The sequence below is a fragment of the Cavia porcellus genome, unplaced genomic scaffold (genome assembly GCF_034190915.1).
Source record: "Cavia porcellus strain 051 isolate PalLab524CR breed Dunkin Hartley unplaced genomic scaffold, mCavPor4.1 scaffold_16, whole genome shotgun sequence".
NCBI classification, from domain to species: domain Eukaryota; kingdom Metazoa; phylum Chordata; class Mammalia; order Rodentia; family Caviidae; genus Cavia; species Cavia porcellus.
The window spans coordinates 50,679,706-50,749,768 of NW_026947499.1; the positions used below are offsets into that span (position 1 = coordinate 50,679,706).

Here is a 70,063-nt window from a genome sequence, read left to right on the forward strand (position 1 = left end):
CTCCTTTGGCAAAGTGGGATTTTGTTTGTCTATAACTTTACCGTTTGTTTCTAGGATACTGGTTTATTTAGATTTTTCACTTATTTCTTTAGTAAAATGTAGTTATTTGTTATTTGCAAAAGTCCTTGCATCAAGATATGTAAATTATTTGCATTGTATTATAGTATAATCCTTTGATAATTCATTTCAAATACCTCTAGTTCCATAGTGTTGATTTCTGTTCCATTTTGAATTTTGCCCTTTTTCTTAAATTTATAAGAGGTACGTTTACCTCGATGGCCTATTTAAAGTACCAGCTCTTGGATGAGACTGTCCATCGGCCTTATGTTTTTAGTTCAATTTATGATTTTTATTTTTCTCAATTTTTTCTACTGCTTTGCTTCAGTTTATTTTGTTGTATTTCTCTTCCTAATGCTTGAAGTCAATTCTTATTACATTATTTTCACTTTTCACTCCCTTAATGACTAAAGTATTCAAGCTAATTATTTTTGTTGAATCTAGCTTCATCTAATCCAATAAAACTGAAGATTTTATATTTCATTTCCTCCTTCTTTGAAATGGTTTATACCCACAGCTGAGATTGTAGGAGAGTATTTATGGTTGTTCTTAAAAATAATCACTTTAGGTAATTTTAAATTAAAATGGAATTATTATGGCAAACAAAAAGAAACAAGAAAATTAACTAGAATTCTCCCATTCAGGTGGCTGGCTACATCTTCCCAATCTTTTGTTCGTATGTTTACTTTTTTCTTATCATTTTTAATGAAATATCTCTTTTGTCTTACAAAGTAACTGTCTTCCCTAGATAGTATATGTGTGGTTATTAGGAGCTTTTGTTGGAATGATTGTGATCTTTTAGGAAGCTACAGTAACTTGAGTGAACATGGAGATTATTAGGTCGGTGGATTGATTGATTGATTGATTGATTGTACTGGGGACTGAACACAAGACCTTCACATTGGGCAACATCTCAGTCCTTTTTTAATTTTTAATTTTTTATTATTCACTGTTTTGTTTCAAAAATCAAAAAGGATAAAGATATAGAACTTCAAAACAAAATGATAGGAAATTAAAACTAGTTAATATATTGTATCTTCAAAGTAGTTGTTCAGATTATAAGATTTAGGCATGAAAAAAATGACCAAACAATGAAAACACAAACTGTTTTTCTATGAACTAACAAAGATTAGCAGTATAGTTATCTATCTTGCAGATACATACATACACACATATGTGTATACATATATACATATAATCTTTTCCTTTCTTCCTTTTCTCCTTTCCCCTATCTCAGTTGTTCTTTCCTTTTGAGCACTTTCTTCCCTTTTTATTTTCACTGAATTTGTTGTACATATTGGATCTTATTTACTCTTTCAGTTTTGCTTTTGCACTAGGGAGATAATGTGATATTTACACATGCAATTCTGGTTTATTTCACTTATGAGTATGATCTCAAGTTCCATCCATTTACCTCTAAAGTTTACCCTTCTCTATAGCTGAGTAATACTCCATTGTATAAAAATATCACATCTTTTTATTCATTCCGTGATCGAAGGGCATCTGGCTTTCCAAGATTTAGCTATTACAAATTGTGCTGCTATAACACCCAAAAACACCCTGTGATAGAATAGTCTTGCTAGTTGGTTTGGTGTATTTTTCTCTTAATGTCTCCTCATATCCCAGCAGTGGGTGCACATTAGCAGGCTCACATTATCCATAGCACAAAGCAGTGGAAAATAACAGATAAATATGAGTGTACATGTATCACTGTGGCATGATGTTTTCAATTCTTCTGGGAGATATTCCCAGAAGGGGAATAGCTGGATAGAACCTCCTATCCTACTTTTTTGAGAAATTTCCACACTGATTTCCACTGTACCACCCTACACTCTAGTATTTTATTTTGAGACAGAATCTTGCCAAGTCACTAAGTTTTCCAGGCTGGGTTTGACCTAGTGATTCTCCTGCCTGAGCCTCACTGAGTATTCAGATAAACAGGTGTGCTCCACCATGGCCAGTTTTTCAGGTAGATTTCAGAAATTATTGATGTACTTTTCCCTCCTTATGAAAGAGAGAAATAAGAACCATGTCAAATATTTTACATTAAGAAAATATTGTTTTACGTCCACTACCTTTAAAGTCACCCCTGCCATCAAGCTTGAAGACAAAAAAAGAACAAGAAAAAGTACTTTGTACCCTCCAACAAGGGCCACTGGCTCCTCCCAGGGTCCTTGCAATTTACAACCAGAGATGTCCTTCACTACCATCACATCCTTCTACTGAGCTTTGCTTTCCGCATCTGTAAAATGGGGGCAATGGAAGTCCCAATCTCAGAAGATAGTAGTGAGTTTTAAATCAAGTTATGCACACAAAGTAGTTGCTGCAGAGCCTGGTGTATAATAAATAGTAAGTGATAGCCGCTCTTATTTTTTCTTCCTCCTTACTTTCCAAACAAGCAAGGGAAATAAAGAGCCTGCCTCTCAACAGAGCCTAGAAGGGACCTCAATGCCTGATACTCACCTGCAGTTTTACAAAAGCAATTAAAGCTCGCCTGTGATCGTGAGTCTCTGGATTGTCCTTGAAGCCAGAGCTGCCCTGTTGAGAGCGGAAGGCAGTGCCCTTCTGGGTATTCCGGTGCTGTTTATTATGCCAGAGAGGCTGCTCAGACTCATTACTGCTACGGAATACAGGCCCCTAGAGGCTGAAATGGAGCCAGATAATTACCAACAGATCCCTAATAGGTACAGACTCAATGGAAACGAGTCAATCAGGAACGTCAGCGTTTATGTCTAAACTATTCCAACCCACGCCCTGGGGCGCAGGGGAGTACTAATGAGGGCCCCACTTCTGGGGCCAAGAGCCCTGACCACCAGCTCTACCATGGAGAAACTGGTACCCAGAAGAATCCCAACAAGTGGATCCTCCCTAATCCTCCCAAGGGCTACCCCTGGGGTAAGCTAAAAGGCCAGCTGCTTCAGCTGCATGCCAAGCCTTTGCTGATGAGGACCACTCTGCCCTATCTGACAGCAAACTCTGATTCTTCTTAGAAATTAAAGAGAGATCTCCTTGACCAAGTCATCCCACGCCTCCTCTTTCCTCCCTTTTCCTACTCACCTCTAGTTCTCCTACATTCTTATGCCAGGAAGCACACTTTCAAATCTGGTAGTGACTTCTAGAAGCCACCTCACCTTGCCTCACTGATTTTCAGGACCTCAGGGTGGCCCCTGGGGTAAGGTGACTTTATGTCTCATATGTGCAGCATGTGGGCAACGTAACCTAAAAACATGATTGATTAGAGTTCCTAAGAGTTAGTCCCCAAAGAAGTAAGGGTTTTGGTCCATGAATTGGAGATGGAAGAAACTGAGTCTTATGGATAGTTCTATAGCCGATCTTCATTGATATCCCAGCTTAGTTCCCTTGAGTTATGGAAATACAATCTCAGCAGTTCTAGGAGGTCCCCATTTGCTCACAGGGTGGGTGGGATGTAGGGTACAGAGTGGCCAGGGGGTGAACTGGTCCTTTACCCTGTCCACCATCCGTGCTGGCATCCTCCCAGCCACACTGCTCCTCTCTTGACTTATCTGTCACCCATCCCCATCTCCCGTGAGAGTCCCTGCTGAGATCCATTCATCTCTACTGCAAAGTCACCCTGGGTCTAGACATGCAGCTATTTCCACATCCTTTTCCCTTATCAGCAAACTTTCACTACTTTTCTATCCCAGCATTCCTCCTCTCAAGCACTAAAATGCACTGAGTTGACAGAGGGGAAAGCCAGGGAATAAGGGAAGAATCCTTGTTAGCATCTAAAATAATTGTTACCTCGGAATGTTGGGGAACATGGCGGACAGACAACAGCAACTACTGAACGCTCTCTAAAGGCTCGGCTCAGAGGCCAGGAATGATGCGGACTAAGGAGATACGAACCAGTAGAGATATGCTCTGCTGACTCAGGAACGAACTGGGCTGAGAGAATCCAACTTGGAATACAGTCCTGGCGCTAAAATAGGAACAGAAAAATCTCGGTGTGGAGGCTCGACTCCGCGCCATTGGAAACCGCGGTTTGGATTTCCCGCCGCCCGGCGGCCGGCTGCCTCCATAGCGGCTCGGCAAGGAGAGACACGCAGAGGCTTGGAAACGGGAGTCTGCGAACGGAGTCGGAAACGCGACGGACAGGGAGGAAGGCTGACTGGTGGCGAGGTGAGCGAGGAACTGACTCCCTACCGCAGGTTGACTCCAGCGGAGGTTTTTCTGGGCGCGGGCAGTCCTGTAAGAGCAGGGCGCGGTGGCAACTGCAGCCGCACGTTTCCCTCTCGGACGGGATTGGTGAAAGGTGCCTGACCGGAGGGACGCTGCTGGCGGACTCCCTAGGCTGGCCTAACCCAGATCCCAGAGCCTGACGGTGGCCCGGAGGAGCGACCGACTCCCGCGTAGGCTGCCTCCTCCGCAACTCCCTGGGGCGCAGCGGTGAGCGGGAACAACTAGCCAGCGCAATTTGATCAAGCTGTGGCTGACAGGCAGGGAAGCAGGGCCTCCTGTGTAAGATTACATTTTATAAGGAACAGAAAATATGGGGAAGGGAAGCAACAAAAAAGGCTCCTCGACCCCCAATCCTGAGAATCAGGCAGTGGACACTGCACCAATATACATTAAGCGCCATTTAGAGAGCCTCATAGACCAATTCAGGAATGAAATTATCAATGACCTGAAGCTAGAAGTATGCAGAATAGTTAGAGAAATGCTAAGCACCACCCAGGAAAAAGCAGATGGTGGAATGGAAGAACAGAAAAAGAGGGGAGAATTGCTTGATGGAGAAAACAGAGAAAGCATTGAGTATGTGAAGCAGGTGCAAAGGGACTGTCAAGAAATTAAGAAGTCTACCCAAGACTGGCATAACAGCTTGAAAGAAACTAAGGACAGACTATCTGAATTGGAGGGCAGACTTGAAACATGGGAGAATGAAATGAAAAACTTCTTAAAAATAACAAAGAAACACACAGCAATAATACAAAGACAAGAAGATGATAAGAGGAGCCATAACTTAAGGATTAAGAACATAAAAGAAGAAGTAGGGACACAAACAAGTGAACTACAAAAGCTACTCACAGAAATAATCCAGGAGAATTTTCCTAATTTAGCAAAAGGTAAAGATACTCAAATGTATGAGGCATACAGGACCCCAGCTACCTACAACCCTAACAGAGAAACACCCAGGCATATAATAATAAAAATTCCAGAAATTCAATACAAGAACAGAATATTAAAAGCTGTAAGAGACAAGAAACAGATCACTTACAAGGGAAGACCCATCAGAATTACAGCAGATTTCTCTTCACAAACCATCAAATCACGAAGAGCATGGGGAGAAATAATTCAAGCTTTGAAAGATAATAATCTACAGCCAAGATTGAGATATCCTGCACAACTGTCCCTGGAAATTGATGGAAACACGAGGTGCTTCCAGGATAAAGAGGAACTGGGGGAATTTGCAACCACCAATTCAACCCTACAGAAAGTATTGCAGGATATTCTAAAAAAAGAAAAATACAAAGAACCCAGAAATAGGGGCGGGGAGGCCACAACGAATGGAGCAGAGAACAAAATGAAGAAGACAAACTGACAGCTACTGACAGAAAAAGAGCTCAACAGAAATGAGACAGAGAAGATTGGATGATAGGAACAGCTTTTTTTGGAGAAAATGACATCTTAATAGGTAATGCTGATTTAGTACCATCTTGTTTTGAAGTCTCATCTAGCTTTTGTTCTTCTGTCTCCAATGGTCTAAACAGGTTGTATCTTATTGGATTTTGTTAAGTACGATAGTATAAGAAAAAACCTTTTAAAGACAAGGAGATTATACAGAGACCATTGTTCATTTTCTGTTAGTCGATTCTAAATACTCTATAATGCTGTCATTCTCTTAAATGGATTTACATTGTTTTGATATACTTAATGCTACAGTATATGAAGTTGTACTCAAGGACTTCAGGGAGGGAGTCAATATGGTAACTATTTTTGGGTCAGGATTATCTGGTGGTGAAACACTATTCTGCTTAAATGGTTATGTTTTGATCTGCCCTGTTTCGCTGTTATGCCCTCTTTTTTCTCAATCTCCACTCCATTATTTACTTTTTTATTTTTATCCATTTAATTAAAGGGAAAAATATAGCAGGATATAATATAGTAACCCACTTTGACTTTCTATTATCTCGATTTGAAGCCCTGTGTTACTCTCACCATCTTGTTTTTGACTGAGGTTCCTCTATTCTGTTTTGCTGGATAGTATCAGGTTCGAAAGTTTAGGCATCAGCTGAGAAGATAATGAGATTCATTATAACGCCCATTCTCGTTGACTTTTATCTACTTTTGAAGACCTACAATATCTCCAATGTTTTGGTTTTGTCGGTTTTATTCTTTACGGTTTTGTTCAATTGTATTACAACTAATGATATAGGCAATTCTATTAGAAATAGCGGGAGGCATTATGGTAACCATTGTTGATCACCTTGTATTATGTTTTTATATTATCTATTATGTCCACCCTTTTGACTTGACCGATTCTGTTCTGTTATGTCACATTTGGTTTTACTCTCTTCCAAAAAAGCAACAAGAACCATGGGAGCAATGAAACCCAAAATGTGTAATAGTCACTGTACAAAAGAGAGGAAAAGAAAGTGCTCTAAACTATATAACTGCATGTATATTTAAATGTATAAGATAGAAAATGATATCACAGAGTTTTATTGGATCATTGAACAGAACTGTCTGCAGTATCATTGTTGGAATGTCCACTCTACAAGCTTTAATTTTGTGACTTGAACAATTATTTCTAAGATGGCAATATGTAATCCATTAACTAGTGATTTCCTACTGCGCATTTTTTTATTCTGTAAATCTGTATAACTTGTACCCCTTCACTGTTTTTTTTTCTTTCTTTTCTTTTCTCCTTAAATAAAAATTAAAAAAAATAAAAGAAAAAAAATAAAATAAAATAAAATAATTGTTACCCCATAAATTACAGAGGAAAAATAGGTGTTATGATAGGTTTGGTCAAACCACCACGATCACCACCACCACCACCATCCCACACAAAAGGAAGACCTTCTCCCTAGGGAAGCATCTGTAGCACAAGTGCCACAATTTTGTACATGGTTGCTGCTCCTGAATGGAACACAGTAAGGTGAGTCAGTAAAGGAGAAATCAGTGTGGAAATTACCACAGCAGATGGCACTCCCCCTGACCTCAGAGGCTGTGAGTAACTTTCTTCACTCCAGATTCTATGGAGCCATGAAAGCATGCTTATACTGAGGGGTAAACAGTCCAACAGAGGTTCATTTGCCTCCTCTAGGGTTGTGCCCACGAGTTTGATTGTGTCATCCTACTAACAGCGGGATCCACCAGGGTGACTGCCCACCATTTGCTCTTGGAATGAATTACTTATCAAAGTCTACAAACTATGTGAGATTGAGTGAAACCCAGAGGCAGTTAGATTCTCTTGGACTCCTACAAAAATAGTCGCCTGAGCTGGAAACATGAAGCTGTTCATAGCACCAAAGAGCTCCACCATTCTGGGCTATCTTATAAAATGCTGCTTCTTCAGGGGTCTGTTGTCTGGATCTTTTTCACCTTCAAATTCTCCTGAGTGTCTTCCAAATCTAGGCCAAAAAATAATGTCCACTTCTCTCTCCTGCCTCAGCACTGACATCCAAGGCTACCTGGACCCTCCTCCTTGACTGAGGCACCTTCAGCGTCTGTGAAGATGATCTGCTCAACAAGGAAACCTTGCTTCCTTTACTGTGCAACTCTGATTTCTCCCAGTTCAACCTGGGCCATTCTGACACTTTGGGGCATCTCTTACCCTCCCCACTGTTCCTGTTTCCATGACACTGAGCCATCCAGCATCTTGTTCTTTTTTTCCCTATCCAGGAGTTTCACACCCACTCATCTTAGCTCCTTGTTTCCCACTCACACTTCAGCTGCCTTGCTCCTGTTCCCGTGTCTCTGTCACCACCGATCTAATGCAGAGCTTGTGCAGGCTGCCATTCATCCCACTGTCACTACAAAAGCATCATCTCCAGCTGCAGGGTCACTGTCTAGCCTGTATAGGAATCATTTAAAGAAAAAAGTCAAATATAAATACATATGGGCTTCATCGTTAAACTCACTAAGTTATTTAGCTTCATTAGACTGATGCTTATGCCCCAGAGAAAATGGAACAAAGGTAAGGCCAACTACCAAGTAGCAACAAGATTTTGTTTTAATGGGTCTTGTAGGCTACAGCTCTCCTGCTGTTATTTCATCGAAGAATCTACTTGGCTTGCCCCAGGGACAGCTTTGGAGAATTCTGGAATCAATTCCTCATCAGAATGCAATGCATACTAGTATTAGCATCTCTCAAAGACCTTTTTTTTATTTTACAGAGAAAAAATAATAAAAATAATGCTATCAAATTTCATATCATGATATAGGAAACTATCAATAATTAATACATTGTGTATTATTATCATCAAAGTAGTTGCTGAGTTTACAAGATATAGGCATGCAAAATTGATCAAACAATAAAAGCATAAACTGTTCTTTACAATGAACTAAAAAGAAATTAGCTCATATATATATGAGCTAAGTTGTTTTTTCCTTTTGAGCAGTTTCTTCCCTTTTCACAATGTAACGTTTGGATCTTATTTACTCTTTCAGTTTCTTATACTAGGGAGACAATCCAATGTTTACACATGCAAGTCTGATTTATTTTACTTATGAGTATGAAAGACCCCTTTCTTGGTGACTGTGTCCTTGCACAGTGACCAAAGCGAGCAAAGGCTGTCCCCGCAAGGAGGAATTCACCTTCAGAATCACCGTCAGCTCACGGTCCTCACCCCTAGGGTAAGGTTGGGGCCAGCCTCGGTGACAATCCATCTGCCCCACTCTGGGAAACCAGAGCAAACCAACGATTTTACTTTTGGGCAGAACTTCCTCTCCTGACGCTTGGAGGTGGTGACTGAAGAGGCAAGCCCGCGCCTACGAGTATATAAGCACACAGAAACTTTCTGAACAATGGTCTACAGCTCCTTGCAGTCTTGTCTCTCAGGTAGTGACACACCACACCGTCTGGATCTAAATTAGCTCTTGCTGCCAGGCCCTCCCTGGTCCCACGTGGCTGCCTTGAAATACCCCTGAGAGAATGGGCTGAGTGGTGGGGCTCAGTTGGCTTATCTGCCTTTAGCACTCACATTGTGCATGGTCACTCACCCCTTTTCTCGTGAACAGATTGACTGCCAGCCAGGTAAATAGGCCATTTTGGGTGCCTGCCAAGTGGAGCCTTCAGATGAGTATAAGCCAGCTGTCCTCTACCTGTGGCTGCAGAAGAGACCCCCAAGCAAAGGCCGCATGGCTGAGCCCAGTCAGTCCACAGACCAGGCCAGAGACAATACCCACCAGGTGTTCTAACTCCTTCAGTTTTAGGGTTGTTCTTTACAGCAGAAATAAAAAGCCAGCCAGGCATGATGGTGTAAACCTATAATCCCAACTACTTGAAAGGCTGAGGCAGGAGGACACAAGTTTGAAGGCAGCCTTAGCAACTTAGTGAGGCCTTGTCCAAAAAAAAATTTTTATGGGCTGGGATATGGTACAACACTCGCCTAGCATGTACAAAGCCTTGATTTTAGTCTCCAGTACAAGAAGAAGGGAGAGTGGGAGGAAGGGAAATAGAGAATGAGGAAGGCATGCAAGAAGGAGACAATGTCTGACCTGCAATAAATTGTCAGTTGTCTTCCCATCTATCCTCAGACAACTCCTTCCTTTATCCTGAGCCTTTGTCACTCACCACCTGGTTTGCTGTTTGCAGTTGTGCACTGAATGTTAGAGAGGGCAGAGTTCAGCTCACAGAAAAGGCAAGAACAGAGGTTTGGCTAGGACACCTGTGGGGTGCTAAGGATGACTAATCTCAGAAATCCAAGACCTTGTTGATCGGATCAATTGAAAGATAAGACTGGGAGGCAAGGAATGGAAGCAATTCAGGAGGATCCAAGTGTCCCTCCAGTATCTACTCTTTATTTCATAGAAATTTGCTAGGTGCCTGCTGGGGCCAGGCGCTTACCACCCCACCCCTCTCTGATGTACACATCTCTCCTCTTCTCTCCCCTGATCATCACCTCTGATGATGTCCGACACTGCCCACATCAAATTTTCTTTACCTTTTCTTTATGTGGTGATCCCTGCGGTCCTACAGCTGCCCTTTGTGCAGGACACTCCCCTCCTCAGCACTACACATGGCCCCTTCTCAGGCTGACAACTTCTCTACATGCAGCTGGGCCCCTGCAGCTTCAGCAGCCTGCACCAGAGAAAATGCTTGAAAACAAGGACTGCTGAGTCACCTCTCCACCCAGGTGTCTCTCCCTGGTCCAGCCAGTGTTGAGAAGGCCAGCATATGGATGGGAAGTTGTTCCTAATAGGAAGGCACAAGGATAAACCCAGGACTTGGAGCTCAGGGTACGTGCACTCACAGAATAGCACTGTCACTGATTTGTGTGATGCTTGGAGCAATCTACTTCACTTCTCAGAGCTTCTTGCTTACTCTTGTGTAGAGTGAAGTCATCACAGTGGGCAGGTGGAAGGAGGGAGTGACATAGTAAATGCTCCAGGATCTAAGAGCAGAAAAGTTGCCTTATCTTTTTTAATCCCTGAACAACCCTACCATTTTTATTTCTCAGTTGGGGTGAGACTTAGTGACATACTCCAGCCCACAGTCAGTCCCCCATTTGGGTCCAAGATGCAAACTCTTTGCCATCAAAAACTGCGCTCTGAGTTCTTCCCTGGCCCCCTTACCAGTGCTGTGGTCATTGTACCCAGAAAGAAAACAAAAAGTAAGATAAAAAGGGTGGAGAAATGCTGGAACAGTCAATATTCTTGCAGCACTACATTTTCTTACAACTCTTGTTTTGTTTGGATAAGCATTTTGAGACTGTGGGCCTTGGTTACTAACAATGAGCAGGATGTAAACCAAAGGCCTCAAGGACAGATATCAGCAGCTTACAATGACATCTCCCCCGCCCCCGACCCCAGCAGGAGGATTTCATGACATCACAAAACAAGGGTAGGGAGATCTGTCCATCCCTCTGTAGTGATACCATTCCAGAGAAATTTTGAAGAAACAACTTCATTGGCTACAGTGTCTGGAAAAGTGGTCCCTATAGAGCTGTGCACACAGGGTGTGGTTCAGGTGCCTGGCTGTAGACCCCCATGAACTAAGCTTCCTTCTTCCTTAGCACCATCCCAGTGTAAGAGGGCAAAGTCCCAGGCCAGCACAGAAAGGGTTCTGTCTTCCCTTGTACCATGGTCCAAGGAACAGGCTTCTCGGGATCTCTAGTGTGCATGCGAATGTCTCACTCTGTGCTGTGGCTGCCTGGCTTGCATACAGATGAGCCTCAAATGCAGCTGCTGCTGCAGAAGGGACTCGCTGTTGCCTGAGGGAGAATCCCTACACCCAGCAGCTCCCAGCTGGGGTTCCCCCACACCAAAACACACACACACATGAGTGCAAAAGGAGTGTATACAAAATAGGGTGGGGGTGCTGATGGCACTTAGTACTTCATAGTTCCAAAACAAACTTTGTAGACATCCTTGCATTTATGGGTTTTTTCAAACAGTTTTTATTTTAATTACACCTGGGATGGGTATTGGAAACCATAATCTTTCATAATAGCTGGGCCTTAATGTACAGTGCTTACTCTGTCTCAAGCTCTGCTCTGAGACTTTTTAAGAATCTGAACTTAATTTAATGTACACTGATGCTTTAAAGTACGTGATCCATTTTAATCATTATTTCCAAGGAGAGGAAGCTAAAGCACAGAGAGGTTAAGGGACTTTTCTGAGGTTAAACAAATAAATGGTGATCCAGGGATTTAGATCTAAACAAATTACAGTTGTATCTGTTTGCTTTTACTGTGCAACAAACCATCTCAAACTTAATGATGTAAAACAACAGATACTTATTTAATTTAATTTAATTACTCATTTTGGTGGTATTGATATTAAACCCAGAGCCTTTGCATTGAGCTACATCCTCAGCCCTTTTTAAATGTATTTCGAGACAGGATTTCACTAAATCACTAAATTTCCAGGCTGGGTTTGAATTTATGGTCCTCCTGCCTCAGCCTGACAAACTCATCAGGGGTAGAATCCCTATAATTAAATATTGGTGGTTTTATAAGAAGAAATAGAGACCAAAAGAGATACATATGTGTGCTCCCTATCTTTTGCCACGTGATACCCCAAACTATTTAGGGAAAAGCTAGAAGGATACCCTAAGAATTGGGCCCTTGAATCACCAAAACGATGAGGTAAGTAAACTTTGTTTCTTAGAAAGTTATCCAGCTTCATTCATTACATTTTAGTAACATGAAGTGAATTGACACATTCATATTTGCCAACCATCCATGGGCTAAATAAAGCAAATTACATGACCAATCCAGAGTTCATATGGGAACTGGATAATCCAAGACTAATTGCAAATTATTTTCTTTTTTTATTATTTAAAGAGAAAAAACACAGAAGTAAAAGGGTACAAGTAGTACATAATTTCAAGAAAAAAAATATACAGTAAGAAATCACTAGTTAATAGATTACATATTGTCATCTTAGAAACAGATCATCCACATTACAAAATTAAAGCATACAAAGTGGACATTCATACTTGCAAGCTATTTTCATGATCTCCAAATAGTCTTAGTAGTGAACCACTCATTTATCTGCCTCAGGGGCTTCTAATAATCTTAAGGCAATTTGGGTTATCACTGAGGCCTGAAACAGGTAATAGGTGGAAGGAAAATCTTACAGTCAAGGTGAACCAGGTACTTCTCATTCATGCCCAGGTCATTCCTGTCCTCTTCGTATTGCCCTGGCCAGTCAAAAACCCCCTAGCTCAACTGAATGGAGAGAAAATATGATTAAGCATTCAAAAGTTGGAAAAGAAAAATGGATTGTAGTTCAGGGAACTTGAATAGATTACCTCATTCCTCTGCATTGCAGTGATTTTTACTTGATTTAATTCAATAATCAATCATTTCTTCAATAATCATTTTATTCAGTTACCAGGTAGGCATCGCATTGAACAACACAGCCACAGTTGTGAAAATAGACATAGTCCTTGCCCTTACTACACAACGTAACTGGATAAGCAGATGTTAAAATAATCTCAGTAATGAACATACATTAACAGAGGGAGAAAAATAAATGCCCTAAAGTACAAAGTTCTATGAGAATTTATGACTCTCATGACATTAATTATGAGAAAAGGAGATGAAGGAAAAGCTCCCTCAACTGAAGGACATTTAAGTGGGAGGGCCAAGACAGATGATTCAGAATTACTGGGAGAAAATTCTCCATAGATTGCTTGCATTTCTGCATACTAGAAGCAGAAGTCCTACTGGCCTGTGATCTAGGCTACCTTTGCGTAGCAAACATCCTTAGACAACAGAGGTATCTCCCTCAGGAGCAATGGGTAGGCAAAATCTCTGCCCTGAAGAGAAGATTCAGATTCCCTCAGCTCCCAGTTCCTCTCTTGGAATGTGGCTTGCCCGTGATGTCCCTCTTTATGTCACACTGCGGGACCGAGGCTTGGAGAACGCCAAAATGCTGCTACTCCAGACTCTGTGAGTAATGTGGCATCCTTGTCTCTGACCTAGAGGGTCTTGTGTCTCCTACAGCATCCACGAAGATGTGTCCAACGAATAGGTTAACTTGCCAAGAAGGTAAAATTCGGAGCCTTCACAGTCTTGGTACTTGGATGCCCCAAAAATGGGCCCTGTAAAATGAAACCTAAATAATGAATAAAGTAGAAAGAAGGAGGGAGGGTAAAAGCTGAGTTCTAGAAAGAGATCAAGTGAAACAGTCTGGATGGAGGTGGTGGGGAGCAGGGCCATGCAGAACAAAATTTGTTCAGTCTAGTGGGAGGAGAAGCCTTGGTGAAGAGGGGATGGAGAGAGATGAAGCCAGATGGGAGGCTGGTGGTCAGCTACGCTACATAAGGAGACTATCCTAAAGGGAAATGTAAGCCCCTGGAGGACATTTTAGCCAGAGAGATTTGAAATCCATCTAGGGAAATTTTGAATGCCCCCATCACCACCTTATCCTCCAAGCACCATTTCTACCTCGACAAACCCCCATAAAATAGCCTGGGTCGTAGCACAGGTTGGCATAGCAACTGATTATGTGGCTGTTTTCACCATGGTTTTATTTTTATCAGCTCCAGACTGTCAAGCTTGCCCTAAGTGTTTGAACAATCACAGGGTTCTAGGTGGAAGAAGTGGGTAAAAGGGCCACATTCTATCTTGACTGAGGAGTGGACCGCAGCCAAAGATAATTTCTTTTGGGAGAATGAGACTCGTGCCCATTCCTTTCTGGCCTGACATGTAATTACTAGCAAAACAACCTGTTTTCTTTAACCCATGAAATATATGCTGGCAGACATCACACCTGAGAATCCAGAAGGAGCTAATTCCTCTTATTTGAGTCTGTATGACATGTACAGTCTATTTGACTACGTATGATACATAGTCAGGCCACTTGAGTTCAAATCCTGCCTCCTCTATCTACTAGCTTTATGACTTCTAGCCAATTAACTACTCTATGCTTTAATTCCCAATCTGATAAGGAACTAGCCCATCGAATTGTCATGAAGAAGATAGGTGTTAAATGTTTAGAACTGTATAGCACATTGTAAATTTTAATAAATACTATATCTCATTATTACTTGCTTGAAAATTAACTCTATCAGTCAAAAGCTTTAAACATTTACATCATACAGCAGCAGACAGAAAATTAAACACTTGGAGTTACTGCATCAATTTAAAAGTAACTCCTTCTTGGAATTTTTTAGTGTCACTCTGGTATTCAAAAACCTACCCTAAAGTGCCCTAAAGTGAAGGGCCTCACGTTAGGACGATGTTTTAGGGGCTTTTTGAGACAAAATCTCACTATGCAGTCCAGGCTGGCCTCAAACTTAACAGCACTGTTCTTGACTCCAACTGAGATTATGGGTATGTACCACCACCCCAATTCACTTCAATACAATTTGCTGATGATTCCAATTGTGCTTACAATGTTTTCTTCCTGGGAAAGATTGTCTCCCGTTGAATCCAGTGCCTTTAAAGTGGAGAGGGTCTCAGTCAACCTACAGAACATGAAAAATAATGAACTATTATTACTATTATTATTTGCAGCTCTGGAGATTGAACCCAAGTCCTTTGAACCTCTCAAGCTATTTTATGATTATTTTTTGAAGCAGGATCTTGGTAAGCAGCTAATTTGTCCAGGCTGGGCCTGAACTTTTGATCCTCCTGCCTTGGCCTCCTAGAGTATTGAGATTACAATTTTAAACCACTGCTGGAGGTTGCTTTGTTACTCAGAAACAGACAACCAATACACAAAATAAGCAAATTTCTCATCATTCATCCCCCAGAAATTCTGACTCATTAAGTCTGAAGGGTCTTGGTGGCTACTTTCCCAGATAATGGTAATTCAATGGTTTTCACTGGTTGTCTTCTCACGTTTCCTGGAGCTTCCTGGGCCCCAACTCAAATCTTCTGGGTCCAAAAGCCCAGAGAAGAGATCCTAAGATTCAGAGGTTGTATATGTAAGTGGCCAGTTGCCAGACCATTGATAAAAACAGAGCTCTAACCAATCATCTGTAGGAATCAGCCCAGGAAGTTAAACCACAAGCCCTGAAGCCACTGGCCCAAAAAGATCATGACTTAGCCAATAGTTGACAGCTTCTCTAATGTTCGACCATGTTTCCACTTTAGGACTGAACAGAGAAAACAAAAAATCCTTCCTATCGCAAAGGTGCTGCTTTTTGTCACTTGGCCCTAGCTTCCTTAGCTCAACAGCTTCATCAGAAGATACCTGAGGTTTCCCTTTTTCCACTCCAAAGTTTTATCACTCTGCCGCCTGACAAATGGGAGTGATAGTGGTGGCCATGGCCCTTGCTAAAGCAAGCTCTGAATAAATACCTTGTGTTTATTCTCACTGGATGATCTTTGTTTACATTCACAGGACTTATATATTTAACAGGAGCAAGTGATTCTCATCATCAGGGAAGTTTGGGAAATCCTATCCCAGGCCTTGTCTCCTCAAAGTGTAGTCCAAAGACCAGAAGCTTTAGCAACACTTGGTGGCTTGTTGGAAATGGAGAATCTCAGCCCCTCTCCAGATCTACTGATTTTTTTTTTTTTTTTTTTTTTTGTCTTTTTCCTTTTTATCGGTACCGGGGATTGAACTCAGGACTGCCTGCTTGCAAGGCAGGCGCTTATGCCGCTGAGCTAAACCCCTTTTAAAACAAGGTCCTGAAGTAATCTTTTAGCCCATCGAAGTATGAAGATAACTAATCACAAACATTGATCCAGATCAGTGGATCTGCAACCTAAGCACACATTAGAGTCCTCCAGGGGCTGGTCTTTTGGTCCTGAGTAGGACTTGTGTCTCAATGGCTTAAGAGTTTCCCAGGGTGAACCATCACTGCTCTAGGACCACTGTTCTCAATCTTTGGTTGTGTCAGAGTCATTCAGAAAAATAGTGTTCAGAGCTCCAGACTTGACAAAGAAAGATGGGCCTGGCCCTTGGCCATCTTACAAATTTCCCAAGTGGCTCTGAACTGATGAGTGCATGAAAATGCTGATCTAGGAGCCCAGGCCTAGGAGAAGAGTCCCAGAGAAGCCCCCCATAGTTTTCTTCTCTTCCAAATTTCTTCTTCCTCAATTCTACTTCACCATGTCTCTTAAAGATCAAGGAATTGGGAGAAGGAACTAAAGAAATGGAAGGAACTAAAGCATCTTCAAACATAGGGATTCACCAAATTCAACTCGTGGCGGGATGTGTGTGTGTTTACTCAAACAAATTTTTTGTTGTTGTTTTCTTGGTTTTTTTTTTTTAAGGTTTTGAGTCACTGCCAACCTTTTACAAAGGAGATTTTACATAAAAATTTAGATTTCCAGGTTGTCCTAGATCAAGAAACCTAGCAATAATATACCCACATTTCCACATGGTAGCAGTGGACCAAATGGCCCCTTAAAAGGTGCATGAGATCAACAGTTTTCCACCGTCTGCCTCATCTATAGCTCTCGTTTTGTTGTATGGATAACTCTGTAAGCATTTCAGTTTGGAATCTTAATAAAAAGTAGAGTCTAATCCAACTTTTATAGACAAAAGACAAAACAAAACAAAAAATGTTTCCCAATAGAAGTTGTTTGTAGTCTTGTTATGACCAAAGCTAGAATTTGGATCAAAATTCTTACTGCTTCCTGTGTGAGGGAGGTTGGGGATTCTACTGAGTTAGACTTTCCCTTCTAGAGAACTCTAAAAACCCATCAGAGGCCAAGGACCTAGACGTGTCCTGTTACACTGGGCAAATCACTTCAGGAGTACAGGCAATCTTTGCTCTTGTCCACGGACTGTCACCTGCTCAGAATCCGCTACAGAGCGAATTAACTTAACCTCAAACTCATCTATATGATGAGAATAACAACAGTATCCAATGTATACAGTTATTTCAAGAGTTAAATTAAATCATAGCTGTAGAACATAATTCTTCCACTCAAGCCATGTGAAGAACTCCATCAGTGAGCACTAAGCATAACTAATAATATCTTCAATATTGAATATATACTCACCTGAGAGAGCTGCCGTTATTCAGCTTCAGAATGATCAAATTTTTGTTTCCCCCAATCCAAAACTGACTCAGAAAGCAATGTGTTAAGAGAGCCACCTATCGGATGAGTGGTGTTAGGCAAAACTCTTAAAACTTGCTAAGCCTACGGCTTTTTCATGTGTAATTTAGGGATAAATAGTAGCATTTGCTCATATAGTTACCATGAAGTTTAAATGAGATGAGACTTATAACTTACCTGCCCATCAAGTGTCCAGCTCCCAGTCAATAATTCCTGGAGGTTTTGACTCCTCAAAGCAGGGTCACCACCGAGTGGTTTAAGAAAGTAACTCCAGGCTCTCTAGGGTATAAAAGTAAAAAATATGATCCCAAAGGATGATAGTAAGGGACGACTGATCCCACAGTGAGCTTAGGAATCATCCCTAGGTCTGTTTCAATGCATTCAATGACCTGTGACAACCCTGATTTCTCAGCATGTTTGGGGATTCTTTTGACCTTAACTAGCTGGACGCTGGGTTGAACTACTTGGCACCTGGATTTGGTTTATGCTTGTGTCTATCAGTGCAGGCTACTTTAACAGAACACCACTGACCTTGTGGCTTAAACAACAAGCCTTTATTTCTCACAGGTTTGAAAGCTAAATTTCAAGATCACGAGTCCAGCATGTCAGACTCTGAATGAAGACCTTCTCCCCTGTGATGTCCTTGGTGAGTGCAATGATGAGGGGCCACACACTGCGATGGGGAAACAGCTGAGAACAAAGCAGACAAACATCCCCACTCTCCTGGACCTTAATTCCAAAGCAGAGAAATAGATAATAAAGAATATAAGTAATTGAAATGCATAGTGTATTTGTGATAAGTGCTGAGAAACAATAAATCAGGGAAATGAGATGACGTTTAGATGTAGACCAAAGGTGGCAAGGGGGCCTGATCACACAGACATTTGGGAGAAGAACATTGCAGGTGAAGGACAGAGAAAGTGCAAGTCCCTAAGGCGGGACCATGGCATGGTTCAGGGACAACGAAGAAGCCAGTGTGGCTGGGATAGGTGAGTCAGGGGGATGTAGGAGATGAGGTGAAAGAGACATGGGATAGACTGGAAGGTGAGAGTCTAGGGGCCCTCTGAGTTGGAACCACTTGAAGATGTTGATGAACAGAGGAGTGATTGTGGTAAGCAGCATCACTCTGGCTGCTGTGTGGAGAACTGATTAAAGGAAGTAAGAATGGGGAGGGGCAGAAGCATGGAGTCCATTTAGGAAGCAAAAAAATGATGGTGGCTTGGGCCAGGGGAATTACAGTGAAGCTCTAAAGTGGTAGGAATAAGAAAATGGTTTTGTCTGATAATGAGTCCTACCGAGGAGTCAGCACTTATTACCAATGCAGTTAATTGCATATTTATTCCCTACCCATCTTATCAGACAGTCTGCTGTCAGAAACCATGCTGTTTCTTTGATTCTGAATCCTAGTCCTCAGAACAGTGGCTGAAAGCAAGTGGCCACTCAAAGGATGGGTGGATGCGTGGGCAGGTGAATGAACAGATTGATTGCATAAGTGGACAGATGGCTACATGGACGAATTCATGGATTCATGGGTGCATAGAGAGATGACTGAAGGCCAGCTATGTCATTCCCTTTTCCTCTTGTTCAAACTACAGAGTGATGAGTGGCTGATTTAGGGCAATTCAGAGAGATGCCCACCTAGCTAAGGATGCTCCAGTGATGCCCCACCCTAAAAGAAAAACTAATGTTAGGACACAGCTATAGCTGAAGCCCTAAGGAGGAGAGGAATCGCCTTAGATTCCCGAGGGAAACAACTGGAACCTTCCTTTTCATCTGTCATATCAAGGTGAGTGACATAAAACTGGGGTTTGGACACAGGAATTTTCAGTTTATGTGAAAATTTGCCAAATTGGGGGATGGTGTGTGGTTCTTTTGATGAGAACTTCTTATCTAACCAGGCATAAGGAGTAATCTGGGATCATGTCTGTCCCACATAGTATGTATTCACAGAAGCCCATGGAGGGAGTCTGCCAGCCGAGAGTATATTCCTAAAAAGACTATTGTCTGGGTAACACTGACGTGGGTATTTTATCTAAGAACTTGTCCAAGGCCATGTCTCTCCTCACTGATCCAGTAAGACCTTTCCCTGGTCCAGCATCCACCCTCCCAGGGTACACCTGGCCCTTCCCATACTGTCCTCCCAGTTGGGCCCACCTATGGCCACAAGGACACTGGAGACAAAAAGTTTATTAAAAAAACATAACCTAGTCTTGATTACCTCGGCAGACAATGTTTCAGGAGAGGTTACTCATTCACATCTTAGTCTGGATTCAGTCTGGCCACAAAAGCTTCTGCTATACCACATGGTCGTTAGCAATACGAAATCAATAGACAGACCATACCAGCTCCAGGAATGCAAAACAGACACAGACACAGTGCCAGTTAAGCTGTTGTAGTGGTTAGGAGCTCCCTAGGGAAAACTGAAGATAACTGCATACCAAGCAAGTGCGTATGTCTATGAGGGCTTTCGATCTCTCTTGCCCTCTCTGACTCTTCCTCTTTGTCTTTCTTTGTCTCTGTCTCTCTCTGTGTTATATACACTCCCCCACACACCCTTGCTTTTATAAATAGCATTGGCAAGAATGCACAGTGATAATGATATCTGAGATAGTTAGCAGGGGAGTCTGCACAAGAAAGAAACAAAAAGCATAACTAAAACAAAAGTTAAGGGAGTTACTTTTAAGATGGAACAATAAAAGGGATATAATGCTTGTTCATCATATTTTTTAAAAAAAATAAATTATTCTTTTTTTGGTGGGGGGCTACTGATGCTTGCCAGGCAGGTGCTTATGCTGCTGAGCTAAATCCTCAGCCCCCCAAAAAGGTAGCATTATACAGAATTTTTTAAAAAAGGAAAAATTAACACTAAGAAATCGCTAATTGATATCTTACATATTGTCATCTTAGAAATAGTTGTTCAAGTTACAAAATCAAAGCATAAAAAGATGATATATACTCAAACATTGACAGTGCAAACCATGCCTTTTTTCCTATTTTTTTCTTTCTTTAAATAAACACTCACTTTCAAGCAGAGAAGTAAACCCATATATTTAAGTTTGACTATGTAAAAAATTTAAAATATCATAGAAATATACAAAGAAATTTGCAAATGGGTAAATATTTTCATTCTAAAAAATTATGAATATACTATTACCAAATATGTTCATCTTGTATGATTAAGAGAAATGAAGTAAAACAACATGGGACTTGCTTCTCTAATAATTTAATAGACGACATCCTAGGAAAACACCTCACATAAAAAATGTAGAAATCTTTCCAGCATCCAAATAACAGAAATCTCTAAATATCAAAATATGAAGTGGGGCCTGAAAAACAAATGGAGGTATTAGTTGGCACTGAAGATATAGCAGGCTTAGGACTGTTTGAAAATCTCAGCAATCCAGAAATTTTACACTTTTGCAGATTTAACAAGTCACATGAGGACAAATGACCAAAGTCTTAGACTTACCCATGTTGGGGAAATACCACATAAGGCCAAGGCCCTCAAAGCACTATTCCCTTGCTGAAAGGTTGACAAGAAAATAATTTACCCAATGTCAAAGAAACCTGTTGGGTTTTCTCTGGAATCTGAAAGGGGAAAAGTTTCCCCAAGAATTCATAATGGAAGAGTTCTTCTCATGTGGATTTGGGGTTTAAACACCCTGAATAATTTGGAAAATCACATGTTGAAAAAGCAGTACAGTAAATTCAAGTTGGTAACATCTCAGAGTACCTACAGAATGAAAATACAAAGTCTCTATAGGAGTAGCCACCCTCTACCCATACCTGCTGGAATTCCAAAGACAACACCCTTATAAACATGTGTTTACCTGCCCAATATAAAAAGTCTTGTAAATAAATAAGCCACCATGAGTGGATATAAGGAGAAACAATAAATAGCACAATTAGATCCCCAAGGACTTCATAATATAGAATTATCAAATTCAAAATACAAAGTATGTATTTTTAAAAGGAGACAAATCAGAATACTATGCAAAAACAGCGAGGCAAGAGTGAAAAATAAAAGTATATTATTTTTAGAAATAAAAATGTAATGCAAAATAAAATCTTAGGCCAAGAGAGTAACTCAGTAGTAGAGTACATGCTTCATATGGTTGAGACCCTGAGTTCATTTCCCAGCACCAAAAAATAGGCTACCCAGAAGATTACACAAAGATAAAGAAAAATAAAATTATGAATAATTATGAAATATTAATTCTAGAACATATATCCAATCATATTTCCAAAAACAGAATGAAAAAGTCCTTGAGAATTCAATAACTGAAGATTTTCCAAAACCAACAAAGAAATTAATTCTCACACTTAGAAAACACACAAATCCAATTTGTTAAAAATAAAACAAAACAATAAACTCACACCTGTGCATAACTCATGAAACAGAAGAATTCTCAGACTATTCTTCCCTGCCAAGGAAAAATATATTAAAAACAGAAAGCAGAAAACTTCTGATTAATTACAAAGATGAAGTCTTCAAAGTCCTGAAGGAAGGTAACTGTCAACTTAGGGTTGTGTTACCTAGCTAAACTACCATTCCCCACAAGTCAAACAGGCCACTTTGAAAAATAAAATACTCTTTCCACGGAGGAACTAGAAAAAGGAAGTATTTCAGGAAAAAAAAGTAAGTCTCTTAAGTAAGGAATAAAATATACAAACTGATGTAGATACAATCAGGTTTGTAATAAAATATACAAACTGATGTAGATACAATCAGGTTTGTAGATTTGTTGGTCTCATGTAAATTAGACTCACAGCTGCAATAAGTCATCTCAAACTTACCCTAAAGTAAATATAGACAAGTGTTTCTACTGAAGATGCTAAGTGGATTAGAAGCTCTCCCTGATGTATTCTGGTCCAGAAAAAATCTTGCCATTAGAACTTTTGAAAGAAGTTTTTCTGATCGATTGGCCACAGTTTCTTCCATGACCCTCAAAGTCCTCTCCCTTTTCAGCTTTATCTTCTGTCAAAGCTGCAGAGCTGTTAATTTTCCACATAAACTTCAAAAATCCATACATCATCTGCTACTCAATTGAAAATTCTGGATAAATCAGCTTGATGCCTCAAGTGAGTAGCTATTGAGTTTAAGTTACTTATTTTGTATCAGCTGTGAAGTTTTCATTTCCTCAGGAAGACATCTTCTAAGAGAGAAATAAGGTCATTGGCAGCTTTATTAATGTTTCCATTGGTCTTTTGAGTATTTGGATAGAATAGTCTCAGATGTAAGAATTTGAGATTTTTTTCAGATATTAAGTCATCTAAAAATTCTGTATCTTTATTTCACTATAAGAACCATGAATTTACATTGTAGAAAATAGGAAGAAAACTTTACGCTCATGTGACAAGGACATGGTTTTATTATATTGTACTAAGATTTACTACCACGAACCTGATGAGACAAGTAACTTGTACTTAAATGCAATAATGAAAAGTACTCAGTGTCAATCTTATAAAACTGGAAATTACTGTCTTTAGTAGTCACTTTCCAGATTCATCTGATCAGTAATAAGTGACCGTTTAACATTTTTAGTATTTGTATATATTTTGCTGCTAACTCAACCTGGAAGACTCATGGGGAGGCAATGCTGTCAAAGTAAAAAGTTTTCTGTAAACATGACTGAAGGTACCTGAATCCAGGAAAACCATAGCATGTACAAACTAATAAAGGTAATGAATAGCCTGTGGATATTGCTACTACATCAATGTTAGGAGGAAAGGCAGACACAAAACTGGAGAAACAGGGAGAGGTCAACTCACAAAGACTGCCTTGCTGAAAATTTTGGAGCTCTATTTTATAATTATATTTCAACCCAAAGAATTCTAATGTAGGAAGCAGCGTAAAACACTTTATGTCAATAAATATGAACTATTCCAATGCAATACACAAAGGTAAATTTATAGCTTCAGATAATACTAATAAAGAGAAGGAAAAGCATTTACACTTAAAGTTTTGAAAGTGAAAGAGGTAATATTTTTAAAGGAAATATTAGGGTCCCAAATTTCATTTTTAATGGTTTGTGTCTAGGTGGCCCCCCAAGCCTCATGCAATCATGGAGGCAGCTGAATCTAGATTTGTGATTGGTTTGTTGTCTAGCACTGATTCACAGTGTGAGTCCTGCACCCACCAAAGACAGAGCTGGCATACAATATAAGGGAAGGAAGAAGCTGTGTTTTTCTCTCATTTTCCCTGTTCGCTCTTGCTTTTTGTGGTTGCCATGAACAACTACCCCTGTGCCATGCCACCCTGCCTTACAGCCAGCTGAGTATGGACTGACACCTCCAAAAACTGTAAGATAAACAAATCTTTCCTTCCCTAATTTTAGATGTCAGGTATTTTATCTCAGCAATGAGAAAAAAGTAACCAAGACAATTTTATAGATCATAGTTTATATTTATCTCTCTCCTAAAATGTTTCCACCCCTATATAAGTGAGATGGCATACATCTGTAATCCCAAAATCCTGGGAGGCTAAAGCAGGAAAATCACATGTTCAAGCCCAGCCTAAGAAACTTAGAAAGTTAGTAAGAGTCTGGCCCCAAAATAAAAAAATACAAAAAGACTGGAGGTGCAGCTCAGTGCTAAGGCCCTGGATTCAGTCCCCTCTACTGAAAAAAAAAAATGCTCCTGTGGTGTTTTTGTTCTTGCCATGTCCAAACTTACTCATTCCTCAAGACCCAAATCAAACATGTTTTGTGAAATGTGTCCTGTCTTGCTCCATCCTAACATTGTACCTTGCACAGAATATTCCAGTTTTGCCATTATTTTTATGTGTCTGTCATCACCACTAGACTGTGACACATGCTTTGTATTTATTGAGCGAATGAATTTCCTTATGGCTCTGGATTTAGAGAGGAAGTTATGCAATACATATAGACTATCTGATAACTAGGTCATCAAGTCTTGCATTAATATTCTGGATCAAAGGAGAAATGTAACTCACAAAACATAAGTGCCCACAGGATATACTTTCTAATGAACTAGGAGGATGTGCATTACAAAGTAAGGACCTACACTCCAGCAATATCATTATATCAATATCCCTGTAGGACTTGGGGTCAAAGATATGTGGTATTGAAGTCATGCAAAATTGAGCCCTGAGACTGCAAGAAACCCTAAAGGGCTCTGAGATCTTGTAAAATCCATGGCCCTCAAGACATTGATTGAGAAGGACACTTACTGGGGTTGATGACCTCTCTATTCGGATTTGGCTGTCTACTCTCTCAGTCTCTCATTAACCTGTAGGACATTTTTTAAACCTTGATCATTATTGTCTTATTAGCATATCATTAATTTCTTTGTAACACAGGGGTCACAGACACCACTGTGACACAATAATGTAGGAAATGAAATCTTTCACATTTCTAAGCAAAATCGAAGTGATATATCACAAAAACTAGTTCAGTAATAACAGAACAAGAATGATCCTTGCATTAAAAATGCCATTTTGCAGAGTAAGAAAGAAAAAGTGAAAAATTTCATGTAAAGACTCTGCATAAAAAAGCAAAGAGAAAAGGCAAATTTATAATGACAGAAAGTGGATAAGTAGTAGCCTAGGGCTGGGGATAAGAAAGAAAATTAAATGAAAATTGGGTCAAAGAATCTTATTGGCTGTGGTCCTAACATTCTAGGAGACTGAGGCAGGAGAATCACAAGTCCCAGCCCAGCTTGGGCAATTGTGCAATTTAGTGAAATCATGTAGGGGTGAGGATATATTTGGTGTAAAGGCCTTAAATTCAATACTCAGCACTGCCAAAAAATATCCTATTGGGTGATAGAAAAGTTTCAAAACTAGACTATAGGGATAAATGCAAAACTCTCTGAACTTACTAAAAATCACTTTAAAAGATAAATTTTGCATATAATACATAGACGGTTTCAATAATACATTAAGAATTTTTATGTTTTAAAAACATGGCTGGCTTATTAAGACAGGAACAATGTTTTGGTCAGATGCCACTTAGAGCCTCTGGACCAACAACATTAATAATGAAGGAAACTGGGGTCAAGAAAGATTTAAGAATGAGTTTAAAACAGGATATTCACTGATACATAAGTGTTTCACTTTTCATTATAGAAAGTAAGGGCTCATACACAGTAATACAAATTCCCTGTTACCCAGAATGCATCGTAATTTTATTTCACCTAAAATGACACTGATCAACTCCCACCCCACGCTAGCTTGTTAATCACTATTTTTTTAGTTTTATTGTTATGAAAAGTGTCAAATGTACACTAAAGTAGATAAATAATATAATACATTCCCATAAGCTACCTCCCAGCTTCAACAATTATTAATCCATGGCTGGTCTTATTCGTTCTATATTTTTCACACTTCCTCCATTCCTGTATTATTTACAAATATATCTGAGATGCTATATCATTTTTTTTTTGTATCAGAGATTGAACTCATGACCTTGCAATTGCCAGACAGATGCTTGTGCCACTGAGCTAAATCCCCAGCCCTGACCATACCATTTCATCTGCAAACATTTCATTCAGTACAGGCCAAGCATCCCTTTATCTTAAATGTTTGGGGCTAGAAGTATTTCTGACTTCAGAGTGCTTCAGATTTTAGAATCTTTGCATGGACTTTACCAGTTGAGCATTCCTAATCAGGAAATCTAAACTTGAAAATAAATCCTTCAAATTCTATACATTTGAGACTTCAAAAGTTTCAAAATTGATCATTTCATATTTTGGATTTTCAGATTAAATATACTCAACCTGTGTACAAAAAGTGATAACTTTATTCCTTCAATACAGCCATAATGTCATTATCATACCCCAACAAAATTAATATTTTCCTAGTATCTCTATGAAAATACCCAGTGTTCAAATTTCCAATTCTGTCATAAGTGATCAAAAATATGAATTTTAAGAGCTTGTTTATTTGAACCAGGGTCCAAGAGTGTCCACCCTCTGCTCTGTGTTGGGTTGTCGCCCACATTTCTTTAATCTGTAGGCCTTCTTCCTCATCCATTCCTTTTTTCTTGTTTCTTTGGTAAAAAAATCAGATCATTTGTAAACTTTTTCATGGTCTAGATTTGGTAGCACTGTTTTTAGTAACAAAACAATGAAACCAGTAGATGCTGCTGTCCATCAAAGGAGGTTGGGTAGATAAATGAAGATACAGCCATGCAACAGAGTTCATAAAAACTCTGTGATTAATTTATGTCAGGCAGAAAGTTTCAGCAAATATGTACAATATTAAATATATACTTTATGACAGATTCTATTCTAGGCACTAACAGTGTCGCAGTAAGCAAAACAATATCCTTGGCTTCTTAAAGTCTGCATTTTAATGGAGGGCAACAGACAATAAGCACGTAAATAATTAAAATTCAAGGAATGTTAACTGGTGCCACCTGTGATGGAGAATGATCCAACAGTAAAAGGAAATAAGGCATCTGAAGAGGTGGGGAAAGGAAAGTTGATGTAGTAAATGAAATGATCACAGAAGGATGTAAAGATAAAATGACGTTTTAGAAAATATCTGAAAGAGGTGACAAGCTAGCAAATTACGGAAATAAAAGGTAAGACAATACGGTGGAAACAACCAGTGCAAAGGTTCTGGGCTGAGAGTCTGCCTGGTGTGTTCAAGGAACAGCAAGACAGCCACTGTGGCTGGAGAGAGAGAAGGGGAGAGGAGAGGAAGGTGTGGTTCAAGAGGGAACCAGGTCCGGATCGCACAGGTCCTTTCAAGCACAAGGGCACTGACTTTCACACTGGGCAAAATGAAGCCATGGAGAGTTTTGAGCTGAGCAGTAATATATGATCTAATAACACAATGTGTATAAACAAAGTTGCTAAACTTCTTGTGTGGCTTGATTCCATTTTTGCTTGGTACAAAATCTGATATTTGGGGAAAGAAGTTGGACTTTGACTATTTTGCCATCAAATCTCTAGTATTGTCCAGGACATCATATGCTCAATGACCAAATTACCTTGTGATCACCAACAAGGAAACCACTGCAGAGGCCTGTGTGCCTCTCCACTAGAGCTTGGGACAAACCACCTTGGGTGGAGGAAGTTTATTAGGAAGAAGTTTCCCACACGACACTGTTCTACGATGAGATCACAACTTCCTGTACTCTAGCTGGGATGTTAGCAATTGATCTGTCCCTCAAAGTGCTCCTAAAGCAGGTACCTGAATACTACAGCCAACAGACCAAACCCTGCTCATCTCTGTTTTGGCAAATAAAGTTTTATTGGCACATTTCACACCCCTTTGTTTATATATTGTCTATAACTGCTTTTATGCTCCAGTATAAAGTGGGATGTGCTTGGATACCCCATGAGACAGACTATAGGACCTAAAAACCTGAAGGACTGTATTTACTATCTGGCCTTCTACTAAGATTCTACTGAGAAGTAAGATTTCAATATATGTATTTTGAGGGGACACAACTCAACCCATGACAAAGAGTCTCCCAAATAAGATATACCTATTTCCTAATGGCATTTCCAGTATTATCAGATCTGTGCCTCTTACCACTAGGATCCCCCTACCTGTGGACCCAGAGATATCCTAAGAGATGCCCCAAGGGACACACTGAACATAATTAGCCTGGCCTGCCCTGGGACACTTAGCATCTTCCAAATCACCCTAGTTGTTCATCTTCATAACCTGGCTGAACTCCAGTTTAGGTAGTTGTTCCATTTATTAATGCTAGATCTAGTGAGTTTGTTGGTTCAAAAAATAAACCATGGAGCCCCCAAGTAAACCATCCATATATTCAACATACACTGAATGTCATAAATCATAACACTCTAAAAAATAGAAATATGACAAAACCATCCTGGGACACAGTGTATATGAGATTGGCTTAAGCTACATCTTGATACAGACAGCCAGTCATTAAGACAGTGGGAAGAATGTTGGGATTGTCTAGTGACTTTTTTTTTTTGTCTTTTTCCTTTTTATCAGTACCAGGGATTGAACTCACAACTGCCTGCTTGCAAGGCAGGCGCTTATGCCGCTGAGCTAAATCCCCAGCCCCTGTCTAGTGACTTATTAAACACTGCTCACATGCATGCTCCCTGCAGTTTCCTGGGGACATCTACACTCTGGTTCCAATACTATAGGAAGTATTAATAAAATTTCCAAGGTTTTGTGATTTGTTCTGTTGCCTGATTTTTCTGTGTTTAACCCAAGAGTTCAAAGGCATGCAGTCATACAATTCCATCACAGCCCAAGAAAATCATTTCCTCTCTCCATTCCAACTGCTCCTCCAGTTCCTAAATCAATATGACCTTTTCTTCCATTGCCCCAGCATCTCTCACTGTCTTTATCCTATTGGGGGTAAATCTCCACCAGTTGTGAGTCTGAGACAGGTGCAAGAAATGTAAACCATCCAAGCTGTGTGGATAGTAAGAAACCAGGTTCGATCAGGATCAGTTCAGCCCTAAACTGACCATCTTTACCAAGAGCCTTATGTTGGGCATTCTCTGTACAGTCTGCTAATCATTCCTCAGTGGAAGCACCTATCCAATTTTTAACTAAACAGGATTGTAGCACCAGTTTGAAACCCATTATTTTCTTCATTATTCCTCTCCTAGTTCCTTCTTCCAGCCTGTGTATGCTAGGTATTACATGTTAATGATAAACAGTAAAATACATTAAATTTTCCAGCAAATCTTATTTCATATTGCAAACACATACTAATAAAAAAGAAGAAGAAACAAGGAAAATCACCTCCATTTTTGCATGCTATATGGCAAGAGACCAGATTTGTGTGTTCAGCACTCATTTGTAGTCTGCTTTTCAAGTAGAGAATGACACCCAGCCTAACAGCAAATCTGTAAATGTACTCATTCATAGAGGAGTGCTCGGTTCCTGTGTCTACCTTTCCAGGAGCCTGGCTATGGCTTTCCTCTCTAACCAAAAGAGGGTTTCCATCAACCCTTCTCTGGATTCCACACTGAGAATTTCCCAAATTAAAAAAGACACTGTTAGCTACAATTTCCTCCTGGTAGATGAAGCACAAGCATAATTTACAAAACACATGTAGGATGTTGAGTACTGTAAGGGATCACAAAAATGAAGAATCCTTTACTCCAAGGACTGATATATTGAGAGAGGTGAGCACCCACAAATAAATGATACAAGGCAGATTTTACCGAGTGCCATGTGGGGGTGTGCAGTAGGTGTGATGTGAGCTGTTGAGGTCTTGCATTTGAGACTTCATTTGCCCAACTGCCCAAAACATTTCTGCCCTCTGCTCCATGTGTTTTCCTTCTCCTAAAGCTTCCCTCAGCTTTTAGGTGTGAGTTTAGAGAACAGCTTTGTAAGGATCATCTCAATTATGGAGTCCTTCCCGGACCAGCTGAGATTTCCCTTACAACTCCTTCTCAGTTCAACTTTTGTCTCTGCCCATCCTTGGTACCTAGCACCATAGGTGTTGTGCCTAAGAGCGCTTTCCAGAAGGTCCTCACATACACATCTTGACCTCAGAGTTTGTTTCTCCAGATCGTACCCTGAGTCATGGCACCAAGGGCAAAGAAATATTTCTACTACAAGATTTGGAAAGATTTTAAAATATTTATCCAGCTAATATTTGTTGAGTGTTCTGATTCAGTACTTTGCAAATACTAGAGGTGCAGCAAACAGGACAGATCTGACCTTTGCTCTCATAGCAGGTAAATAACAAGTGATAAGCACTAAGAAGAAAAGTGAATGTTGTTAAGATAGTCATGCTCACACTTGGCATGCATGTAAATCACTGAAGAGGCTTGCTAAACTTTAACTGCTTCCCCAGAGATTCCAAGTCAGAAGGTGGAGCACATGGGATTGCATTTTTTAAAAATTTTATTTACAGAAAAACTAAACAAAACAGAAAATGGGTAGAAATAATATATACTTTCAGAGAAAAAAATAAACAGTAAGAAATCACTAGTTGATGTTTACATACTATCCTTTTACAAATAGTTGTTCAAGATACAAAAGTGGAACATATAAAGTGGGAATTCAAACAGCGAGACTGCAAACAGTTCTGTTCAACTATCCAACAAAAACTTAGTAATATGGTTGTCAATCCTATACACTTAAATATACATGCAGTTATCCATATCTTCATTTATGTAGAGATTAAACAAACTAAAGCAGGCTAAAGTCATTCTGAACAAAGAATAATAGTATTGCTGGGTTTCACATCATGACACTCCTGGATCAGCACCGGGTACTGTAGTGTCTTTTTTTTAACTTTTATTTAAAGAAAGACTAAACAAAACAGAAAATGGATAGAAATAAAACATACTTTCAAAGAAAAAATAAACACTAAGAAATCACTGATGATTACAGATTGTCCTCTTACAAATAGTTATTCAAGATAATAAAGTGGAGCATATAAAGTGGGGATTCAAATAGTGAGACTGCAACCAGTTCTGTTCAACTATCCAACAAAAACTTAGAAATATGGTTATCAATCCTATACACTTACACATACATGCAGTTATTCACATCTTCAATTATGTTGAGATTGAACAAACCCAAGCAGGCTAATATCACTCTGAACAAAGCATAATACTATTTCTGGGTGTCACATTATGACACTCCAGGATCAGCACTGGGTAATTTAGTGTCTCTTTTTCTTCAAAGTATCTGTTCATTTCATCATGTGTCATAAAATCAGTTCTCATAGACTGTTTATAGGTTCTACACATGCATGAGTCTTAACATGTATTTCTATCCTTTCTATGTTAGAGGGAGAAACAAAACAAAGCAATACAAAACAAAAAATATTCCTATGAATACATGAAACAAAAAAGACACATAAGACCATTGTACAAGGAGTTCTACCATAGTTCCTGTGTTGTCTCTTGTTATCTTCAATAGAATTGGCTATATAAGCAGATATTGTATGATTGAATATATCAGTACATAACAGTATTAATAAAAGCACAACATTGTATATAGTATAAAACTTCAAAAACAGGCAGTTATCAAACCAGAATATATATAGTAGAATCTTGTCATCTTCAGTGTAGTTGCACCAGATTTAACTAAGATCAGTCATGATAAAAAAAAGTACAAGTCATACAGGACTCCAGATTAAGTTAATAGGAAATTAAACATGATTACTGTGCTATATCCTGATGTTTTTGGGATAGCTGTCTGTGCCCACAAATCTAATGCAAGTAGACAAACTGGGACAGAATAAAATCTATCTAAGCAAAGTGGTGTGAGTAATGTGGGTTTTAAATCCTGATACACTATTTAATTTAGTGTATCAACACCATCTATATTCTATAGAGATTATAACCAAGCTTCTCTGTCTCATTTCTGTTATGCTCTCCTTTTTTTTGCCATCAGTTGTCTGCTTATCTTCTTCATTCTGTTTTCTGCTCTATTCATTGAGGCTTCTCTGCCACTGTTCCTGGAATGCTAGTACTTTTCTCTCTCTCTAGAATGCCCTGCAGTATTCTCTGTAGAGTTGGATTGGTGGTTGTGAATTTCCCAAGTTCCTCTTTGTCTTGGAAGCATCTTGTTTCTCCATTAATTTCTAGAGACAGTTTATCAGGGTATATCAATCTAGGCTGGAGGATATTTTCTTACAGGACTTGGAATATTTTGCTCCAGGCTCTTCTTGACTTGATGGTTTGTGTCGAGAAGCCATTATTTTGATGGGCCTTTCTTTATAGGTTATCTGTTTCTTGTCTCTAACAGCTTTTAATATTCTGTTCTTATATTGAATTTTTGGGATCTTGATTATTATATGCCTGGGTGTAGCGTGTAGCTCTGTTCTGGTTGTAGGTGGCTGGAGTTCTGTAAGCCCCATACATCTAAATATCATTTCCTTGTCCTATGTTTGGGAAGGTTTCCTTAATTATTTCTGTGAATAGGTTTTGTAGTTCCTTTGTTTGTACCCCTGCTTCTTCATTCATATTCTTTATTCTCAAGTTATAGATACTCTTGTCGTCTTCTAGCCTTTATGTTGTTACTGCTTGTTTCCTTGTTATTTTTAAAAAGTTTTTCCTTTCATAATCCCACATGGCAAAACTGTCCTCCAGTTTGGATAATCTATTCTTAGTTTCTTTCAAGTAGATTTGCCATCTTTCCACAGAGTTTTTAATTTCCTGGTAATCTCTTTGAATCTGCTTCATGTATTCTATATTTTCTTTATATTCTTCATCAAATGGTTCTCTCCTTTGTTTGAGTTCCTCCCTTCTTCCGTCTGTGTCTTCTCGAGGGGTGCTTAGCATCTCTTTAATTAATTTTCTTATATCTTGCTTTACTTGGCTAAATATTTCACTTTTGAACTTGCCTCTGAGGTGCCAAAGATATCTCTTTATGTCCACTGGTGCCGTGTCTGATATTGCATGTTTGCTGTTCTCATTCTCCTTTGTATTTATCTGTCCTGGGTCAGTGTTCTCAGAGTTGGGACCTGGGGACTTTTTGTTGTTGCTTCCTCTTCCCATCTTTTTTGTTTCTTCTAGGAGGCCCCAGTTTCTTTCTTTGTTGGTTACAATTCTTCTGAAGCTCATTGCCTAGGTGACCCTTCCCACTGCAATGTGCTAGTGAGTTGCAAACAGGGGCAGTGTATGCTGGCCCATCTCCTCTGAATCAGTCAAGCTGCTGTGGCCTGCACTGTATTACTGTGCATCGCCTCCTTTATGGGACAGTCAAACTACTGAGGCTTCACTGCATTAGTGTGCACTATTACTGTAGGGAATTGATTTTGGATAACTTATTGGTCTCAGCCAGGTCGTGTGACCCAGGCCTAGCTCACTCCACCGATCCCATTCAGGAAGGGAACAATTGACTGAAGTCACTGCTGCCCCTTGTACTTGCCAATCCTACCTGGTCCCAGAATTTTATCCGCTGGAGCCCCCCTTTCTGTGGAATGGCTCCACTTCTGTCACTCACCACAAGCCGATGCAAGCTCTCCGCCAGCTCAGCTCTCCGTTAGGCTGGTTGACCCCCAACCTCAGTGTGACTGTGCCTCCAGTGAATCAAAGTGGCAGGACTTCAGACAGCTTGGCAAGTCATCTGCTGCTGAGGGAGCACGGAACCTTTAGCTGTTCCAATAATAGCACCGGGACTATATGTTTGATTAGTTCTTCTCACCTTAGTTTCTTCTTAGGACGAGAGAATTCATGTCTCTCTGTTCGGGGCTCCCCATGCTGTATTATGTTGAATTCTAAGTTGACTATCTCAGGGAGGTTCTGTAGCCAACTGTTATCTATCCGCCATCTTTTCGAGATTGCATTTCTAATAAACTCCCAGTTGAGGCAGTGGCCACAGGGTTCTGGGACCTCAGTTGAGGCTGTCTTCAGTAACTCTGGATTGAAAAACTGGCTTCTTATGAGCAGGGTTCTGGAGTCGTACTAAGATAATAAAATAACAATGAGTATAGCTTTTACTACATGCCAGTCACAACAAAGTACTTCTAGGCATTCTACCATTTTAGACCACTGACATGTATCAGATGGAATTCAAAATATACCTCTGTCAACACAAACAAATTTCTATTTTGCCCATGAGTAAAATGTAAAAGAAAGTTGAAGCAAATATAAATCAAAATGCACAAACAGGACAATAATTTCCAACACTCACAGTTAGGAAAGCAATACAATGGTAACAACTGATCACTATGAACTATCCCAAGACTAAATCATTTGCAAATATGTATGATTCTTGACAGACTGTGACACGAAGAAGAGCAGGCTATACATTAAGAGCACAACTCTACATTCTGGAGATTTGGAAAGTAAATCACTTGAAGACCTCATCTCTCCCCATCTGGTTAACATCTGTGACTTTTGTGTACCTGGCATCCATTCCACTTCCAATTTTATGTGGAAAGGAAATCCTTTCTCTTTCATGTTTTGGGTGGAAGTGACTTCAGTCCTAACGCTAGAGGTGGGAATGTGACCCTTCATACCCAACAAAAACATGATATGCAGCAATCCAGACCACTGCTTTAGGGTTAGCCACCTGGTCAATTAGAGTCTATCAGACTCAACACAGGGACCTTTGTGAAAACTGTTGAGAAAGTAAAGCATCTTCTGTCTCTTGGTCTTCTCACTGGGAAAATGTAACATTGGAGTGACTGAGGTCTGCATAGGGAGATTGGGAGGCCATATGATTTAGCATCCAAATTAGAATACTTTTGAGAGTAAGAGGGGATGCTATTAATAATTATTTCGGCCAATAGACACAAATTGGGACTCAGGAAGATTAGAATGATTGGTTGTTCTGCCTATGAGAAGAACTGACAGAAGGAAAGCAGAGTTCAAAAGTGGAAATATTATTTTCAACACACAAAAGGAAGAAACCCAAATATCTAGTGGCAGATGAATGGATAAGCAAAATGTGGTCTATACACACAGTAGAATATTATTCAAGCTTTAAAAGGAAGGAAATTCTGACATATGTTACAACATGAATAAACCTTGACAACCTTCATGCTGAGTTTAAGAAGCCAGTGACAAATACTGTATAGTTGCTCTTAAATGAGGCATTTTGAGTAATCAAACTCACAGAGACACAAAGTAGAATAGTGATCCCCTAAACCTAACAGGAAATGGAGAGCTATTATTTAATAGCTACAGAATTTTAGTTTGAGAAAATTAATGGGTTCTGTGGATGGATGGTGGTGATGGATACACGGCAGCATGAACATGTTTAATGCCACTGAATTGGATCCCAACAGCAATAAAACTTGTTATGTATTGTATTTGTCACTTTCCTATTGGTGAGAATAAAATACCCAACACCCATAATGTAAACAAGGAGAAGTTTATTTTGGGCTCACAGTTTTCAGATGTTTATTTTTGGAGTAAGCTATGGTTGGTTGGCTTCAAGGCAGAAACATCATGGTGAAGATTCATGGCAGAGGAAAGTTGCTTAAACCACTGAACTGCGGACAAGAATACACCTTTTCAGATCACACCCCCAGTGATGCATCCAAGACCCACCTCCTAACAGCACATTCAGCTGCTGAACTCACCAATAGATGAATCCACCGAAAAGTCCAGCACTCCATGATCTAGTCACTGAACACATGAGACTTTTAGGGGATATTTTAGTTTAAACCATAATAGGTATATTTCCTGCAATTAAAATTTTTAAAAAGATAATAGAAAAATCTTTCTAATAAACGTACAAATTCTTAAAAATAAATGAGATTCTGCTGTTAGCTTTTTAAATAAATTTTATTTTGCAGTATTTTTATCTTTTTAATTTGGTACCATTTTAGTTTTTATTTTTATTAGTATATGGTTGTTGTACATAAAATTTACATTCTTTGTGTGGGATTAGTACATGTATATAGCACTCTTTTTTTTATCTTTTTGAGATAGGGTTTCACTATGCAGTTCAGGCTGGCTTTGAACTCACTTCATAGCTCAGGCTGGTCTTGAACTTGCAGCGATCCCTCTGCTTCAGCTTCCTGAGTTCTGAGGCATGCACCCAGTACATAACACATCTTAATTCCTATTTTCATCCCCTTTATCCATTTCCTTTTCCCTCCCTCCATCTCGATTCCCTTCCCATTTGAGAAAGATATATCTCCCTATTTCTGTCTTTTATTTTTCTCTAAAATAGCCAGTAAGTACATAAGGAAATGCTCAACATCACAGACAAGTAGGGAAATGTAAATTAAAACAATACTGAGATTTCATCTTACCCTAGACAGAGTGCCCATCATCAAGAAATTAAATAACAAATGGAGGCGGGGGGGGGGGGGACCCTTCTAGACTCTTGGTAGGAAAGAAAACTAGTACAACTACTATAGAAATCAATACAGAGATTCCTCAAAAAGATGAAACTAATAATTCCCTTCCACCCAGCTATTCCTCTTGTAGGTATTTTCCCTAAAGAGTGATCATGCATGCCGTATTACAGTGATACACACATACCTGTCTATAGCAGCACAATTGATAACAGCTGTATCCTTAAAGCAGCCTATATGTACATCAAGGATGAAAAGATAAAGAAAAAGCAATATCCACACACAGTAGAGTATACTCTGTCACATAAAGAAAAAAACTTTAGTTGTTTTCAGGAAAATAGATGTACCTGGGGGTCATGTTCAGTGAAATAAATCAGACCACAAGCTTAAATATCACATGATTTCTATTACATAAAAAGATCAAATTATAAGCAAAGAGCAATAATTTTAGTGTTACAGAAAAGCTACAGAGATACTATAGTGTTCCCTTACACTTCCCATGGGCTTTAGTTCTTGCTTTAGATCCTTGCTGGGTCCCAGTGGCCCACTTCCTTCTTCTCTTCCACCAGTATCTAGACGCCAAAGCCCAGAGAGATTGTTTCTCTACTCCTCACCACTCCATCTTCTTGAAAGTTCCCCAGCATGATTTTTTTAAGTGACTATATGAAGAGTTTCCAGAACTACCACTAGGTCATAGCGTGTTTATACAATTCACATGGTGAACATCCCTTGAGGTCTCCAATTAAAGTAACCCCCTTCTGCCTCCCTAGACTAATATATTCTGTTGACCAAAACTTGTCAGACCAGAAATCTGCTCAGACTTGCCATTTTGCCACATTTAAAAGCTTAAGTACCCAGAAGTATTTATAGACATGATCTCAACCAAGGAGAAGAGAGAGCCAGTGCTTTGCCAACCTCACTGACCCAACTCTGAGGTTAGTGAACTTAGCTGGGGAAGTTGAGTTTGATCATGTGAGTCTGTGCATTTCACAGTAGTGATGGAGTTTTGAAATACTGGTGCATCCAGTTCCTTAATTCATCCACCCATTCATTCATTCAATGAATATTCATTGAATATCTGGTACTACTCCAGCCTGAGTGAATGCAGTGGAGCAACAAGACAAAGTCCTTACTCTCATGGGGCTTATTTCTTGGGCAAACTAAAGAAACAAACAGGACATAAACCAAGTATGGTAGTTTCCTCTAAGAAATGCCATGAAAGAAGTGGCAGAGAGGGGAGAGAAATGAGTAACTGCTGAGGAAGAGAGAAGTAGATGTTGCATAGGATTTTTAAGGGAAGACATCTCTAACAATGAAAAGGAGGAAAGGAACCAATGGTGAGAAACACCAGGGTAAGATCTCTACAGAAGAGAAATAGCGCTGGAAAATCCAGAAGGCAAGAAAGAGCTGGATATGCTAAAGAGACAAGAAATAAGCCTGTATGACCCAAGTACAGTGAGTGGGGAAAAGAGCCAGGAAAGATTACACTGGAAAAGTAAGCAAGGGTCAGATAGCGTAGGACCTTTTGTAGTCATGGAAACGAGTAGTTGCAAGAAAAGGAATGACACAATCAGATTTATGTTTTTTAAAGACCACCCTGGCTGCTCAATAGAAAATGGATTTCGAGGTGTCAGCATGAAAACAAAGAAGACCAGCTAGTCATCGCTGCAGTCCAGGCAAGAGAAGACAGTGGTGCCACCCTGACTTGTAGCTATAAACACAGAGAGAAGTGGAGAGATTTTAGATTTGTTTTGGATGACAGGGCTTGCTGGTAAGTGAGAAGCGAGGAAAGAATGTGGACTCAGACCTTACCTTGGTAATGGCACCATTACCTGCATTGAAAAGGCAGGAAGCTACATTATGGACATATTAAATGTGTGATGTCTGTTAATGAATAATAAACAAGGGCATGTGCTGAGAGGCAGCAGTTAGGAGAAGGAGAGGCTAGGGAGGTTTGAAAAGAGATGAAAACATGAAATAATGCTCTTTGAGAGTAAGAAAGAAAATTCAACTAGGAAAATGTGATAAGGTTTCCAGGGAGCATTATATGTCCATTTGAAATTTGTAGCCATGAACTTAAAGTGCAGCAAAGCAGCCCAGGTGTGTGATTTGCTCCTGTACTATTCAATTGCATGGGGATAGACACATGGTTTGGTCCAGCTAGGAATGAGGTGAGATTTTTCCCTAAGTGAAGAAATGGTGGAAGAACATTTGGAATGGTGTGATTGATCGTAGTAATGAGAAATGGAATCTTCATCAGATCAGAAAAACTGAAGAGCATTGAAAATGTTGGATGAAAATTTAATAGTCTAGAGCAGTTCTATCCAATATGGTAGCCACTAGCAATGTGTGGCAGTGAAAGAGCATGTATCTAGTCTGAACTGAGATGTGGTAGATATAAAATACACATGGGTTTCAAACATAGTATCAAAAACAAACATACAATATCTCATCAATGAATACACATTGGTCACATGTTGATAACAGTATTAAGTTTAAAAATATTGCTAAATTTCACTTTCAGTGTTAATTTTACACTTCTTAATGTGGCTACTAGAAAGTTATAAGCCATATATGTGACTTGTATTATGTTCCTATGTTGTGAGATCGACCTGAAGATCTCACTAACATAGGAAAACTGGAGTAAAAGTATTTATCCAGAAACAGGAAAATTTGAACTCCAGACTCCAGAGGTTGTGCAGTTGCCTCTGATGATTAGGTCCAAGGTGTGGCTAAAGGAGATTGCAGTAGAAAATCATGAATGAGTCAAGGAAAATCTGGAGGTCAAGGAATGTAGAAGTCAAAAGGCTAAATGAGTTATCTTCATGGATATTGAAATCACCAAAAATGATGAGCAAAGTGGGAAGACAGAGAGGACAGATAAGCAATGGAGTGCTTAGTGATGGTGGGGTTGGTAGATGACCCATTTGGGGAGCTGACATGAGAGCTATTCTATCCAGAATGGTGGTCATTGACCACATGTGGCTGTTTATTAAGCACCCGAAATACAGTTGGTCTGAAGTGAGATGATCTGAGGACTTCACCTGAATGGGATTGCTTTAAGCAAAAAGAGGTGGGGAATTTTGCAATTTGAATTCTACAAAGGGGAATGCTAAGCACATGAGGTGAGAGGGAAAACATCCTACCATTGAGAAGGCTGCAGGAGGCTAGGAGACCTCTAGGTTTATGCTAGGGGAAGAAATTAGAAGGCTATGCTTGGAGGAGACATTGAGAATGTAGGGATGTTACAAGGGCCTGCATGGCCAGCACAAGGTCCTGAGCTTGATTCCTGGTACCAAAAAAAGGGGGTGAGGTGGTAAGAGGATAAGGACATTTGCTGGTTACACAAAGGGATTCCAGTGTTTGGGGAGCAAACAGTGGGGAAACAAAGCAAACAGGGTAATGTGAGATATACAAGGCTCTCTGTGGATCTGAAATTCTGGGTAGTGACCAGTCCTAGAAAGTGTGAACTTCTGGAAGTGAGTGATGCTATCAGGTAATGCATGAGGATATAGGTCCTGCTAGTCTTCTAGAAGCAAGTGGGTAATCAGCAATTTCATAGTCCTGACTAGGCATGACCGTTTGGAAGCAAGGTGACAGTCTCCAGGTATCTGCCATCCTCACTGATCCTAAGCCATATTTTAAAGTAACAGTAATTTGTACTGATTTTAAAAGAAAACAATCATTATAATGAGAGGTACCAGAAATAATTAGAACTGGCAAAGATATCGCTATTGTGAAGATTATTTAGAAAAGAGTTTTCATTAAAACAGATCCATAAAGAAAGATATTGGAGACAAGGAGTGAGAATGTCTGTGAATGTGTCCAAAAAATGCTGCTAATGGAGAATTTAAGAATGCTTACCCAGGAAATTTGCTCACCTACAGATTTAGTTCTTTTGTGATATTATTTTAATGATATATGCAGATTAGTTGCTGCTCTAAAAGGAATTTGGAGAAATCTACACTAGTTGTTAACTGAGACCACCAATAGGAATTGAGTTAAAAGGGGATGCAAATGGTCATTATGGATTCCTGTGATGTTACCATTCCTATTATCTGCACACATTACTTTTGTAAACAGAAAATATATGTATATCTAAATTTTGAAGCTATACATTTCTGAAATAGGAAATATATATATACATATATATATATATATATATATATATAATTTGAAACTATTTTTAAAAAGGGTTTCAATATAATATAGAATGTGGCAAACTTTCTCTGGAAAGACCTAGATAGTCAACACTCCAGGCTTAACAAGCCATAGAGTCTCTCTTGGGACTACTCAACGCTGCCACTAAAATACAGAAGCATCCATCAACAATGCATAAATTAAGCCAGGTGTGGTAGCTCATGCTTGTAATCCCAAAACTCGAGAGGCTGAGGCAAGAGGGTCGTTGCAAGTTGCAGACCAGCCTAGGCTACAAAGTGAACTCAAAGCCAGCCTGAACTATATAGAGACCTTGTATCAAAAACAATTCATAATTTAATGAGCACAACTGTGTTCCAATAAATTTTTGTATTTACAAAAGGGACAGCAAACTTGGATGCACCCCACTGGCTGTGGTTTATCAACCCCTTAACTTACAAACACATAGAATGAAACAGTAGCCAACTAAAGGGAAGTCAAATGACAAAAGGTATAATTATTTTCTCTGTGTGCTCAGTAAGAATTAATGTAACCTTAGGTGCAATTTGCATCATATATGAAAAGCTCTAACAGAAAAAGAATAAAAAGCAACCCAGAGGTAACAAAAACAATTATCCTCAGACAACTTAGACTGATAGATGCTACTGACATCCGTAAAATTTGTCCTTTAAGGTCAATGTAGAGAGAAGAACATGAGAGCTTTCCAGTCTCCCATAGCAGTTGAAAGGAAACACTCCAGTTTAGCAGAAGAAACAACTCTTTTTCGTTGTATGAGCTTCAAGAGAATCCTGTTTTCCTTTGGATTTTTATTTGGGGTAGGGTAATCATCTCATCTCCACTTTCCTAGGACTTTTTCAGTTCCATATGCACAAGCAACTAAGTTTTCCCAGCAACAAGAATGAGCTTGGAAATGAATTCTCCTCCCAAGGCTTCCAGATGAGAGCCTACCTAAGTAAAGAATCTGCCTGTGCCCACCCCAAATTCTTATCTATAGAACTGTGAAATAATAAATAGATGCTACTCTAAGCTAAGTTTCCTATAGCATTTAAACTAATAGCATAAATTAGCACCACCTAGCTCTGTTGGATGAAGAGGATACACAATGACCATGAATTGAAAAATTGTCCACACCTGGGGAGCAAAGATGAGATCCCATAAGCTAGGATATGCTTGTTCTAGGATTGCTTCCTGTTTGTCATGAGTCCAGGCCCCTGAAGCTGGTCAACTGTTTCTTTTTAAGCTTGCTCCACCCAACACAGCCTGAGCACCAATGTGCAATCAGCCTGGGAGGGGAAGCATTGGAAGACAGGAGATAGAGACAGACAGCATTACAAAGCAGGGGACACAAACCAAGATGATAGCTGCTGAGATCTATGACAAGTCTGAGTCGCAATAGGGTCCCATGAGCTTTCCTAATTCCCAAGCAGTTTGCAGTGCTCAGCACACCACAGTGAAGTTATGTAAACTAAATGTCCCTGGGCTTCACTAGCCTCAGGGCACAAATGAGGTCACATCAGTATTTAGACCCACAATTTGCTTGCTCAGATTCCTTCTTATTGACTGTGTTAGTTAGAACGCAGGAAGTTGCTGAAACAGAGTCATTCAAATACAAAGTAGTTTGAGCAGAATCAAACTTTATTTCTCTCTTGTAACATTCCCAAAAAAGATGGCGGTCTGAGGCAGGAAGGCAGTTTGCTCCACAGTGTCACTCACAGCCCCAGATTCCTTTTACCTTGCAGTTCTCACCTCCGTTGGCACCACCACCACCAAGCCACCTTCAACCCCAAAAGAAGGAGAAGAGAGGCGACAGAAACTAACAAAGAAGATCCAGAGGTGAGAATTTCTTTTTTTTCCCCAAAGTTGCTGTGAAAAGTAACCCCAAGAGGTAAGAGTGAAAAAGTAGGGGAAGTAAAAATAGAAGGAAAAAAAAAAAGGCAGCACCTTGCGTGTTATTGATCTTAGTCCACGTTCTGTTGCTATAACAAAATGCCTGACATCATATAACTTATGAAAAATAGGTTTGTTTAGTTTATGATTCTTAAGGCTGGTAAGTTCAGCAATGTCCTGTTGGCATCAATTTCAGCCTCTGTGAGATTCTTCCTGCTGCATTATAACATGGCAGAGAGCATCATATGGTGAAACAGGGCAATCATACTAGCTTGGATCGCTCTCCTCCCCCTCCCCCTCCTCCCCCCCCCTCCTCCTCCTCCTCCCCCTTTTTCCTCTTCCTCATAATCTTTTTCTTCTTCCTCCCCTCTTTCTCTTTCTTCTTTCTATAATGTTTTTGTGGGGGTCTTACCTTCATGAGCTCATCTAATTTTTATTACTTCCCCAAAACACTACCTCCAAATAGCATTATATGACTTTGGGGATTAAGTTTCAAGTACATAAGCTTTTGGGTAACACATTCAAACCATAGCATGCCCTGATTACCACTGTGAGCACACGACCCAATCCTACTGCTGATACACTCTGTGTCTTTCTGAAGGACAGGAATCTAAAACTTATCACTGACTCTCACATTCCATTGTTTGACAGGGATCCTTTAAGTATTCTCTCTCCTTACCTACCCAAGGGGTGCATGAGCTCTCACTGAGGCAAAAAAGCAGAGCAGATGTGGGGTGCTGTCCACATGCATGAGGGAAGCCTACCATGGTTGCTGCTAAAATCTGGCAAGAACCAAAGGATACAGTGTGAGTCCCAAAAGCAACAGAAACAAGGTACAGAACTGAAGCCAAAGTTACTAAGAATTGGAGAAATGTACATCTGCCCTCACACACATACCTCCCCAGTCCACAGGGCTGAACTAGGGACATGCTTCTTCCTTCCTTGATCCTGTAGATGAACCTTTAAAAAGGCCTTACCACTGTAGTCTTGCCCTTGTGCAGCTCATACATGTGTATAAAGCCTGTGAGCCTTTGTATCCAGTTTTAGCTGAGGCACAGCCCTTACCACCCCCAAAAAGGTAGCCACTAATATGTTCGTCTTTGTTTAAATGAATTAATCAAGAAATTAATTTTTTTGGACTTCAATAAATTATTGAAACTAAAATAGCTAATGAATTATTATTATATACAAGGTTTATGAACAATACCCAGCCAGCAAGAAGCACACAGTATGTAAAATAGAAGCCAACACAGGGGTCTGGGGCTGTAGATCAGTGAAGGAGCATGTGCAGAGTGTGTTCAGTCATTATTCTGGACTGAGATCTACAATTGCACAGTTATTAAATGGTGAAACTAGCAGTTAAACCCAAGAAACTTGATCCCAGTCTATGGCTTGTGTCTTTCTAGGGGTGCTCACTGGTGACATTTATCTTGTCTTAATGTAACATAAAGGCCCAGCTCAGGAAGCACCCAGGAAGAATGGAGGCATGGATGCTCACTTTAGGAATTTCCAGTCAATCAAGCCTTCTAGGGCAGCCTCATTCCATCCCCCACCTGAGCAAGGCCAGCATTCAGCATTGAGATCACAGTCTCAGCAGCTACCGTAGCTAAGTGCTTCTGTGGCTCCCAACAGATGGGAAGGGTTGGGAGGCAGAGGTGAGGTCAGGACCTCAGAGAACACTGAGTAATGGTGCAGGAGTTTTAGAGCTTTGGAGTGAGCAATTTCAGCTTGGTTAGCTTTTTAGGGCACTGCAAAGAAACTGGATGTGGAGTAGGGCAGGTGCAGGGAGAAGCCGCTGGGCCTGGAAGGCTGCCATACCACCTGCGAGGAGAGAGCAGAGGAGGAAGCTCATTAACAGACCCCGGATCATTAACTCCTGGCCCTCAGGGGCACAATCACTGAGTCTGGACTTTTATTTTTATAAGTCCCTCTTCAGGGGGTCCTTGAGGGATCTAGCCAGGCCAGGGCTCTCATCTCAGGTATGTAGCAGTTCAAGCAACCCTTCCAGCTAGAAGCATCTGGTAACCGTTGCTGGAGAACTAACAAAAGCTGACATCTATTGAATGAGCTGGCTGCTCAGATGGGGAAACTGAGGCTGTGGTTCAGAAAAGTTAATCAATTTTCCCAAGGCATACAGTTTTGAGAGTAGCAGAGGCAGAGATCCAAGCAAGTCTGCCTGGATCTCCAGTTCCATGATATTAATAACTGCATTGCCCCAAGTCTTACAGGACAGAGGACAACAGTCTTCCATGGCCAACCAAGTATGTAATGAACAGGACTCCTCAGCAGCCAGAGGGGCTTAGGCAGGAGGAAAGCTGGTCAGAGTATGGGTCAAAAGAGAGAAACTAAGTCCCAGCTCTGTGAGAGGAGGTAAGGAAAAATATAAAAACACTGGTGCCTAGGATTTCAGAGCGTGCTTGGAAGGTAACAAAGGAAGTGACACACAGTGATGGAGCACAGGCTACAGGACAAGCAGGGAAGGTCTACTATAGGGGAGGACATTTGTCTGAGCCTGCATGGTGTGAACTCCCAATGGGTTGCAAGGGGACAGCAAAAGCTCTGAAGTCAGAAGAGACTTGATATATTTTGAGCCTAGAAAAAAAGCCAATGCATCTGAAGTGTACTGAGCAAGGTGGGGAAAGTGGGAGGAGAGAATGTCAAAGGAGTATCCCCTAGTCACCCCACTAATCTGAGGCTGAGTAAGATGTTCCTTTTGAATCTCTGCTACTCAGTAAATTCTAATGTTATATGTCAAGTTGGCTGACCAGTTTCTAAGCTTCAGGTGTCAGGTCTTGTCACAACACTGATTCTTAACTGATGTTCACTGAACAGATCTGATCTGACCCCCCAAGGAAAATGTGGGAACTGTTGGTAAAGTTTGGGTGACAGCCACCTAGAAGTGGGGACAAATCAGATTTGACACCCCGATTCTGCTATTTGCTTTTTCTGCTGTCTTTTTCTCCAGGGCACTTAGCACCCCATATCATGCCATATTGTTTACATATTTACTTTGCTTATTGCTTGTCTCCACATTCCTAGAAAGTAAGCTCCACAGGGGTAAAGATGTTTGTCTTTTTATTAATGGCTGTGCTGAGCTCAATAAATATTAGTTGCATGAATGAATCACACCACACTCATATTACTCAGGAAGCAAAACAAACATCATCATGGGACACCAGTTAAGTAGTGATTTCTTTCCAAAATAAGACCATTTCTGTTTCAATGAACATATTCAACATTTCCCAATATGCATCTTGGAAAGGAAGTCATTTCAATATTATGTTTTATGTGTTAGTATTGTTTTTGTTTTGAATTAATATTGGCAGTTCTGGGGAACACTAATCTTTCAATGCTTACAGCCTTATATCCCAGCCTTAAACACTGCAACTTTCTGGGCTGCTGAGTTTTGTCAGTGACAGTCACCTAGCAAAAACCTCAGCTTCCATTGCCTATGTATTTTTAACTTTTATTATAAAACTTAGGTCCTAATTAGTGAATCTAATCTTTCATGTGGATGTGGCTTACCAGGTCAGAGGATGGCTGGGAAAAAATGCAGATTCCCAGGCTGAGTAGGCCCAGGGTGATACCTGGAACCCGGACCCTGCAGTGAAGAATGCCTGGCTCCTTGATTTCCTGTTGATCTCCATCTGGACCTGAGGCCATAGTAGAGGGACTTACGCACCACATGCTTAGTAAAAAACCCACATCCTTCAAAAATTACGAGCAGCTGTTAAAAATCCTAAAATGATGAACAGTTCAGAATGAGAAGTTGGGAACTCCCCAACCCCGGGACAAAGCAGATTGCAATTGCTCTTTTTGTCTCTCAGCACCTTCTCATGTTGCCCAGTCACTCCGTGTGGGTACTTATAATGCTGTATAGGAAGAGACTGAAATGGAAAAAATCACCTCATGTTGCCCCTGGAGAAGATTCTTCTATGGTTTATAAATTTCAGGCAAAACCATCACCCTGGATAAAAGCTCAGAGAAAGTAAGAACATACTTAAAAAGAGCAAACTCCCTCAGTTTATCACCAATAAGATGGGTCTTGAATACCTTGGAAATTTCCCCATGAGCTTAGCACATCCAGTATACTAAAAATGAGGTGCTAGCCAAGTCCCCTCTCCCTATTCGAGCACTTTCACTTCTAAGACATTCATATCTATTATCTCCTTTCCTCTACCCACTGGAACCTAGGTCCCAGAGCTATGGTGGTCTGCCCAAGGCCACCCAGTGCAGTACAGCAAAATGTTCCTCATTGTGGCCGTGATCTTGGTTCGGACAAAGCCTGAGAGACACCTGATTGAACAACCTCAGCTTCCTAGAGAGGCCTGGGGATGGAGGCAGACACGGGCCTACAGAGCAGGAGGTCTAACCCAGTGCCCACTGAGCCCAGTCAGGCCTTGGCAGTAACTAGAAAAGGGTAGGCTCACTGGGGAGCTGAATAACACACGTTCTTTTAGTGGCAGCAGCTGCTGCTCAGCTCATTTCCACTCAAGTTCCTCCAAGGCTTTGAAGACAGTCTGCAAGTCTGCATTTTGAAATGAAATATCACTGTTTAATCCTGTCAATGAGTTTCACTTTCTAAGAACTGTGAGTCAAAGAAAATGTACCTGTGGAGCACCAACAGGGAGCCCTACCAATACCTGTACCGGGAATGTGGGATGAGAGGTGGACTAGAAGCTTTGTCCTATAACGAGGTTTGGGGACAGAGAGACAGAGAAACAGAGACAGGGAGATAGACAAAGACACAGAAAGAGACACAGAGACAAAGACAGACAGACAGAGGGCTCAGAACTTGGGTCAAGAGCCCCTCGATCAGGCAGGAAATCTCAGTGGCAGAGTGCTCCCATATTCTGGGATCTGAAGGTCAGCCTTTCAAAAGGTGTCACTCCACAAGTGAGCTTCATGCTAGGGCTTGCTTCTTCCACTCTGGCTTGGTCTGTCATAGAGCAAGACTGGGCTGGTAAAGAGAACTCACTGCAGCATTCATGGGGTAGGAGACAGCAGGCACAGGACCTTGGGAGTAGCATCCTGTCAGCATTCACTCTCTCTTCCTCTGGAAAGAAACATTACAGTCCTTCTTTGGGGCCCCACTCTGCCTTCACTTTCAGCTCAGGTACACTAAGTGGTGCTCACCATGGGCCCAGAACTCTGTGATGTGCCTATTACTGTATCTCTTCCCTTTCTCCACAGGGACTGGTTCAGGACTGAGCATATGCATGACCCAGGCCTGGCCAGGTAACATGTAGTACTGGCTCTCCAACTGCTGTGGCCATCAAGAATCAGATCTCATTGATCTGGTTTTTGTTGAGTGCTCATCACTGTATTAATCTCTATGGTTCAGGAACACATGAATTTGCAAGCAGGCGGTTGTGAGTTCGATCCCTGGTACCGATAAAAATGAAAAAGACCAAAAAAAAAAAAAACAGGAACACATGGATTCTGACTAGTCAGACCTGTGCTGAGGCCATTTGTGAATTCAAGAGAGAGATCAGTCCCACCTAAGCACAGAGAGTGGCCGGGGAGTTGTTTCCTGACTTATGGGTTCATGTTCTATTTGTCTTATAAATGTTTAATCATCACAACTACTTTGGCAAGTAGACAATAAACATAGCTTTAACCACTCCCTCACTGAGACCTCTACTATTACTAGTGAGCATGGATAAAAGTGCACCCAGCTATTCCACACTAGGTAGCTATTTGACTTTGAAAAATCTATTTAGCATTTTGTGCCTTGGTTTTCTCACCTGAAAAACGAAGAGAACATTCATATCAACCTAATTAAATTGTTCCAGAGAATAAAAGCTTGGGACAGTGTCTAGCAAAAGTAAGCACTCTGTCTGCATTTGAGGTTATAGGAGCCACTCTTTGGCCATTCATGCAAGCAGTGGTTTAGGCAGCCAGGCTTCTCCCTGGATCCCAGATTCCAGAGTGAACAGGAGAAAATGGAGACTGCAGAAAAGTAGGAAGGGCTGGAATGAAATGGGAAGAGGGGGATGAAATGGAGAGGGAATGAGTGGAGCAGGTATAAACTGAAGAGGGTGCGGGTAGCACGGGTTAGAGAGGCGGATGGGAAAGAGAGGGAGGGGTGGGGGGCAGGATGGAGGAAGGGATGAAGTGAGAAAGTGGGATAAGATGGGAAAAGGGTACCTCCTAACCTGACACGGGTCCCCCAACACAGTCTTTATCTAAATGTGGCCTCACGAGCTCATTCAGGGAGGGGTCTGAAGGTTGTCCTCCTTGGGAAGATCACTCAGAGGGAAAGGAGAGACACTGCACAGGTTCAGTAGGATCCTCCTAAGTGTACTTGCTGGCGCTCACCAGACCTTGTACTTTCCACTCCCTCAGCCTGCAGGGCATCTTTCAGAATTAGCAACAACCCTAAACACTCTGTGAGGATCTCAGTGAAGTGCAGCCACTCCCATTCAAGGTTCTGGCCCAGTATAGGAATAGAGGATACCAGGATCCCTCAGCGAGTGTTCACTGGTGGGGGGGTCAAGTGAGGACACTGTCACTTGGTGACTTGTTCCATGACCATTATTGGGACCTTAGTGACAACCTGTAGTCCCAAAATGCTGATTTACATTATTTTGGAGATGGGCTGCCAACTGGAGTAGGAAGTGGTCTCCAAGACATATTCCCAAGAAAAATGTGTCTACCAATGGGAGTTTGATATTTCTCAGCCCAGAGTAGCTGCTCCCACTTTAGGACACAGCTGAGCTTTCCCTCTCTCTAGACAGAGCTCAGGACACCAGGAAAGAAACCTAGATTAGAATACTCAAATATATGGGGAATTGGCCAAGTCTCAGTACCTATGGGATCGGACTCATTAATCACCCTAGAGCAAAGCAGGGCTCACACAGGTAGAAAAATTTGCTACAAGACACACAGGCAGCAAAGTGGATGTATGTTGAGGCTCCTAGGGTTTCAAATAATAGTAATGATGCTCTAATGTCAGCATCTGAAAAGTGGATATAGTTTTTCATAGATCTAAGACATCCAGAAGTGAGTGCTTCAGATACAAATGCAGGAAGATGATATAAATTTAGGCACAGATATAGAGAAATATTCCTTATTTACCATCATGATTCTGCTTTTTTCCTTCTATCCTACTTCTGGTTTTCTGTGTTTATTCTCAGGCAATGTATCTTGACATTGTGGGAAAAACAACACTCGGTAATTTCTGTTTCCTTTAAGAACTGACGAGTCTCTCTCTTTCCTAATAGTCGTATTATTTCACCTCAAAGGACTCTGGCTGCTGTCACTCACAGACCTTCTGGACACTTCCCTTGGACTTGTGGGGATGGCACTGACATACCCTTTCTGAGTAGGGGTGAGAGTGTGGGCTCACCATCTTGGATCCAAGTATCCTTTACTGATGACATCCCTAGAGTCACGTGAAGAAAAGAAAGACGCTTCACAGAGAAAAACAACCTAACAATTTTCTGTCTGGTGGAGATGGTAGCACAGAGGAGAAGTTTTAAACTTTGAAGTCCAACCTCTCAATCTTTTTATTCTTTTCCTAATTTTGAGACAGGACCTTGCTAAATCTCTAAGTGACCATACTGGGATCAAACTTGTGATCTTCCTACTTCAGCTTAGCAGGGTACTGGGATTACCAGCATGATCTACCGTGCCTGGCTCTCACATACAGTTATGATGCTTGAGATTGAGAAGGAAGAATGCTTTGCTCAATTTTCCCCAATGATGAACTTAATCTTGAATAAATATAGCATAATATTACAAACAAAAAATCAACATGGATACAACTCACCAAACTTAGTATGTGTATGCAAATCTATGAGAGAAGGAGCTATAAGGGGAGAAAAGAGAGAAGACAAGAGAACAGAGGCCTGACCATCACCAAGATTCACAGCCACAAGGATCCCTTGTGCTGTTCTTGTGTAGCCGAAAGTACCTGCCTCCCTCCTCTGTTTCCTAGTATGTGACCCCTATTAATGTATCCTCCACTTCAATAGCTGTGTCATTTCAGGAAAGTTGTATAAACAGAATCATATAGGCTGTAACCTTTTCAGATTGACTTTTTCACTCAGTGCAATCCCTTGTGTTCCATCCAGGTGGTGGTGTGTATCAATACCTTGCTTCTTTTTATTGCTGACTGGAAATTCATAGTATGATGTTCCACGGTTTGTTTAACCATTTGCCTGTTGAAGGACATTTGGACTGCTTCCAGTTATTGGTTGTTATGAATAAAGCTGCTATGAATATTTGTGCAAAGGCTTTTGTATGAACATAAGATTGCATTTCTCTGGGACAGATGCCCGAGAGTGCAAACACTGGGTTGTATAACAAGTACATGTTTAACTTCATAAGAAACCGCCACCCTCTTTTCGAGAGTATCTGCATCACTTTACATCACCACCACTAATGAAAGCACCATCTCAGTTCTCCACATCCACATCAGCATTTGGTGCTGTCATTATTTTTTATTTGAACCATGCCAATAGATGTGTAATGATAGCTTACTGTGGATTAGTTTGCATTTCCCCAACAGCTAATGATGCAAAACATCTTTTTACCTGGGTCTCATTGACTTTTATAAGGAGATAAATCTTGAGAAAGTTTTCTCACCTGAAAAATGGAACTCAAAAGAGGACAATAACATTTTCCATGGAGAAGTTATGAAAGATTTCACCAACAACCTATCAATTAGTATTTAGGAAACATTAACCATTAATTATTACAAGAAACATTAACTGTTACTGTTTTTAGAAGAGAGTTTAAGTAAAATTCCCAAAATGTCACATTATTCCTGAGAATCATCTCCCTGAATCTCACTTTATCTCTCTATAAAATGGGAAGAAAATCATTACTTACCTTATAAGGTTGCCATAAAGCCTGAAATAAATAAAAAATTCAAAGCACTTAGTACAGAGCCCAGTGAGTACATAACCCTGCCCCCTGCTCCCAGTATCCAGCATATCAGAGGCTTCCAATCAAGCCTTGTCTTCCTAACTGACCTTTCATGCCTCTCCAGTCTCCAGGGTCACTTGCTGAAGCCAGGCTAAAGATCTCCAGACACACACTCTCCCTTTGTGGATTATTGCTTTACAGAGCTGTCCACTGTTTCCAGGGAAGACACAAAGGATTTGGCTGGGAGCTGAGTGAGATCACATTTATCTAAGAAGCTTCCAAATGAAAACTAGCATTTGTACTTATTGCATTTCACCTCCAAATTTGATTACATTTCTCTCCCGCTGTAAATCTGCCTTCCCTTCTGCCAACACATTATTAAAGCCAGGATGGAATTGGTGGAGTGATACGTAAAATTTCCATCTTGGCTTTGGCATTCCAGGAAGTTACAAACCAATTACAGCTGCTGAGCCTCAGGCCCTGATGAATCACAGAACACAACAAGGGGTGAAGGAGGCCAGAGCAGGGATGGAAGGGAGATAGTGAGTTGAGAGATAGTGAGTTGGGAATCAAAGGTCAACGAAAATAAATAGTCCCTTTTAATTCAAATGCCTTGCTTATATTCATGTTCCTTTCCCATATACAAATGAAACTCGTTCATTTGTCTGGGCCTGGTATTTGTGGTTATTAAGACAATTAAAGCTTTTGAAATCATTTCAGAATTTCAAACATTTGAAATCTAAAATGTCCCAGGGAGAAAACAGTGCAATCTGGTGACCTGACACAGTGTCAGCAGTTTCTGAATAGCTGCCTAACAAAGAGCCATTGGCAGTAGTCTTGGGATGCGTGGGTCTGCTGTCACCAGTTCCAGCTGTGGGAACCAGGACCTCTGTGTCTGAGCCCTGACTCCGTCACTTAAGAGTGATGGAGTGAAACTGTATAAATTTCACCAAAGTTGAAAACAAATTTTCTATGAGCAATTTTTCTATGCCTGTATTTTTACAGTAGAAAATGAAGATAATAACCCATGCTGGTTATGTTAAAGGTTAAGCAATGTAGCTAAAGTGTCAAGCACAAGTCTAACTAGATTTTCTTTCTCCTTGGCCAGGTGTCCCAAACCCAATCAAATGACTTCAGATAACTACAGTGGACGGGACCCTAATTTAATCATGTGCATCTTCCTGATGAGGGCTTAGGTTCCAGGACAATTAGCTGCATTTTCCTTCCTGTAAACTTGTTCCCGTTCTTCTAGAGGCAATTGGTGAGTAAAATTCAGCACCGTGGACAGCAAAGAGGCTATTGGTCAGGGTTATCAGCGTTTAATCCCCTAATCAGACCTTTTCTGCCCCTTCTACTTAATTTATGGCTGGAAGACATCCTGTGAGCCCCAACAGTTGGAAGTGTAAGGTCTCAGTCTCATAGCTCTGACCTTCATCAATGGGTCATTTACATTCAAATTTGTAATTCTCCTCTCCAGTTTCAAGGCAAAAATTCATCTAGAAGAAATTCCTGATCTCCAGGATGCCCATTCTAAGTGATGCATAGAACAAGCAGGAGAAGGCGTGTCATTTTAAAGGTCAGCGAAAGAAGTGGTAAAACTCGAAAAATGGTTCCTCTAGGGAACAGAGGTCGGAAGTGGAGCAAGGCCCAGATTGTTGGTGAGGAGCAACAATGATTTGTGAGCAGCAACAATGATTTGTGTTTCTTTTCCTTCCCTCCATCATTCATAAATCAGGATGGGGGTGGGGTCTAGCAAAGGCAGCAGTGATTACGGGGATTATGCTTCCAAGTGGGGGGAAAGAAAGAAGTGTTTACTCCCTCCATTCTTATATTTCTTCTCACACCGCAAACATCACGGCTGGGCTGGGAAAGGCAGCACCTGACAATGTGCCTAGGGAAAAGTCCCAAATTAAGTCACAAGACACACAAGGAGAGATCTCAAGAGACTCTCTAGCGGGAGAGTGAGAGGTGATGGTGTCAACCTAGGATTAAAAGGAAAATAAGGCAGAAAACAGTACCCATACATAAAGTACATCTGCCTAGCAGCAATCAACACCTGTTAATTCATTTGCAAGGTTTGGTTCCTAGCAACACCTGCGCCTCTTGTCCCCAGGCATCTGATGTTGTCCTCAAAACTAGAATGCCAGCTTCCCAGGGAGGAGCAGAAACACCAACAAACACAGCTGGCAAAGTCCCCTCGCTGGCTTTCTCTCCTCCTCTCAGCCCTGTACCTTGCTGGTGAGGGCCAACCCACAAGCTGCGTTCTCCCTCGGCCCACACCTGAGCCCCACTCTATAGGAACCACAGCCTTTTGTATTTACTGAGGAGTCTAGCCCCTCTTTACCTGGCCCATTCTGAGTGATGATCATATGGGGCTCCTGGCCAGTGAAGAGGAAATTGGAAGACATGCCCATCCTCCTGCTAGACTACTGTTTGAGTATTTGTCACCAACCACACTAATCCCAGATCTAGATGGGCTCAGAGTTTTAAACGGCTTTCTCATTTGCCTGTCTGATTTCAGAGTGTGGTCCTGGGATCGGCAGCATTGCTAATGCAAATTTTTAGGCTCAAATTTGCTAGAGACAGAAGCTTTGGAGATAAGGACCAGGCTTCTGTCTGAACAAGCTCTCTGGGCGATCCAGATGCTCACTAAAGTGTGAGAACCCTATCCTACAGAAATAACAGGAAATGGATACCTAAACTGTCACCATATGGAATTGCCATACTGCTTGCCCTTGTTGGTGGACTAGTTCCATTTTCCCCCTTGGAACATAAAAGTTTACCTTAAACCTTATTTTATCCACATTTTCAGGGACCCATATAAGAATTTCTACAGGACACATTCTTAGAAACTGATTTACCAGAACAAATCATGTACACACTCAGATGTTAATAGATATGCCAAAAGTCTTCCCAATGGGTTGCACCAATTTGCACTCCCTGCACAGAAAATGAAGGGGTATATACCCACCCCCACAAGTCTTTCCAGCTTAAGCCAAGCATTCACAGTGTTTTCATTTTTTCTCAATCTGAAAGGTGAAAATGATACTGTGTTTTGATTTGCATTTCTCTAAGAGGGAAATTGAGCAGCTTTTCTTATGATTATTAGCCATTCCATCTTTGTACTTTTTCGTTATCTTTGTTTTCAGCAATCAACATGCATGACTTGTATAATCTTATACAAGAGATAAAGGAAGAAAAAAAATTCTGGCTCCTTTTTTTCAGCAAAATGTCTCATGAAGGAGACAGACACAGGTTTTAGGGTGGAATGTAAGGTGACCACAGTAGTTTGGTTAAAAGAGAAGGGTCTCCTGGGACATGCAGAAGTCCCAAACAAATTCCATTAGGTGGACACCTAGATGAGTGATTTGCTGAGGTTGTTACACAGCAAATCAGCAGTCATCCTCAAAGAAGATTCCCAAGCCGCTGGCTGGCATTTCAGGGTTCCCTCTTCTATCTTGGGTCTCTTCTATGGAGAAACAGAAATGAACCAAGTTCCTGTACAATATGAATTATCTCTACAAATTATATCTTGTTAGTTTAGAAGCTCCTTTTGCTTACGTGCCTCTTATATCCATCATTTATCACAGAATCTGTTGAAGAGTTGGTAGCTAGATTTGGACCAGAGGGATTATCACAGGATGGAGAGGTCGAGAGAGTCAATATGCAGTAACCATAAAATCACAGCGCACACAAAAAACAATCAACTCATGAGTCTGACAGGTAAATGTTGAAGGCCCAAGCTCTATCATCCCAGTCTCAACACTTAACAGGTATAGAACCTTAAAATGCTCTTTCTGATTGTCAGTTTTCTCATCTATAAAATCGGACAAACAACACCTACATTCCAGTAGGATTGTTAAAACATGAGGAGAAGATGACAAAGAGGCAGGTCATTCTTTTGCTCAAGGTGAGAAGAGCCAGAACTTGCCCAAATACTATGAAAAAATGAACGGCATTTGTTTCTAGACCCCATTCCACTGTTTCTCACAAGGGGTTCCTCTGGGAGCTCAAATGCAGTCTACATTCTGATCACCAAACCATACTCCCTGGCACAAGGCCAAATGTACTGAGACAAATAAACAGACTTTCTTCATAGAAGAAGCCCTCCCCTTGCCAACCTGTGCAGCAGTGAGGCTGTGTCTCCTCAGAGGGGCACAGTTTACAAATGCACACAAAGGCACCATGGAGCCTGGGAGCAAGTGCTGACCTTCAGTATCCTCAAGCTGCTGTGGCCCTTCTGGACATCTCTATCCTTCAGCACATGGAGAATGGGGGCCTCCCCTCTAGACCCCAAACCCAGGTCATTCTTACCCTCCCAGGCCATATTGCAAATCTTTAGCTCATCATGAATTATAAATTGTTTGCAAAACAGAAAGTCCCTTCACCACTGGCATGGGGTCTCTTTGAGTCACTATATGAAGCAGATGGTCTGCCAATTAAGGAGGGACTTAACCAACAGAGATTCAGGAGGGCCCCAAACGAAGCTTTATTCACAATCCAAGAATCTGGCTCTAAATTCAGAAGCACCTTTGCCCCAGCCTGGCCTTGTGTGTTTACAGACCATCAGGAGCCCAGCTGTGGATGCTCAAGAAGTCCTTGGGCAGAATACCAATCCTCTCAGCCGCCAGGCTTTGTCAATTAAGAGAAGAAAAGATGATGGCTAAATGTTCAGTTTACTTCCATCCCTACAAATATCCAACCCAAGGGAGACAGTAATCTAATATATTCTGAGATGATTTAAACTCATTTAAATTTAAAAAACAGAATTCTGCAGCATTGAGCTGCTGAGAGAATGAGATGCTATAATGACGCTACAGAACAAACCAAAAATGTCTGAAAAGAAGAAATCAACAAAGGTTATTTGAAACTTGACCACTTGGCCAGCTAACCATCCAACGAAACAGTCAGATATGTCAGGACCAGGAGATAAACCTTTGACACCATGTGGAACCAGGATGGATGCTTCCTATTTCTTCTGTCAGTGTTAAACCTGACTAAATGATCCTGGTGGGGGCTGCTATCAATTAAAGTGGAATAATGTGCTGATAAAGGAACACTGCAATGATAAAAGTTAAGCACATTCATTTGCCCACACATTACACACCCTGTATTCAAGGCACAGGCTCCTTATCCCTTACCTTCACAGACATAATTCTGCATTCCCTTTGTGCATCTAAAGCACAACACTCTCTACTCAGATTGCACACCAGCTATCCAGAGACCACCCAGAGATAGCCCCTCCCCACAGAGACCCAACACACACTTAGACACAAACAAGCTCACTCATTCACCCCCTTCTCCCAGCCACACATACACCCGTGGCCTGCCATCCCATGTCTAACTGGATTCTGGGAAATTCTGCAGCTCTGGTGATGTCAACTCTCCCCCTCCAAAAGATACCATCCCTGATGACCTTCTGTGCCCAGGTCACACTGTCTCATGCACAACTCATACTCTCCCTTAGGATGTAGGGACTCCATGGACTCCTGGGACCCTAGGCTAACCATCCTGCAGGCTGATGCCTACCTAGTATCTATCTTAGGCCATGGAGGCAAAGGGAAGATAGACCTCTGTCCTCTCTGTTCCCCAAAACAAAGGGTCCCAAACACAGAAGGAATTGAGAACCAGACTGGTGATATAAACAAGGGCAGCTGGTGGAGGGATATAATGGAGTCTCAAGTCCATTTCAAGAAAACAGATGCTACTCAAGCCATAAATGACAAGATAAATTAGAAGTGAAATTTTCAAATCCCCTCTCCTATTACCAGAATGCTCCCCCACTATCAAATAGTTTGAATTATCCTTCCTTTGATGCAAAACAAAACAACAAAATCTGCTGGCAACTGACTCCTGTTCTCCTTTGTCTCTACTTCAGGTCAAATCTGGTCAGTTTTTACCACCAACCTCCCTTTGGCTGTTGCAAATATGCAAAACTCAGTGAGTAGTCATAATACATACACAATATATCTGATGCAATTTTTTTCCATATATGATGATTCCTTTGGAGTTAACCATAGATATCCATTTCATAATAACTTAGGTGCTTCCCAGATGCTTCTTTTCCTCCATTTTCAGGTGACTCCTGTCCCCAGTCCCCTAGACTCTTACAGTGACTTCAGTCTCCCTGCCACTTCTGAATGTGGACATCCGGAAGAGACCTTGTATAAATTACTTTCCCATTGCTGGGATTACTTGTCTCATGATTTAAGAGATTCAGTCCATAGTTGCTGACTCCAAGGCAAAACATCACAGTAGAAGGGCATGTCAGAGGAAAGCATGGCAGTCAGGAAACAGAGATGAGAAGAACTTGGAATAAGATCACACCTCAGTGACCCACCTCTTCTGACCAGCCCCTACCTCAGAACACATGAGACTTTTGGGGACTCTTCCAGGTCTAAACCATCACACACCTTATGTTACTACAAAGGAGAATCTTATACTAGTTGTTTGAATAACACAAGTCTATGACAGCTATATAACCAGCTATATAACCAGCAAATCTATAGTACCAAAAAATGGCATTAGAGTGTTATGGCTTGTATCTACATGTTTGTGCAAAAGTCACATGTGTTCATAGGTGGGGGCTTTTTGGAGGTGGTTGGATGGATCAAAGGTGTGTGAATACTGATTAAGGATATGTGACAACTAAATCAGTCTACTGATTAACTTAGCATAGTTCTGGGTGTGAATGAAGGGAAGGCTCAACCTGGTTATAGGTAGCACCACCTAATAGGCTTGTAGTCTAATGGCATAAAAGGAAAAAGAAGCCTATTAGATGGTGCTTCCCTCCCTGCCATGCTGTGGACTGCTTTCCCTCTGCCATGCCTCTGCTCCTCCATGCTGCCCAGCCTCAAAACCATTTGACTACAGACTGAGGCCTCTAAAAACTGTGAGATAAGGTAAGCCTTTCTACAATATTTTTTAAAATTTTTAAAATTTTACTTTAAAGAGGATAAAGCCAAGGAAAATAAAACAGAATAAAGCCAATGTAAATAAACCAGAATAAGTGACACTGGACTTCAAACCCTTATGAAATCAGCAATAGTTACTGTAATGCCCTTTCTTGTCTTCAAAATAGCTGCAAATACCTTCAGACATAGTAAAACTCGAAAAGAATAGACTAGAAACAATAAAAATAAACCAATGAATGCAATAAAGGACTTCAAAATAAGTCAATAGTAAATCCAATATGGCTACCATGTCTTCCTAATCTTTTAAATAGCTGCTCACGCCATCAGATTTAACACAATCAAACCAAAAAAAAAAAAAAAAGAAGAAGAAGAATAAAACACAACACAACCAAACAATGTAAATGATATGGTTTCCAGGCAGGGAATTGTTTTGTGGTGAGGCCTTGTTCTCTCCCTCTGCAGTCCGAGAATGAGCCTTTCTACTTTAACTTGCGGGTGTCAGGTATTTGTCACTGTGAGTGTGCCCTTGACTGTGAGTGTGCCCATTTTCTTCTTCTTCCCTCTCTTGCTTACGAGTTGCCATGAAGTCAGCAGCTTCTTTTCCCCACTGTGCTCCCACCATAATATAATGGCTTGCCACAGGAATGGACCAGTGGACCATAGATCAAAACTTCTGAAATCTGAGCCAGAATAAACGTGTCCTCTTTCTAAGTTGATTATCTCATGTATTTTGTCACAGTAATAGGTAGCTGACTGTTACTTATTTTTCATGACACATGGGTGGACCTGGAGACATTATTTTAAGAGAAATAAATCTGGCACAGAAAAGCAAATAACACATTTTCACTCATATGTAGAAGCTGAAAAGTCAGTCTCCTACAATTTGAGAGTCAAATGGTAGTTACCAGAGATTGGGGAGGGTTGAGGGGAGGAGAAATGTTGGTGAATAGGTAGTAAGTTATAGTTAAATAGGAGAAATAAATTCTGATGTTCTGTTTCACAGAAGGATGACTATAGATAATGATAATGTACTGAATATTTTCAAAAAGATTTTAAATGTTCTCACCATAAAGAAGTGATAAGTATCAGAGGAGATAGGCATGTTTAACATTATCTGAATATTACATAACATATATATGTATCAAAATATCGTGTGTCACCCCATGAATATGTACAACTATGGTCTGTCAATTAAAAGAAAATTAAATGAAATGTTAAGAAGAAAAGACCTAGCAGTATCATCCACCCAAACAAACTTCTCTCATAGTTATAATGCAGAAGATCAGAAAAGGAGCTTGACACATTCAGGAAGCTTCTAAGAAAGGCAGCCTTTCTGAGTCTCAAAAACTGGATAGGATGGTGTTGTGGCTTGTGTTTAGATGTACCCCCAAAGTCTCACGTGGTCATAGGTGGGGCATTTTCAAAGGAGACTGGATCTGGAGTGTGATGCTGGAATTGGTTCACGGCACAATGCTAGGATGAAGGGCATTAGGATTAAGGGTCTGAGCAGTGCCCACTGTAAGTATCGGAGTAAAATATAAGGGTCAGAAAGAGCTGTGATCACTGCTCGTTGCTTTGCTACTGTCTGCCTGCAGCGAGTTGTTTCTGCTCTCTGGTGTCAGTCTGCCATGCCAGCCTGACTTGGAGCCAGCCAATTATGGACTCAAACCTACACAAACTATGAGCTAAATAAAACCTTTTCCCTTTAACGTGGAGTGTCAGGTATTTTGTCTCCACAATGAGAAAAAAGAAACTAAGACAAGTGGCATTTGCTTTGGTGGAACCCCAAGGGTCTCAATCCAGCTCTCCGTTGATGAGGCTGAAATCTCATCTGGACTGTAACCAGGAACTCACTTCTCTGAGGCAGATCCACATGAAACTGAACTTGATGCATGATCTGCAATTCCAGAGCATTCATTTGCATTTAGAAATACAATTGGTTTATTCGCCACATTCCCTGCTATAGAGAAGATCACATGAGAAGCTTAATTATAACCAAAACTTTGTCATACAAATAAAACAGATGGGATCTCAGTATTGTTTTAATTTGCATTTCTTGAATAACCAATGATGTTGAACATTTTTCACATATTTATTTGCCATTTGTATTTCTTCATCTGAGAAATGCATTTTCGTCTCAGATGCCCATTTTTGGATCGGGTCTCTGAATTTGGGTGGTCTCATTTTTTACAATTCTTTATATGTGCCAGATAGAAGGCCTTTGAGGAACAACTGCCTATAATTTTTTCCCACTCCTTGGGTTGTCTTTTCACTTTGTTGGTAATTTCTTTTTTATGCAAAAGCTTTTTTAATGAGATCCTATTTATTCTTTGTTGCGTGGTGAGTGAGGAAGGCTCAGGATAAAGGAAGAAGTTGTCTGACGACAGATGGGAAGACTACTGACAACCTTTTTGTCCTGAACTGTCCTCCTTTCCTCCCTCCCCCCTTTCCTCCCCACTCTCCCTTCTTTCTGTCCTGGAGACTGAAACCAAGCCCTTGCACATGCTAGGCAAGTACTGTACTACATCCCTAACCCTTTAAAATTTTTATCTTAGGACAGGGCCTCACTAAATTGCTAAGGCTGCCTTCAAACTTGTGTTGTCCTGCCTCAGCCTTTCAAGTAGTTGGGATTACAGGTTTACACTATTATGCCTGGCTGGTTTTTCATTTCTGCTGTAAAAAACAATCCTAAGGGGCTGGGGATTTAGCTCAGCGGCATAAGCGTCTGCCTTGCAAGCAGGCAGTCATGAGTTCGATCCTTGGTAAAAAGAAATAGACAAAAATAGACTGATAAAAAGAAAAAGACAAAAAAAAAAAAAAAGAACAATCCTAAAACTGAAGGAGTTAGAACACCTTCTTCGCATTGTCTCTGGCCTGGTCTGTGGACTGACTGGGCTCAGCCATGCGGCCTTTGCTTGGGGGTCTCTTCTGCAGCCACAGGTAGATGACAGCTGGCTTATACTCATCTGAAGGCTCCATTTGGCAGGCGCCCAAAAGGGCTATTTACACGGCTGGGAGTCAGTCTGTTCATGAGAAAATGGGTGAGTGACCATGCACAGTGTGAGTGCTAAAGGCAGATAAGCCAACTGAGCCCCACCACTCAGCCCATTCTCTCAGGGGTATTTCAAGGCAGCCACGTGGGACCAGGGAGGGCCTGGCAGCAAGAGCTAATTTAGATCCAGACGGTGTGCTGTGTCATTGCCTGAAAGATGAAACTGCAAGGAGCTGTAGACCATTGTTCAGAAAGTTTCTGTGTGCTTGTACTAGTAGGCACGGGCTTGCCTCTTCAGTCACCATCTCCAAGCGTCAGGAGAGGAAGTTCTGCCCATAAGCAAAATCATTGGTTTGCTCTGGGTTCCCAGAGTGGGGCAGATGGATTGTTAACAAGGCTGGCTCCAACCTTATCCTAGAGGTGAGGGTGCCTGAGGACACATGAGCTGACTGCTTCTGAAGGTGAATTCTTCCTTGCAGGGACAACCTTTGCTTGCTTTGGACACAGTCACCAAGAAAGGGGTCTTTCACACTTAATAAGTAAAATAAATCAGACTCACATATGTAAACATCGGATTGTTTCCCTAGTGTAAGACACTGAAATAGTAAATAAGATCCAAACGTTACAATAGGTATTGTGAGGGGAAGAAACTGCTCAAAAGGAAAAAAAAACAGGGATGGGGGAAAGAAGAAAAGAAGATAGATAGATAGATAGATAGATAGATAGATAGATAGATAAAAAAATTAGTTTGGTTGACCTCACATGTGGCAGCTATGAGGAGCCTGGCCAGGACCCACTGGCCTCTGACTTTTCATTTGGCTGCCGAATGCATCCATGAGCTCGCAGGAAAAAGGATGGTCTTTGGTTGTCCTAACTTTTGGTTTGGGTAGGCTACATTGAGTTAGGAGAAATTGTCTTGGGCTGCAGATAAAATATATAATACAGTTAGTGTATATAAGTAACAAAACTTCCTTCTTTATATTTTAACTGAATTATTTACACAGGCCTATTTAGTTATCAAATAAGAAAATTTTTACATATCTGCTTAATATCAATAAATACCTAGCTTCGCAGCCACACATATGGGTAGGTAGGGTGAAATACTATTGTCAGGAATTGCTGTTATACTCGCTAAATCTCACATTAAGTGCAGGTAACATCTGATACACATGGGTTTCTATTCAGCTGAACATGCGTGATGGTCACAGGAGCAGAGGTAGCCCTTCCTGTTCCCTCCCCTCAGGGCTCCATCATCATTTGTGAACCATGCTGGAGAGCTGCGGAAATATCACTAATAGGAAGTGGCGATGGACTGAAAAAAAAGGAGCTGGAATGTGTTGTAACGTGCACCCACTTCCCACAAGAAACCTGATCATTATGTGCTACAGAAAAAGGGAAGTCTAAGAAATGGAGGGAGAGGTAACTAAAATGAGAATTAAGATATGTACATGTATCAGTACCCCTTGATGAATGTGGTAATTTTGTGCTACCAACATGTACTAATAAAAAAATGCCTCTAATAATCATATAATAATGTTAAAAGTTTCCAGTCTTCTAGGGTCACATTACTAACTGCTCAGGGCTGCATGTGGCCTGTGGACCACAGGTTGGAAACATCCTCTCTAGAGTCTGGGAAAAAAATTACATCTCTTTACCAAAAGATTTTTGTCCCAGACCTAAACCTTTTGTCTCATTGATTTGCTTAAATCAATTTGAGTTAGGTTTTCTGCCCCTTACAGTTAAACAAAGACCTGATTTACACTGAGACTACATCCAAACACTGTCCCTGTGACACACTGCTTGTTCCACAAAGGAAACTAAAACTCCTGGAGGGGGACCACACTCTGAGAGGGGGCTTGGCAAGGGGACCTGAGCGTGTGCCTTTGCAACTTCAGAGGCTTGGAGGGAGTCCTGGCTTCAGGGACTTAGGGTGGCTGGTACCTTCATCTCACAGCCCTCCATGTGACTGTGGTACCCTCTGGAGGAATCTCTCTGCTTACCGCAAAACAAAGCCTTCCAGAAACACTCTGACATTCCTTTTAAATCCTCAAAGCTGCAGGACCAGGGGGATTTTTATTAGACATAATTATTCTATAATCCTGCATCTCACAAGACATTCCGGAGTTTCTTTTAAACTACTTCTCCCTCGCAGGCAGAATACTCATGTTGCTTCTCAGACATTAAAAATAAGATGAAAAGATCCCTGTTGCTCTGGTCCAAACCGGCTTAGCCAACAGGTTCTTCTGCTTCCTTACCTGTACCCCTGACTGGCAGGTGAATGCACCTGCCTCCTGCCTTCCTTCTTCTGGTCTGTGCTGAGCCCTCTCTGAGCTGGAAGCCTTCATCCACCATGGTCAAACTGCCTTTCGATCCTACAGCCTGAGGAAATGGTGCAGATGCAAAACAAATTTGCTCTATTTATATTTTCATTTCTATGAGACCTTTATGATGATTCCTTATTGAACAGAAGCTTAAATGGCTCACGACTGATAGTAATAGAACATTTAATTGTTTGCTTGTCTAACTCTCTCAGCCCTAATTAAATATTGCTTTTCATTGAGCAAGTAACACATGATTTTTTTTCCTGCTGTCACTGAAGAGAGCAAGGGGACTGAGGCAGAATTCAAATGAGCCCGGCTCACTTCCCACTGGCCTCCTTTTTTGTTTTTCCAGCCCAAGCATGGGAAAGCAGAGCCCTCTGGAGGGAGAATCGTTGAGTTTCAAGGAACAGCATTCAGAGGTGATCTCATGCAGGGCGACGGAGAGGAAGGAGTGGATGAAAGACGGGCTGTAAGAGATCATGCTGCTTTGTGGGGTTTCCTATAGAATCAATGGGTTCTTGGCTTTAAAAACTGCTGTTGGGGTCATCACAGATTCCTCTCTTTACCTTTGCACCTGCTGTCTGCAGCATGATCTTCAACATTCTTAGTGTCCAACACTTTCATCAACTCCATAAGGAAATCCAGGGTCAAGCCATCATCACCCAGGTTAGCAGAGAAACCCCTTAACTGGCCTCCTGTGTGTATGCAAGCTTCACTTTCAGCAGCCACAGAAATATACATCCACCCTTTTTCAGGATCCTGGCTCACAGCTCATTCACCCAAGGTTCTGTCTGACGGCCATCCACCTTGGGGTGCCCTCTGACTCCATCTCCTGCTACCCTGCCCTTCACACCTTCTGTTGTAACTCTGAACTCCTCACTAGTCCCTCAAATATTCTTCATCTGCTTCCTCTTTAGGGATTTTCAACTTGTCATTCCCTGTAGCTGAAACATCTCTCTCCCCTGAAATCTGATGATCCCCTCACTCACTCTTTTATTCAAATACCACTCATCAGCAGGGTCTTTAATTCTGTTTAAAACCACATACTTTAATTTATCTGCTTAAATACCCCACACTCCCTAACCTCCATTCCCATTTTATTTTTCTCCATAGGCCTTACTACTATATGATATGCATTTTACTTGACCAATTTGCCTTGTTTATTGCTCATCTCCTCTTTCAGAATACTAGCTCCAGGAGGGCAAGGATATTTTGGAAGAAAAAAATGGTTTCCTATACTGGTCATCTGGCTCCCCGGCAGGAACATTATGGTAAAGGGATGTTATTGAACAGAGCTACTCACTTCGTAGTGGCCAGAAAGTAGAGAAGGTTGGGAATTACACCAGGAGGATAACATCACCATCCAAGGCACACCCCAGTGTCCCCCTTCCAGCTGGACTCCACCTGCTATTCAACTCTGAACACCAGTGGATTAACCCGCTGATGGGCATTGCTTCCCTGAGACCCAATCATCTCTCCAGAAGTCTCTTATCCAGTCAAGTTAACAATTAAGATTAAACAGCACAATAGTGAATCTCCGAAGTCTAGTAAAATGCCCAGAAGAAAGGAGATAGGCAATGAAGTATTTTTGAGAGAATTAATGAGTAAGTGAACAAACATAAACATACACAAATGAATGGTGTGTCATTTATTTCACACGATAAATTCTAAATGGTCCAGATTTACTCTGGGCCAGGAGCCTGGATGCATTTGTACCTTGCATTCTAGGATGCAGGGCATCAAAGAAGAAATCTTCCTTTCAGAGATGGAACTGCTAAGGGCAGACAGGTCCAGAGCTCAGGGTAAGCCTCAGCCTCCCATCCCAAATGCTAATTCTTCTAAGCTTGGGGGGAAATGGTGACAGAGGAGGGAGCTTGCACCTGAACTCAGAAAGAGCTCTGCATTGTAGCATAAGAAAGAGCAAGTTGAGCTGAGGTGCCATCAGAGTTAGTTCAGCAAGTGAACAGGGCATCACTGAGACCACCCATAAAGTTTAGAGGTGCTCTGGGATCTTGGTGATGAGTTTTATCTTCTTGAGAATGAGAAAAATCCAGGAGAAATTTCTAAAGGAAGACGAAAGGGCAGTGGAATAGTCAGGACTGCTCCCCATGTTTTGGGTCAATATAATCATGGGGACCATGTCATATGGTCCATCCACAAGACCAGAATGATTGAGACACATCCTTCTCTCATCTGTTGGAGAAGTGTCTCCATTTCATCTTTTCTCAGCAGGTCCAGGTGCCCAAAAGTATCACAATATACAGTATTTTTTCATGACTCTTCACATTTGAGAACCTCATTCAATTCAATCTAATATTTATATATTCATCACTTTTTCAAGGTGTGCACATTTTGCATTTTGACAGTTGTGTCAAACCACAGAAATGTACTGTTATACCCTATCCTTTTCTCATAACTTACACGAAATCTGTTTTCTGTTGTTTTAGAGGGAGTCAGTTTTCCAGAGATTTATCTATTCCATTGATTTAAAGTTCTGATTCTTGATTTATCAGTCCCACTGACTTTTTGCTTCATGATTAATGTATGCTCTTATCCATATTAATTGCTTCCTCTGACTTTACATTTATCTTGCTGTTCATTTTCTACTTATTTCGCTTGTAGATTCAATTATTTTCAACCTTTAAACATTTAAGCATGTTTATTTTAGTAATAACAGCTTTAGAGTCTAGATTTTGTTAGAACAACTTTAGTCACCTTCCACACATGTATTTTTATACCGTAGCCGCATTCTCTTAAATGTCTAAATAGACTCTCCTCTTAGCATTGATTTCTGCTTGGGTAAGAGGGTTATTTTTATGTTATTCAAATTTCTAGTGGCTTTCATTTACCTTACTTTATCATTTAAAATACACTTTCTATTAATATGACCAGAAAATGTCATTTGCAAAATTTCAATATGGAGAATTTGTTATGGGCTTGGGCACCGCATTAGTCAGCATAGGGCTAGTTAGGCTGCAATACAACCAACCAAAACAGGTTCAGTGGTCTAAATAACAAATGTTAACCCTTGCTCATGTAAGTGTTTATAATGGGTAAGCTACAGGGTCTCATAGGTCAGTCACTAAAGGACTCACGCTGATATAAAGCCCATCTCACCACAGATTTCCATGTTCACAGAAGAAAGAGAGCCTGGCTCTTATTGCCAGGCTGTGCCCATTTCATTGACCAAAGAAAATTCAAATGTCTGAGTTCAGCAGAATACAGACATTTTATCCTGTGAATGAGGGAGCCCTGAATTTTTCTGAATAAACACCTACCATATGCAACAGACTTTTACACAGAAGTATCGAGATACCACCTACTTTAGAACAGGGACTGTCTGGCACTTTGTTAGCTGGTGACCACCTCCCATTTCCAAAACCCCATTTCCCATCTGCTTTGCAGACAAAAGTAGCCATGTGACCTGAATATAATTGTAGCTGGGTGGAGCTCCTGGCACATTTTATTTTTTTTTTTTATATTGATGCTGACTTGTCTCTCTCTGATTCTTGTCTTGATTGTAACTGGAGAAAAGCCAAGAGAATATCACAAGTATTTGCCTCAACAATTTTGAGCTTCAGAACCAATACCAGAGGTGCCTACCTCGATTTCTTATATGGAAAAAAAAAGATTCATGTTTGTACATGCCATCGTGGTTGAGTTTCTTGTTACTTTCATCTGAAAGTATTTCTGAGTGATAAAGAATTCAGCGTGTAAACAAGACAGACAATTCCCACCTTCAGTGAGTAATAATCCTTTAAAAGTATTCCGTGGACAACTGTAAAGAATACTAAATATGTATCTCTAATGTGGGAAAGAGTTTACATGTTTCCACATCATCATTAAAAATATGCTGTATTAAAAATATGCTGAGATGATATGACTGGCAAAATATTGATAATTATTGAAGCTAAATAAAATCCATTATATTTTTGATATAAAAATTTCTATTGTAAAAGCACATCATCCATTTTCCCTATAATCTGTTTCTCCTGATAAGATATAATTTTATAAATTATAATAGACAACCACACTAACATTACCTATACCAGTCTATTTTGCTGGTAGTTGATTCTTTTTTAACGACTTTATTAAGATATAATCCTTATATGATAAAATTCATCTGTATAAAGTATGCAGTTCAGTTTGATAGTTTTTCTTACAGTCACAAAGTCATACACCACAATCTATTTTACAGTATTTCATCTCCCACAAGAAATGCTGCACTCCCTGGTAGGACTCCCTGGGACTGTCCTTAGCCCAAGACATTTGCTAGTATATTTTGTTATATAGATCTGCCTACTCCAGACACTTTGTATAAATGGAATCAAGTGTTTGAACACCTGTATTCAATTATTTGGGGTTTATACATACCTAAGAGTGGAGATGCTGTATTGTATAGTAAGTCTGTATTGTATGGTTTTTGAGGACTTTCCAAAACACCATATTACATTTGGTGTAAGAACAGCAGTTCCAGTTCTTATAATCCTTGTTGTGAGCCACGCTTCTATTACACTATTATAATGGGTGTGAAGTGGGATCTCATGGTAGGGTTAATTTGCATTCACCTGATTGCTAATGATGTTGACATTCTTTCATGTGCTTTCTTGGCCATGTGTATAACTTCTTTGAGGAATTATGTATTTAAATTATTTGCCCATTTTTAAATTGAGTTGTCTCTGCATTTTTTTGTAAACTGTTTACATTTGCTAATACAAGATACACAATTTGCAAAAATTATATCCCATTCTGTGAATTGTCTTTTCACTAATTTATGGTGTCTTTGAAAGCACAAAAGTTTTCAGTCTTGATGTCAAATTATCTTTTTTCTTTTGTCATTCATGTTTTTGGTGTCATATCTTGCAAACAATTACCTAAATCAAGGTCACAAAAATTTACAACTTACACAAGATGTAATAAAAAACATGAATGCTTAAATTTAAGATTTTTATTATGATAAATAACACATTGTCTTTAATTCCCTTCAAAATGCTTCTTGCTTTGAATGTGCTTTTTATAGCTCTTGCCACTTTCTGAAGTAGCTGTGGAAGTTCTCTTTTGTGTCTTAGGTTGTGCTGTCAGGATTGTTTTGATGTCCTGAACAGACCCCAAAATGTTTGCTTTTTATAGTGGTTTTGACTTTGAGGAAGAGTCAGAGATTACAAGGTACAAGATCCAATGAATACAAGGATAAAGACACAGCATATTTTTAAGAGCTCGCCTTTCTGTTGAATGGCACTCAGCATTCACAGTACTTTTTTATCATACTTCATAAAGGCACCCGGAAAAATGGACTTTCCAGAACTGCTTTAGAAAGTATCAAGAAAGGTGGGATGAGCATGCTCAAAGTGAGGCAGACTATTTTGAGGGGGGTTAATGGCAATATATCATTTGCTATAATAAAATTTTAAAATTTAAACACTAAACATATATTTTTATACCTCATATTTATTTTGCATACTGCTATCTTGCTGAATTCTTAGGATTCTCTTTGTATAAAATCATTGTGACCATTAATCCTCATATGTCAACTTCACCAGATTAAGAAATGGCTAGCAGATTAGTAAAACACACTCCTGGGTTGTTTGGCTGGGTCATGGGGATGTGACTGTAGGAATTACATACTGCTCATTCCCTTCTGGCATTATGGTTCTCCTTTACCACACCTTCTGCTATGATATTCCTGCCTTGGATCCAGCCAACCATGGACTGAACTCCTCAAAACTGTGAGTCAAATTAAACCTCTCCTTTATATTGTGTGTGCTAGGTATTGTCCTGGTCACAAGAAAGCTGACTAGTACAATGAGGTTTCTGCAAATAAAGATAACTTGGCTTCTCCCTTCCCAACATGGATGCCTTTTATTTTCTAGACTTTTTCTAGCTAAAATCTCCAATATAATGTTGGATAGATCTTGTGGGAATGAAATGAGATGTGATGCACACTTACAAGGTGCACACTTATAATTCCAGCACTTGGGAAACTGAGGCAAGTGAATTGAAAGTTTGAGGCCATTCTGGGCTAGAGTGATACATCATCCCAAAATAAACAAACAGGTCATGGGAGCATGCATCATTCTTGTTCTTGATCTTAGTAGAAAGCACTTTCTTTTAAGTATAATATTGGCTCCAGTTTTTAATCTTTTAAATTTTAAAAAAAAATTTATTTTAAAAAATCAGAAAAAAGGATAGAAATAATATAGAATTTCCAAAAAAAGTAAGAAAAAGATGCTGTATTTTTATATGATGGAATATTACTCAGCTGTAAAAAAGATAATCTTGGGGCTTTTATAGGTAAATGGAGGCAACTTGAGACTATATTCATAAGTGAAATAAATCACTCACATTTGTAAATATCATATGGTCTCCCTAGTGTAAAAAATAAATAATAAAAAACTGAAAGAATAATAAGATCCAAAATACACATTAGATACTGTAATAATGAAAGGGAAAGAAAGTATTCAAAAGGAAAGAAAAAGTAGGATAGGTGAAAGGAGAAATGGAAGAAAGCTCTACG

The 70,063-nt window shown here is 40.5% G+C and overlaps 1 long non-coding RNA gene across 1 annotated transcript; it reads left to right on the forward strand.

Moving 5' to 3' along the window:
• The first annotated feature begins 18,277 nt into the window (after positions 1-18,277).
• On the forward strand, positions 18,278-50,678 carry LOC134470808 (uncharacterized). The gene is made up of 4 exons (XR_010039971.1): positions 18,278-18,360; positions 19,310-19,500; positions 42,301-42,394; positions 49,675-50,678. It is a non-coding gene; the product is annotated as an uncharacterized LOC134470808 (long non-coding RNA).
• The last annotated feature ends 19,385 nt before the right edge of the window (positions 50,679-70,063 follow it).